Source organism: Salarias fasciatus, chromosome 10, assembly GCF_902148845.1.
Source record: "Salarias fasciatus chromosome 10, fSalaFa1.1, whole genome shotgun sequence".
Taxonomy (NCBI): Eukaryota; Metazoa; Chordata; class Actinopteri; order Blenniiformes; family Blenniidae; genus Salarias; species Salarias fasciatus.
The window spans coordinates 11116779-11177726 of NC_043754.1; the positions used below are offsets into that span (position 1 = coordinate 11116779).

General features: G+C 42.8%; 3 protein-coding genes across 7 annotated transcripts in view; 2 read left to right on the forward strand and 1 right to left on the reverse strand.

Moving 5' to 3' along the window:
* Nucleotides 1-11901, forward strand: part of LOC115396075 (neuronal migration protein doublecortin) — a 20188-nt gene extending 8287 nt beyond the window's left edge. Inside the window, exons 4-7 of the mRNA XM_030101839.1 lie at nt 6976-7078; nt 8824-8907; nt 10617-10714; nt 10808-11901. Of these exons, the coding sequence (XP_029957699.1) occupies nt 6976-7078; nt 8824-8907; nt 10617-10714; nt 10808-10864 (342 nt within the window). The 3' untranslated portion in view covers nt 10865-11901. The remainder of the gene's footprint in view (nt 1-6975; nt 7079-8823; nt 8908-10616; nt 10715-10807) is intronic.
* Nucleotides 11902-15667: 3766 nt separating this feature from the next.
* Nucleotides 15668-28373, forward strand: LOC115396072 (calpain-5-like). Of its 3 annotated transcripts, none has more exons than XM_030101834.1 (12): nt 15668-15708; nt 17323-17425; nt 19569-19757; nt 19958-20089; nt 21276-21484; nt 22131-22323; nt 22409-22599; nt 23072-23345; nt 23429-23551; nt 26075-26277; nt 26938-27280; nt 27810-28373. In XM_030101834.1, the coding sequence occupies exons 3-12, from the start codon at nt 19593-19595 to the stop codon at nt 27990-27992; spliced, it is 2016 nt and encodes a 671-aa protein (XP_029957694.1). In that variant the 5' UTR covers nt 15668-15708; nt 17323-17425; nt 19569-19592; the 3' UTR covers nt 27993-28373. The 3 variants fall into 3 exon arrangements, with proteins under 3 accessions (XP_029957694.1, XP_029957695.1, XP_029957693.1); XM_030101835.1 differs by lacking the exon at nt 15668-15708 and having other exon boundaries at nt 17208-17425; nt 26938-27059; nt 27144-27280; XM_030101833.1 differs by lacking the exon at nt 15668-15708 and having other exon boundaries at nt 17208-17425.
* A 1690-nt stretch (nt 28374-30063) lies between these two features.
* LOC115396073 (serine/threonine-protein kinase PAK 3) lies at nt 30064-56970 on the reverse strand. Of its 3 annotated transcripts, none has more exons than XM_030101837.1 (16): nt 56772-56970; nt 42704-42897; nt 42468-42568; nt 40109-40262; nt 39961-39998; nt 36977-37039; nt 35422-35577; nt 35159-35333; nt 34435-34498; nt 33337-33385; nt 33076-33188; nt 32552-32669; nt 32277-32376; nt 31967-32163; nt 31730-31867; nt 30064-31572 (listed from the first exon to the last, which is right to left on the reverse strand). In XM_030101837.1, the coding sequence occupies exons 2-16, from the start codon at nt 42873-42875 to the stop codon at nt 31483-31485; spliced, it is 1728 nt and encodes a 575-aa protein (XP_029957697.1). In that variant the 5' UTR covers nt 42876-42897; nt 56772-56970; the 3' UTR covers nt 30064-31482. The 3 variants fall into 3 exon arrangements, with proteins under 3 accessions (XP_029957697.1, XP_029957696.1, XP_029957698.1); XM_030101836.1 differs by having other exon boundaries at nt 35422-35580; XM_030101838.1 differs by lacking the exon at nt 36977-37039.
* Nucleotides 56971-60948: the final 3978 nt, after the last annotated feature.

Below are 60948 nucleotides of genomic sequence, written 5' to 3' on the forward strand. Positions count from 1 at the left end.
TCCTTTCATTAACAGGAACAGAATCACACGTGTCTTGGAGGAGGGGGAGGCACTGGGAAATGATAGATAGGGGAATTTGATTTTAATGCTCTCTCCCAGGGGTGCGGCGCGGCTGCCCCGGGACTCAGACCGGCTTTCTGCAGAAAGCCATGCTTGAACATCGAAATCATATTCCATCATGGAGCGCAAAGACGATTTACATTTTTTCCATTTTGTATGTCCTCACTACATATGTTTGCACAGGATTATAACAATAGCCATCCTATGTTGAACATGCCAGTCACAGTGTATTGATTCTGCTGTCATCATTGATATGGATTCTCTTTAAATTGGAGTCTATTGATCTCTGACTCATGCTGGAGACGGGACTCCCGCTTCTCCCTGCAATGCACAGACATGTGAGCAGCGCCGTGCACATAATTGTGGTGTCTTTGTGTGCAGAGGCACACTGCAGCTACTTGGTGGTGGAGGTGATATGGTGGAGAGCAATATTGATGCAGTGCCCGCCCCTCCCTGACTCTGCGCCGATCCTCCGCTTCCTATTCTGCTGCGAGAGCTGCTGGGACTGGTTGCTAGGAGACCACATCCCAGGCACAAAGAGAGCCCAGCTGGTGTGGACCGGTCTGTCAGATACCACATCCTGTAGTGGGTGTGAGAGTTTGCCATCAATGCGAGGCTTTGGTGTTAAAAAAGATCACATGTCATGGCTTTTACCTGGATGCATGCGCTGGGCAGGGATGGGATTGCTATTCTTCCCATTCCGGTCAAAGTCTCACCTCTCTGCTGCTGAATTATCTCGGGGAGGGATGAAATTCAGTTACCTCTCACACGAATGAAGGTGATCAGCAGCAGATCAGGCAAAAAATGAAGAAAACATCACATTTATAGATTTTAAAATCTGAGTGAAGCAGTCAACTCTGGTAATTCATAACGTCACTCTTTCACATGTTGAGTTCTTTGTCTGATTCCACGTAGTCATTTTTTTATTGATTCTGAGTTTCACATTTAAGACAAATTGCTAACAGAATTTGGGATCCATTGATCAAAAGCGTTACTAAAGGTGTGCTTATTGGAGGTTATTAAAATGTGATCACTCTTTATATTTTTGAGTCAACCTTCACATGTTACAGCTTTGCACCAGAGTTTATTTCATAACTTAATTTTGATTTCCTCAATCTTACATTAATTTTTTTTTTTGTGTTTTGAAAAATAGTGGAAATCAGTAGGTTACAATTGGCTATAAGGATTTCTTTTCTCCTCAAAATGCACATGAAAGAAGTCTTGCAATTATCATTTCCTTATTTTGTATGAATCCGATACATTCAAGCTTTGTGTAACTGTGTCTGCGAAGTATTTTAAACGACCCATTTGCAATGAAACGGTGCTTCTACTTGTGCTTTCTAGCATTTTTTAAAATGGCCACTTTCCATGCTTGACACTCCTCTTTTCTTTTAGTGCTGTGTAGGCTCTAAAGACAGCCTGCCCTCCTCTCTTTGCCAGTGTTGTGAACAAAATCACTGCCATTTTCCCCTTCAGATGCTTTTCACTTCAGTCAGGAAGGGTGGGGCCAGTGGATTCAGCATTTCCATTCTTACAGCAAATTAGTATCATTTTATCACCAATGATGGTGAGTAATTATTCAGAGCCCCCCCCCCTAAAAAGCATGCATTACTTGATTTCCCCTGTTTCTAAAGCCTACATTAAATGGGGGAGTCTAATTGCTGGCAGCCATTTTAAATTCTTTCCTTTTTTTTTTTTTTTTTTGATAGTGTCTGCAGCGAATAGTCCTGATTTCCATTTAACATCAGAATTGCTGGTGAAGAAGAGAAGCCGTGTGTGAGTTGTTGAAGGTCCATGTGTTGCGGGATGATTTTTTTTTTTTTTCCTGATGAATTACGGTGACGAGTCCGCAGCATTGCAGTGGTTTGATCCGAGTGCCCATTTATTCTGACCTGAGCTGAGAATTTTACTCATGGCTGCTGCTTCTTCTTCTTCTTTTTTTTTTTTTTTTTTTTGCTGTTCTCTCTCCACATTGATTTGTCAAAAAGAGCCACAGAGCAAAAGAAACTGATGCTTCAGGCACAAGGTCACACTGTTATTGTCAGAGAACAAAAGATTTCGTCTGCTTTTTAGGAGTTGAGGGATACGGCGGAAAAGAAATCTTCGCCGAATAAATGATGCGTGCATGCATGGGTTCAGGGCTTCTTAACGATTAAAATACAGCCAGTAATGGGAAAGAAAAGCCTGCTTTTCTGTGGTTATCAGGGCTCTCGCAGTCTGCCCGCTCCTTGCCACGCTGCAGAAGCAGTTGTCATGGCAATAAGCTTCGCCGTGATGGATTCGGTTTGTGACAATGGCGGTAATGCGCTGAGTGTGCTCTTTACATCGGGTCTTACCTGCCTGCCCCGCTCTCCCTCATCCGTCAAGAGCTCGCTGCGCCCACGTTTGACTGGCGGAGGTGGTGAAGCGGAGGCAAGACGACGAGGCTGACAGAGGGGCGTGGCCCCCCTCTTCCCCGCTGTCTCCAAGGCACGGGAGGCTGTGTGCATCCCTGCTGCATGAATCTCCCAGCAGCCCCGCTTCGCTCCCCCCACATACATACACCACATCAACAAGTGAACACGACCTCAGGGGCAGAAAAAGAAGGAAGCGCAATTTAATAACGCGGCGGCCACATCAGTCAGCCAAATGGAAAGCCTGCTTCCTCGCCGTCGGGGAGGGGTGAGGTTAAAACAACATCAGGCACCAGCTGGTCCCCATGACGGTGCAGATATTGCTGCCTAACTCGCTCATCTGCGATCCAAATGCATCCGGAGCACCGACAGTAACACACAGACATGATGCTGCAACACAAAGGTCACGGAGAGGTCAGGAAGGCAAACAGTCTTTGATATTTTCATTCACTAGATTGGATTATCAGATTTCAAATTCCAGACAAGCATGCATGTTTTTCATGCTCTGTCTCCATTTTGTGTGTTTTAACAAAGCTTTTCTCAGACATGCAGTGTGTGTGTTCTGGAGGAGTATTCCTCTCTGTGCAGAGGCGCCTGTATTGATCGGGTCTGTGTGCCTACAGTGAGAGGAACGGTGTGGGTGTTTCCCCTTGGGTAGCAAAGCAACTCTGGTGAGCTCTTTTTTTTCACCGTTGGCCTTTTTTTTTTTTTTGCTTCAGTTTCGTCTCGCATGTTTCAGTGTTGCAGAGACTCGACGACGTAACGGCTCTGACCTTCCTCTGCACCTCAGGTTGCATTTCTGTGCCCGGATTTCTGTGCATGCCCAAGAAAAGCACAGTCAAAGATAAACGTCTGCAGTGTGAATCGTTTTTATTTCAGGACTCATTTGTTATTTCAGATGTTTAATTTCCAGATAATTTGCATGGGTGGAAGAGAAAATACTCATCCAGATTCTGGATTTTATGGCTCAACACATAATAAAAAGAATAAAATGCAGGATTAACAGTTTCCCGTCTCGTGGTTTGTCAGGTAAATGCTGGGAAGTCAATACATTTTCATGCTCAGCTGGGTAGCTGCTCTCCTGCCCTGGATCCATCAGTGTGGCTTTGCCAGCTTGCATAGTAGACAGATGCTGGAACCGTCAGTCAGTCATTCATTTCAACACCAACTGTGCCTCTGAAAGGAAGCGCTGCGGTCGACACAAGCGCAGCAGTGAATTAACAAATTCAGCAGTGTTTTCCTCGCAGCTCAAATCACCACACGTATCAAACCATATATGCCTAAATAACTTCTTTTAAAAACTTGTTGAGGGTTTGAGTGTGTGTTTGTTCACCCTGCCCTCCACTTCAGCTACCTGTTAGCTACACAGTTACTGTGACCATCACCATGTGGACAATTGGCCCGAGTCGGACTGAAGGACCTCTAAATAATTTAGCTGGCGGGTCCCTGCATAGCTGCTGGTGGTGTTGCTGGGTTTTTTAGGGGTCATGTGGTCCCGACAGCTGGTGAGGCAGAGATTAGGGATGGGCTTTGTGGGACAGAGGGTGGAGGGCACCTGGAGTCTGAAAAGAGCCAGTTTCATGGAAAAACCCCAACAGATACACTGAGCTGAATTATATATGTTCAGTTTGTATGAAATGTGACTGAGCTTTTCCTAACTTTGAGCTTACTGTATCAGGTGGTCTCGGATTTTATTATGGCCACATGAGAGAGGCTGACCTTTCGAGGATGCTTCTTAACCCACATCTGAATATTCGCATGCCGTTTTCTCACTCCTGCTGTGTTTCAAAGGGCCGGTGGCATTTCATATGGGAGCCAATCATATGCAAAGCAGAGCAGGTTTTAGAGCCAAGTCCAGAAAGATGTCTGCCTGGACGTTACTGAGGGCTAGAGTCACATTAACCCATCAGTCTTGTTTCCTATATGGAAGAAAAAAGGCTCATGGTTGGAAAAAAAAAAGGTGGCTAATCATTGAATGTGCACATTAAAGCTGTGTGTGTGTCTTGATTCGTGTGGTTGCTTTTCTAGGAGAGGTGGTCAGAGATCAGCTCTGTGATGGTCCAGTTAATGTGGATCTTAAGTGATCCCTGGTGGGAAATAGGATTAGCAGGATTGCTTAAAGGGATTCATTGTTTTTGTGAAGGACTCTTAAGGAGGATGGGGGCTTTATGAATCATGGAGTTGAACATGGTTCATCTCATAACAGGCTTGTTTTTTTAAAAAAAGGGTGTTGGACCAGATGAGAGATTGTGTTTTGAAGCTCGACAGCCAGAGAAAACACTAATACACAGACTTCTGTCTCAGATTTGAAGGAGTTTGCAGGTTTGGATTTGAAAGCTAACGGCTAACAGAACATGGGCAACAATCTAAGTTTATACTTTCAAGCTTGTCCAACATCTTTGATTTTAATATTTTCTGTCACACTTTGTTTTTTTTGTTTGTCCAACAGGTTGTTTAAATATTAGGAAATTTGCTCGACTTGGCTGCATGACTTTTTTTTTTTTTGAAAAGGCGATTCAGTTAAGAAAGATTAAGGTGGCGGTCTGCTGGATAAATACTTTATCCTTTTAATCAACTCTGTTCTTAAAGCTATTAAAACATGGAGCGGCTTCCAGCCTCCTGCCACATCGCAGCCCTCTTTCATCCCGTCTCCCTCCCTCCCTCCCTCCTGCCGCCCGCCGGCCTTGGGGGAGAAACGGCGCTCCGTAATGTTTCCATCTTATGATTAACTGTCAGGTGCCCTTGCTGCTGCGATGCAGTTTAACCTAATGAAAGTAACATTTATCTGATCTCTCGATAATGAATGCTGAGGAAAACCTAAACGTGTAGCCTGTAAATTAGCCCGGGCTGAAAGCTCAATTAGATCTTGCTCCCCGGAGTCAAAACACCGTCTGTGGGCCTCGGCGGAGATCGGCCAGGCCTGTATCCGGGGAATCTTGTGGGACGCAGAGAGGCTACAGCTGTTGAATGCCACGCCAGAGAGTCACCACCACACACTTTTAGCTTGTCTAGCAGGATAGAGAACCAACATGGCAGCTGCTGGGGTGGGGAGGTCCCAAATTATCTGCAGCTCATAGTTTAGATGTGTATCACAAAAGGAACCCATGATGCATCTTAACTATCCTGGCATACGTCCCGGCACAGGGTTGTCTTAATAACTGCCGAGAGACACCAGGAGAGAGGCGTGATTTAGTGAAATAATCATGTTTTTGGTCTGAGTCGTGTGCAGCTCAGTGACTGCAGCACCTCTCGATACGGCTTGATCTCATAATTCTTATAAGTGAGGATGGAAAATCTCAACAGGTGTCGAAAGGCAAACTGTAAAGTTCAGCTTTGGAGGCTTTGTAACAAATCTCATCAGCACAAGAAAGAATAAAGGCAGCTATTTCCCCGAGTGGGTTTAATAGGCGTGTCCGAGCTGGTAACAGGGCTTTTAAAATGGAAAACGGCAGAGAAGGTGTGGCCTTCAGACATCTGTCCACTAACTAGGACATATTGTGTCAACAGCTGCTGCAGACTGAAAAGGCCCCGAGGAAGGAAGTTGGATCTGTGAAGGTGTAACAATATCATCACAGTGTGGGCTTTTGTCTGCCCATTGTGTGTGCGTTTCGTTACATGAGCTTAATGCGGCTAAAGGTATGTTAGCATGGCAACTCATAAAGGCTTCCTGCAGCACCCTGGAGCTTTTCGTGGCACATTTTCCATCTAAAAATCCGTCCACGCAGTGCCAAATGTTCAAGTAAATCTGACTAGCTTTTGGTACCACAGTGAATATATGTACAGTATGTTGCTATAACCGACCAGGAAGTTGGAGTCCCGTTGACAAAAACATGTCGTATTGATGCTGTAGTACACACACCGTTTGTCTTGAATCTGCGTCTCTGATGCTCTTCAGTAAATTTCAAGAAACGGCAACATGAGGTTGTGGGCTTTCTCCAGATACTTTGGGTTTTTCCCCGACAATCCTAAAACATGCTGGTGAGGTTACTGTGATTGTGTCCCTGTGATGAAAACACAATGCCCTCACTGGCTGCATTTCACCCTCATTAACTTTTTACAGGTAATTGGAACCATCGCAGGAACAATAGTCGATTCAACCGCTAAATTCAGTTCTGGAATTTTCTTTAACCACCAATAAAGTCCCTGGTCGAGGGGTAGTACTTTTGGAAAAATTCTGAAAGTCAGCAATGTTGAATAGCTGAGATTAAATGAATACTCACTGTATTGTTTTTTTTTTTAATGACCAGTGTTGTAATTTCCCACTATTGTATTTGTTCAAATGGACTCTTTTTTAAGAGAAGTTCCTGGAATTAAAGGTGTGTATATACATATATATATATATATATATATATATATGTGTATTTTATTTTCTGTAAATGTTGGTAATATCCTCTACAATGGCATCAAGCTCCCTGCAGCCAGAGTCGGTCTGCAGCAGCAGTGAATGACGGTCGATGAATGAAAATAAGTGTGGTTATGGTACCGAAAGCATTCTGACGTTTTCTGGACTCTCTCTTCACAGGTTACTTGCCTCCAAGATTTCTTCGGTGATGATGACGTCTTCATCGCATGTGGCCCAGAGAAATTCCGCTACGCACAGGACGACTTCTCTCTCGATGAGAATGGTGAGCGCGACCACATTTTTCTCTAAATTAAATTGATATTCAGAACGTTCAGGCTGCAAATCAGCTTTATGCAACATTATCATTGTTAATGAATAAACATGTGCTTTACAATTAATCATTTTTTTTGAGCCGAATGCAGGAAAACAGAGCAGCATTAAGAGGGTAATGCCGATAACCGGCAGTGACACCTACAGATGTCTCCATATGTGACAATTTCCTTGAACTAATCCTAATGCATCAAGGGAGACCCACACAAACACTGAGAGGGATTCCTGTTATCTGCAGCCAGCAGCAGGGTGTAGAAAAAGCAGAAGAAGAGGAAGCATTAATCTGTCCGGTGACAGGTTTAGGCCATCTGATCTGCTGGTGCTGATACTGCTGAGGCGTCGAGGAGAGAAAATGTAAAAGCAGTCATCCCACTGAGTGTGTCTTGCTCCCTGCAGAGCCTATTTTAAGAACCTCTTTCAACCTGAACTCCTCAATATGTTTTCATGTCTTTTAATCTAAACGCAGCACTGATGCGGGCTTTATATGTCATTACCATTCCTTCTTTTGGCCTGATTCCCTGTTCGGATAGAGGTTCCAGATCATTTTTAATGATGTTGGTCAGTTGCTCCTCATATGCTCCCCGCTGGAGCCAAAGCCAGATTGTTTCTCTGAGGTTGTAATAACCTCGGGGGCCAAGGCTGAATGAAATGGCAGACAGTCTCAAGCATGCAGACATCTGTGAGTCGGACCGGGTAGGCTGGAGGGGGAGAAGCTCCTCTGTGATAAATCACATCGATATTACCTTACAATAAGTGTGCTTACAAAGAGCTCCATCAATCTGAAAGATTTATGACGAAGAGCTGATGATTTGAAGCATGTTTCTTCACTGAGGTGAAGGACCATTGTTACATTTGTAGTGATTTGAGGAAGAAGATACTCTGTACTTGAAGGATAAATGTTGAATATGCTTATTCTATCGAATGCTTTCTGCTTTTTATCTTTGGCACAATTTCAAAAATAGCCTTAAATCCCCTGTGGTTACTTCTCACACTCCTTATGTTGACGCCAACATGCAGACGTGCTGGCGAGAGACGCGCACGTTTACCTGCGTCTCTCTTCACGCAGCCGCAGCGTCTATTGAAGCCAGCCAGGAATCGGAGAGAGTCGGAGGTCTATTTTGAGACCGCCGAGCAAACCAGACAAGCTGCCAGTCTGTAGCACCGTCAAAGGCGTGGTGCGGCAGCACACCTTGCAAACAAGAGCACGCGCCCGCACGCCGGCGTTTAGTCGTGTGTGAAGGTTAAGAGAGGAAGAAGAGAGACATGGTGCGATCCCAGGAGATGGAGGGAGGACAGAGAGTATAATTAGCATCAAAAGTGGAAGAGGGGGGAAGGAGGGGGGGGGGGGGGGGGGGGGGGGAGAGAGAGAGCCTGACGGTACAAACAGAGGGAGGAATGGAGAGGGAGGAGATGCATTGTCTGGAGTCTGTCTATCCTGATTAATACAGTGACCCAGAATACAATGCATACTCCTTTATGGGGTTCTTTTTCCTAAATTAATATATTTTTTTAATGATTTCTGTGGGCCACACACACACTGCCATTGTATGTATTGCATTAGGTTTATAGTTTTAAAGATAAGTAAAATTGACTGTATGTAAAACAGCTTTCTTGTTTTTCTTGAAATGATTTTTATCCCAGTAATTCTGCAATCAGAAAGACATGTAAAGAGTTTCCAACATCCTCTTCTTTCCACAGAGTGCAGAGTGATGAAGGCCAAAGCTCAGCGTGGCTCCAAGAGTCCCGCTCAGATCATCCGCAGCAAGTCTCCTGCCGAATCAAGTGAGCCTGTTTGTCATCTCACACACTGTTCTCCCTGCCAGACACTGACCACACCTAGAAATCACAGCACCAGTAATGGCTGATAGAAGATGGCTGGCGGATTCTTCCAATGAGATATATCTCATTGAAAAATATGTTTGATCACGTCTGTGGCTCGTCTTTAGCAGGTTGCGTCCAGAGGTGAAGTTTCTGTCTGCGTCTGACAGCTGGAGACAGACGGCTTTTACTGGACAGTCCGAATGACACAAGACTCGTTAATATTACGACAGCACCTCGTGAAAACCCTGTTATCCTCCAGAATAGGGGCAGTAAAAACCCAGCCTTTGTTAATCTAATGCACTGGTGCTGATGAAGTTTCTTTCTCGACAAGACCATGAATAAAACATCAAAAGTAAACAAAGACAAGATGAGCAGCTTTCAGCTATTTGCTAGACAGTCGAGCGTTTTAACGATTATCCAGGAGGCAGTAAAGCGCAGGGACTCAGCTGTTGGTTGATGTTTGAATGTTTCATGTCGACTCTTCCCACTGAGAAACAGAGTCGTGCTGTAGTTAGTTTAATGAACTACTTGATTTGCTTAAATGAAGCTAGAATAAATTAAAATATCAGGAATATCGCTGATTCACCGTAGTCTCTTTGCAGGAGTTCAGTTTGAGGTTAATTGTGTTTCTCTCCCCACCGATCCAAGAAACATTCATAATCTAAAATCTGTCACCTCTAGTGGGTGAAGTGTTTTAATCGCTTTGAAGGGCGTCTTACTATTTGTCAGTTTTCTGACATTAAGATGGCAGATGGTTGGTCTGAGTGACAGAGAGGCAGCAAATTGAATACCAACCACCTCTGTGTGGAAATAATGGGGCCGAAATGGGGAGAAATATTTATGACCTGACTATATAAACTCAATTCTATGTAGATATCTTGTGCACATTTCATTTAACATGTTTATTTCTAATATCACCAACAGCAGGAAAAAACCTTCCTCACTGATTTCCTGTCATTAAAACACTCAAATATTACGACGTATTAAACATAATTGCAACATAAAAATATGTTGTATTCGCCATTTGCCTTCCTGATATACAGACTAAGGTCAGTCTGTCCTGCTTGCAGCCGAGCGTTTGGCCTCTCTGAATAAATCTGTTGAGTTGTTGATCTCTCTGTGCGGCCTGTGTGTGAGAGCTAAACATGAACAGGCATTCTGATTTCGGCTTGCAAAAAGATTCGGCGTTTATCTCTGTCTCTGTTTCATCCTGGCTGCTAAAAATTCTTGTTTTTCTGCATCTTTTGGTGTAACGAAGCCAGTAAATTAACAATTGCACTCTGCCCACCCTTTTATTTTCAGTGCTTGTTGGCTTAAAGTTAACACGGGCCATCTGGCTCGCAGTGCTCAGCAGTCTAGACAAAAAAAACTGAACACACTCAGTTACATTGGTGCACACTGCTCTTAGGTATAGGCACAATGGTGATCACAGAAGATCCTAGCAACGTGGCAGGACGCAGAGCGAGTGAATAAAATGCCGTTAAACAAACGGAGAGCTCGTCCAACCTGGACTTGAAAAAAAAAAAATAGACGAGTCTTTGTGTCGTAGCCAAGTGAGGCCGCAGTGCCGGGCTGACATTTTTCTACACTTTCTAATTCACTCTACTGTTTACCTTATTCTCCCCTCCCTCTCCCCTTCTCTCCTTTTTTTACTCCATGGTCACTCTCAGCCAACGGGACCGGCTCCAGCAGCCAGCTCTCCACCCCGATCTCCAAGCATTCCCCCACCTCCACCCCCAACAGCCCCGGCCTCAACAACAAGCAGAAGGTACCCGCTCCTCTCTCCCTCGCCTCGCTTTTTCCCTTTTCCGGTTGCTTTTCTCTAAAGGCGACTCAGTAACACGCTCCTCTGCATTCGCAGGATCTCTACCTGCCCTTATCCCTGGACGACGACGATTCCCTGGGCGAATCCATGTAGACTCTCCTCCCTCGCTGCAGCCAAGCCTCCCTTTGGGCCCGAAACACAGAAGTTTGATACCTCTGCTGCTTTCCACCTTCACTCACAGTGCCACATGCTTTTTGAGAAACCGCTCTTTCGTCTCTTTTTTAAGGCCTTTAGCCGCCAGGGCTCGATGACACCATTTGCTGCCTGAGAATAACACATTTTTTTAATCCGTCTCTCTCTCACTTTGTAACACTCCTCAAACATGGAAGAAAGCCACAAATCTTCAAGAGGGCACACGGCTCACCAACTCCGAGTTTCCACCGTTTCAAAAACAATAACTCCACTTTGGTCCCAGACCTTTAAATACCGGATGCACTCAGACTCTTGGTATTTCAGCGACTCAATTCCAAGCAGCAAATGTGTGTTTTTTTAGGGGTGTTAGTCAGAACTGACTCAACTTTTGTATCACTTATCGTACTTTTGGTGTTCCTCATGTTCCTGCCGTCCTGCTGCCTGATCCGATGGCCAAAGGTGTGAAAGGTAATTGTTTCCTGTCGGAAGGAAGTCTGTTCTAACCTGCTGTAAATACTGTGTATACCCGCCATAACATCTCTGCCCCGATGTCCATTGCCGTGCTTCCATAATATCACAGCCACGTTAACGTCCCGTCATTCGCTCGATTTCAGGGTATGGTCAAAGTAGAAGAAGCCAAAATAAACGCGGGGATGTGTGGGATGCTGCTCCTGACTGGTGATTATGGATCGCAGGCAAAACGCCTCCTCAATGAGAATCCATGCTCACACGCTATTATATATTAATGAGATTATAAAAACACCGTCCTTTCAGAACCGGCACGTCCGAGGCGTCTTAAGTTGTAAATAATTGGGAGTTCCTCTTGTCCAGTCAGAGATGAGGCATAAAGGGAAAAAAAGCATCCCACTGCTCTTTATGTTGGCGTTTCCTCTAATTTGACCCTCTGCGTAAGACAGTAGGCAATACATGGTATCCTGAATACCCTCTGTGTAGTAGTGTCACAAACTGCAGTGCATGATGTTGATAAAACTTTGACCGTGTAAAAAAGAAAAAGAACAAAAAAAACAAGCTGACCTGAAGGACCTAATGGTGAAAATAACCAAAGGTAAAACACGAAGAGTAGGCCCTTTACGTTTATGAAAATGTCAACTCAAATTCAAACCATTTGTCTTCTTTTTTTTTTTGTATTGACGCAGTCTAAATAATTCCCTTTTTGACTATTTTATGAGACTGCCTGTTGGGAGAGGGGAGTTCACAGCTAGTGATGAATTTTTATAAGTAAAATAGAGAATAATTAAAGTATTAAAGCCGGTGTTTTTTTGTTTGTTTTTTTGACCAAGAATTATAAATATGGGGGGAAATGTAATTTTTAATAGCTATAAAATATTGTGGAGGAAGCACTCCTGGAGTTTAATGCATGTCACATGAAAAGCATCAGATTAGTGTCAGGACTGAATCATGCTCGTGTCAGGCAGTCGGTTATATCAGGGAAACGACCAGCGGTGGGATTTCTCCTGGTTTGCATGGATCAGCATCGCTCTCTGATCAGGGGGGGGTGATCCAAACATAACCATTGTCTAAATCTGTGTGTGGGTTCAAAATTTTATAAAGTTTATTATTTATATCAAGGGTACTTTGTAGGATTTTTTTGTTGTTTTTCTTGCTCATATGAGCTCTAAACACTTCGTTTCCTCACTGAACTTGTGTGCAGCTCTCTAACGCCATGACGCTTTTTTCCTACCGTCACGACTCGCATCTCGTGTCTCTAAAATCTACTGAAAACAAGAGTTTTTCTCAGAATTTTTTTTTTTGCAGGGAATTGAGCCTGAGAGATCTCTAAACTGGACAGACAACACTGAAGCACAAAGCAGGGAGTAAATCATCAGACGCTTTACTGTCGGTTTTCCAGCGTTAAAATGCGCGACCGCAATTGATCCCTGAACCCACCGAACTGCTGCACGAGTAGCAACTTTTAAATTAATATCTATGCATTTGGAATCAAAAAAAGGAAAAGTCTGCTTTAAGAATGGCCTTTTTTTTTTGTACGCCCAGTAGAGTATTACAATATGAACTGAAGCCTAAATTGTTCCATGCAGTTATTTCATCGTGATGATGTGATGGTCTGAAAGTTGTGTGTCTTGTGAGTGACCTCTGACCTGCTCTGGACGAGCGCTCGAACCATCACTCTGGTGCTGTGAATCCATCTTTCTCCTGCAGGGAGCACTGTGACACCAGCTGCCAATCTCGGCTCAGTCCAACAGCAGGGACGCCGCACTGTACCCACCCCCCCTTTGTACAAAGAAAAAGCAAAAAAATAAAAACAAAAAAAAAGTTGTTTTTTTTTCTCATGGTCATTTCTGGAAAAATGTAAATCTTGATTTCAGCATTCAAAGCATTAGCAGGAATTGTCTTTGTGTGAACCAGCTGTTTCAGATGGATGGCTCACTTCATCACCTTCAGTGGTGCCTTTTTTTTTTTTTTTTTTTTTTAAAGATCCAGTGTTTTGATAAATTGAAAATAAAAGAAACAGGACATCCACAACTTGTTTGTTAACAACTCTTTGTAAAACATTTTTCAGCGTCTTGAATGAGGAAACCCCCCCGCCCCCCCAAGACACACTTTGTTTTGTAGAGATACGGGACACTTTATCACAGTGTAAATATGCTCCCTCCCTCTTCTCTTTCATATGTAAGCCTTTCCGATCGAATGATGAATGACTTTTTGTTTCCTCTCTGAAACTTACAATGTCCTTTTTAGTGGTATTTTGCAACGTCACAGTGGCTTGTTTCAGTGCTTCATTCATTGTATTAACCGGTATCCTTTTTTGCAATTAAAACGACTGTATTTCACCTCTCTGGGCTCCAGTTTGTCATTTCAGTCAACTTTCATTGCTTGATGTTTATATTGAACCTGGAAATTAAAAAAAGCAATTTTTTTTTGCTATTTTCCTAGATATGTATGTGTCTATGCATGTGAACACATGAACCTGATAAGTGGTTTCATTACTTCAGTTTGATGCTTAGCTCATGGTTTATTTTTGCCTCCTCATATTGCACTGTACATGTGAACATACAGTTTTAGTCATCAATGCTCTATTTGTAGCTGCATAGCTGGATTTTCAAGTTAAAAATAGTATTTGTACTCCTGCTGGAGGTTTCTGCATAACCGTTTTCCATCGCTATGGAAACAGGAAGTGTCTCTCACATATTCCGTTGTGGCCCAACATGTGAAATTACAGCTGATAAATTAACACTGACTACATTTAAATACTTGAGCGATGATTTTGAATTTGATTAGTGGGTGATCGCAGTGCTGCAGTGGTTGGCACTTCCACCTCACCCCTGGTTCGAACCCAAGCTTTAGAGCCTTTCTCTATGAAGTTTGCATGTTCTCCTTGTGTGTGTGTGTGTGTGTGTGTGTGTGAGAGAGACAGACTGAGGGTGTGGGGGATGTGGCCTTTCAATAATTGATTAGATTCTGAGCATGCTTCATGCACCTGTATGTTTCCTCCACAAACACCTCATGCAAACATTATTCTCCAGTGATCCTGTAATTATTGTTCAGGACACTGACATCGATCGATCCTCAACATCTATTTCATATGTGTGTTATAATAAAGAGTAAACCTCACCTGCCATTTATTCAATATTCAACACATTTAAAGTGCAACAGTCAACTGTGAATTCTATAGCAGTTCCATTCCTTGAAGAACAAAGACCACCTCTTCACATTCACCCAGCTCTTCTATAATTCTATATTATCAAACTCTGGAACCTTTTCTTGCTCATCCTGGACTGACCACCCGTCTATACAGTCATCCTTAACCATTTAAAGTCTGGACTTATTCCAACACACGTTTCTGGATTATGGTAGAATGTTGGGAACAAATACTGCCACAGGGAGAATGTTCAAATTCCACATAAAGTTCCCAGAATGCAATCAAAGTTAGAGACAACACAGCAAACCACAGGCAGTGTCAAATGTGCTGAACATCATCTGTGGGGCAGGATTTTCAGCAGTTCAAGCCTCCCTTCACTGCAGCTGTGCTGCTCTCTGCTGGAGGACTCAGGGAAGGACAGCACTGACAAGCCTCAGCTGCTGTGTGTGTCTGTGAGAGTGTGCTGCCCCCTGCTGGCCGTAAGCTGCTATAATCACATTTACTCTACTGTTATGAATCTCTGAAGGTTTTCTGGTGGAACAAAAATCTGCTTTTATATACCACTGAAATGGATCAGCATCTGGAACAAGATCTCTGTCTCTGACAAACACACACACCCTCATACACTCACACACACACACACACACACACACACACACACACACACTCAAACAAAAGCTAATTTTGTTGTCCCCGTTTCCACTGACTGTATTTTCCATGCAGGGTCTAAAGAGCTCTATGTTAAAAACAAAAACTCTTTTCAAAGCAACATTTGAGGTATTTCTATTCTAAGAACTTCCCCAAAGAAGGAAACAATTGTCTCATTCATGTGTACTAAACTTAAAACCACTTGATGACCATCATCTCCTGATCACACCAAAAAACAGTGAGCGCAAGAGGAGTGCGCCAAAAAATTAGAAATAAAAAAATCTGTGTGTGTATGAAGAAAATGTTTTGTATGTAACATGAGTTGTTGCGTTAGTAACAGTAAAATAAAAGGTGTTTGTGGTTTACTGCTGAGGGTGTCAGTGCAGACTTTCTCCTCTGAGAGGCGCTGAAGACTTGAAGTTGTGGAAAATCTTGGTGGAATCTGTTCAATCCTGTCGGTTCACAATCCTGCAGGTCAAAAAGTGTCACATCTAACCCTGAGCTCCACTGATTCCCCGGAAAACTTCCGTCTCAAGAGGTAAAATATAAGTAAGGATGATTAACGTTGATCGGTTTTTCTGAGTTTTTTTTTTTTTTTTTTGTAATTTCGTAGCAGTTTCAGTTCATGTCACTGTAAGAGGCAGAAAAAAACATTTCAACCATGCCTTGTGATGCCTTTAATTATTACTTTTTATTGTGCTTTTTCTTGGTTTTGCTGATTCCCGAACGGAGTTGGTGATATATCTTAATGACAAGCACTTTGTCATATTTGACTTTCTGTATGATATAGGGTTGAGTTTTATTTTTACTATTCATACTTCACTATCCTACTTTTGAAATCATAGGTTCACTTCGAACAGATGAAAATCCTGCTTTATAACTTCATTTGTTGACAAACTGCCATCATTACAGCGTCTGTACTGTTTCTCTGAATGATGTACTGCGCTCATGTTGTTTCCAGGTGAATTCATTTGAGTGTTTTTGAGGTTAAGAAGTAACTTACTTAGGAGTTTGTGAGGACTGCTTTATAATTTGCAAAGATGTCTTGATAAAGTAGTTTTCAGTCTTTTTGGATCTAATCAGAACATCATTGTACCTTCAAAGTGCTGAATACAAACTAGAAAATGATATTGTCTTAATAATGTGGATGATAACTCCTTTTACTAAGTGGAAACATGGAGGAATATCTAAGGATATGCGTGTTCCTCCCCTCCCCTGAAAGGACCATCAGGCCTCGCTTTGCTTCTTCTCCCCTCTGATGTTTCCTCTCACAGTGACAGCAGTCAGCAGCTCACAGCACCAAGCCTTCCTACAACAGGAAATGCTTCTCTCCATCTTTATTAATGGGTCAAACACAGTGTGAGGAGATACTTACCATCTCAGCTCCTCATGGACATGAAAAGTCTGCATTGGCTTTATTTATTTAATTCATTTTTCTCACATCACATCTAATCCGAGTGATTTACTGTTATTTTCAAATTTCCTTCAGTTCCTTTCTGGTCTGTCTACTTAACTTCTGCTTGGATTTACTTTTTTTTTTTTTTTTTTCAAGTTGGCTCGCAAAAGCCATTCTTCCTCAGCCCCCTCGTTTGCCCTCATATTAAAAAAAATGGGATTAACCAGACGAGATTTTTGTGTGTTTGACGGGGTCAGAGTGTTCCCTGAAAAGTTAAGCCCAAGCGGCTGTGTGTCAGCCAGTTTGTCTTATTACCACAGTTCACTGAGAGTGTGTGTGAGGATGGCATGTGCCTCATTAGTGGTGTTTGTGCACTTTGACAGAACTGTGACTGTCTGCTGGGAATGCTATAAATAATACAACAAAGACGGATGAGACTTGAGAAAAAGACTGGAATAAATAGTTAAAATGTTATTCTTAAGAAAAGAAAAAGAAAAACAAGGGCAGGTTTTTACACGTCTCACCTGAGGGCGAGTGTTCGGCGGGACCGAAGGTGTTTGGTTTCAGTCTCCGCTTCCCTCCCCTCCTTCTCCTGATCACCGTATCAGCCCGTGGATACACCTCCTACTGCAGAGAGGTGCCTGTCAGACCAGTTTCCAGGTCGTGTTTGTGTGTTGATCTCCGGGAAAGCCCTCGCAGCCACACGCTAAGACTCAGCTGGTGACATTTGGTGCTGTTGTGTGTGCTGCATTTCAGATCTGAAGCCCGGGACTGGATTTGACTGACTGCTCAGGGGGGGGTTTTAAAGGACTGTGAAGGTGTTCGAGTTCATCAATGCAAGAATAGGACGTCACACCTGGTGAGTGCTGCTTAACTTGCTTTTGGGTTTCATTTATTTGAAAATTTATCTTAAATTTAGTTTGCAACTTGAATGTGTCTTCATGGGACTTTACTTTGTCTTCTTATTCACTGTTTCATGTGGCTGGCTTCTTTCTGTGCTCTGCTTCCATCCTTATCTCACCGCATTGCTGCCTCATAAATCCTTCCTCATGTCCGGTCTCTGCTCACTCCTGTTAATGTTTCACACTTTTCAGAGGCCATTCTTGATCTTACAGATAGAAACTCACAAGCACAAATCGGATCGATACCTGTTGGAAGATTATGTAGCATGGAAAGACTTAAAGAATTCAGTGTTTGTAACTTCACCGCCTGTGTCGACATGTATGCCGGAAATGTGGCAACGTTACCTGGTTTCACCTTTACACACTTTTAACAAGCGAAACAAATCAAATAAACCAAATACTGCAGAAAGATCTGCTCCTGGCACCTGATCTTAACTAAACTTGATGTTTTCCAAACACAGTAAATGAAGTAACTCACCAAAAATAACCTGCTTGGGGCACATAAGCCAGGAACTTGTCTAAAAGATAACACTCGCATGATCACAAAGAGGATAATCCCCCTGTTCACGTCCCCACTCAGTGCGTTACAGTCGTTTATTGTCTGCTGTGAATAATCCAGTCGCTGCAGGTATTCAGGTGAAGCAGTAGTCCTGTTTGTGAAACCAAACACAGCCAGGGTGTGGTTCCAAACACAGCACATGCAGAAAAGGTGTGTGGAATATCGAGACGGGCAGGTACGTGACCCGGGAACTTCCTCATTGTGGAGTTTACAGGACTGAGGGTCTTCCTGTATGAGCCGGAGCGGTATGGTGGGCATCTGTGTTTTCTTTTTACCCCTTCGCACCGTGCCAAGTTTTCAAGTGAGAGCTATTTCCAGATGTTTAAAATCTCTTGGCTGGTGAGACCTTTCTGCACAACAAAGTGCAAACTCCTGTCCATCCTCCACTGACTCTTCACCCGACTTCCACAGAAATGCTTAGAACGAGCCTGAACTTTAAATTAAGAGCGTGTAACTTCCACTGAATGTTGCTCTTGGCAGGAATATAACAATAATGTGTTTCCGAAATGAGTATGTTGTTTCATGTTGTCCTCGTGCGACTCGTGGAGTCAGCAGGAAGAGACAAACAGAGTCGTCCTCGGAGAATACAGCTGTGTTCTTCATCACTGCTTCTCGTTTGAATCAGATGTGGAGGAATTATTCATATCTTGAAGTCTATATAAATATAAGTAATAGGTTCATAAAAGGCAGAAAAATGAAGTAGAATTTAAAAGATTTAAAAACAACAAGAGGAAGTTATAACATTTGGCTTCATAATGTAAGAACAACATATTTGTTAGCTCAAGGTTTAGTGTTTAAGTGTGGATGTGAGGAGAATAAAGGGAGAGCGAAGAACAGAAAGCAACATTTACTATTCAGAAAAGCATATCTGCTTTTCAGGTTTTTATTTAGAGACAAAATCTCTCTTACAACTCACAGCGCTCATTACTTTTCTTAAGACATTAGAAGCCGCTAAGGTTGAAACTTGTTCAGTGAGATTCACTTTAAAGGTTTATAATCGCTGAGATTATTTCATGTGTTTGATATGGAGAGCCAAATAATCCAAATGTTAACTTCTGCGGAGAAAGTGAAAACATAAGGAAGCACACAATACAGAATTCAGTGATACACACTTCATATTTTGTTTTGTTTGTTTTTTTGCATTATAATTAAGGAGCAACATAGATGTGGTGGGATTCTTTAGACATGAAATACATTCAGAAAAGGCCCGTTGTTTATTCCCATGTGACAGAATCATATATCATGTCTTTATGTAGATAAAATAAACAGTAAACAGCTTTCTCATCCTAATTAATATGAACATTTCATATTCGTGGAATGCCTCAGATTGTATCTTTACACTGCACACACATCCGTAAGCAGAGTGTGGAGGAACTTCAGGTCAAAGCACGATCTGCTCTGGAAGTGAAGTAATGATGAGATTTACAGGACCTGCTTCATCAGACGTTTTCCCCAGAAACGCCAGCGTCGGAGAAATGGGAGCGATATCCTGCCCAAATATATAAAATCTGAAAGTTCTGCCGTCTGCCTTCAATCCGCAGCTGTGAGGCTTCGTCGTCCGGACCATGTTCTCCTCCGCCGAGCCGTACAAGAACCAGCACTACGCCGAGCTGAAGAGGGACTGCATCAACAACAAGACCCTGTTTGAGGATGCGGAGTTCCCTGCCGTCAGCACATCGCTGTACTTCAGAAAACCGCCGCCTGGTTATGTGGAGTGGAAACGTCCCGGGGTGAGGAGCAGTTGGTGGTCGGAGCCGTGTTTCCATTACCTCACTCTGAAATTACAGCTGCAAACGAACATGATCTTATAAAGTTTAACGTAGATGTGATTGTTTTGATTCTGACGTTTTTCTGCTGCAGAAGCTAAGAACCCTTTTCTGTTGCGTCTTTGGTATTTTTCTGATTTCTCATGGTAATTATCCTCTTGCAGGAAATAAGTAAATCACCCCAGCTGTTTGTGGAGGGCATCAGCGCTCATGACTTGAACCAAGGAGTTGTGGGAAACTGCTGGTTTGTGGCGGCGTGCTCCTGTCTGGCTTTGAAGCCCAATCTGTGGAAGAGAGTGAGTGAAAATCTCCTCTAATCTCAACGTGGGAAATGAGGGGCTGATTAGTAACGCAGTCACAATCTCTGAAGTCTGAGTGGAAACAGCTGTGAAGCTGCTGTCTCTCTCCTTCAGCCTTCAGTCGGTCGGCTGCTTTAACATTGCTACTATTGCACTAAGGTCCTGTTTACAGACAAAATGCCTGGTTAGTTCTGGTCTAACCTGAGCATCAGTTAGTATCCACAGCAGTAGTGATGTGTTCACTGCCCTGAAGAAATGTCAGGTGACTTTTGTGACGCGGAGGATGTTTCACTTTACTGACAAGCAGCTGACGTAGCTCGACCTAAAGTCATTAATTCAGGTGACTCACGGTGCAGGCAGCTCAGGATGTGTCACAGGAGCATTACAGTAACGCAGCAGGTCATCAGGAAGAGGCATTGTTAAATTAGTGATTACACAATAACAGTATAATGACACGCACGTTTCTTTTTCCGGTTAAAGTTTTATTGCTGTTTTTGAGAAGTATCTGTTGTAAATATGTTGATTTTTCCATTGTTAATATTTCACTATACTTTCATATTATAATATTTATTACTTGTAACATTAAAACTATGAAATATGTTAGTATGTTATTACTTATTATGCTTCAGTGCTCTTTTTTCATATCTTTACGTAATCTGGAGCGGCTGACTGAATTTATTAATTTAGGATAAATAAAGTGTTATCTTATTTGATCTGATCTTATCTTCAACTTATGAAACAGGAAACAAAGAATCCATTCTGAACTTTACATGCACTCCATAAAAAGTAACTTGTTTGTAAAAACTCTGTGTTTTTTTCCCCCCTCTTCTGAGAACTGACCGTGCAAAATTGAACTGCTACACACAAAGTAAAACCTTGGAAAGTATCCACTTTCAACTAATAAGCTCTCCTTCATTCTGCCTTATTAAAAGTTCCCACAGAGCAGAATCTATGGTGTCGATTCAGTTCCAGACGTGATGACAGCAGCGCGTGAACCTGAAAGGAGAAGATAATCTTCAGATTAAACTATAATATGTTTCATAATTTGCAGAAATCAAAATACATTACCTACAGTTTTGTATCTGTTTGTCTTATGTGAAAGATTTGGTATGAATACTGTGACTAACTTCACTTTTTTTAAGCACATTTCATATCAACGTTTGCTCCTGCGTCGACTCTGCAGGTCATTCCTGACTGGAAGGAGCAGGAGTGGGATCCCAAACACCCGGAAAATTACGCCGGGATCTTCCACTTCCAGTTCTGGATCTTCGGGAAGTGGGTGGACGTGGTGGTGGACGACCGGCTGCCTACGATCGGCGGAGAGCTCATCTACTGCCACTCAAAGGACAACAACGAGTTCTGGAGCGCGCTGCTGGAGAAGGCCTACGCCAAGTCAGTAAACCGCCTCCAAACCGGCAGAGAATAACATCAGATCTTATTTTTAAGTTAAAACATTGTAAATTATGACAACTGAATAGTATTACTGGAAGAAATTTACATTTTTTTCCTACTTTCATAATCATTATTCTTACATTTGCCACAAAAAGTGTTTAAAAAGTTGCTACTTCTTTACAAAAATTGTCAGCTCTAACTGTGACTTAAAGTCACAACAACATAACAAAGAATGAATATATTATTTTCTTCTTCTTTGTTTATTATTTATAGCCAGAAGTGATTCACAGCCTTCCTACCCAGAAACCCCTTCTCCCGCTGTTCCCCTAATTTGCCACATTACAGTGAGGTCAAACGGTTGGAAACAAGCATTCTAGAGAGGGAAAGGAATCAGAGTAAAGATACCTTATATTTTGTTGTAACCATTGTAATAAATATAATCATTTAATGGAGATAAACTAAAACTTAACAGAATGATGAGTGTTATTGGTGTGTCAGTTATAAGACTTACTACAGAGTTCACAAAGCGAGTGCCTCTACACTAAAGAAATGTCTGTTATTCCCCCTTGAACAGTAAGATATGCAAGTATTTATACTCTACTATTAGTCCAGGATTTCCAGCCTGTCCCTGTCCCTCTGTGCCCAGACTGTCAGGCTGCTATGAGTCCTTGGAGGGAGGAAATACCGGAGACGCCGTGGTGGATTTCAGCGGCGCTGTGACTGAAGCCATCAAGCTGGAGGAGGAAGAGTACCATCGGGACCAAAAGAAGCAAGAGCAGCTGTTCGAGGACCTCCTGAAGGTGTACGACCGCGGAGGAATCATAAGCTGCTCCATACGGGTCGGTGCTCCGCCTCGCTGATCCCTCGAGTCTCCGTCCTCCGGGGACGCCGGCGATCGTGACGAGATCTCGACTTTTTCTGCAGGCGCTGCCTCATGAGCTGGAGAGCCAGATGGCGAACGGGCTGGTGAAGGGCCACGCATACTCAATAACCGCGGTGAAGAAAGTGCGTCTGGGTCACGGGCTGCTGGCCTACTTCAAAAACGAGACCATCCCTCTGATCCGCATGAGGAACCCCTGGGGCAAGACGGAGTGGAAAGGAGCCTGGAGCGACAGGTGAGGAGGAGACCCTGACTGTTTCCCATTAAAGATATCCACGCACTTTTTTTCATTTCTTTGATAAGCTGATGAACTTCGTGAACAGCTGGGGACAGTTACTACTGTGTGTTTGGCGTTCGGTGGAAAGTTGTGATTGAGGCAGTGATTACTGTGGTTGAGTCGCTGGAGCAGAGCCAGCAGGATTACTCACCTCAGCCTGCTGTGTGGAAGCCAGGAAAACTCAGAAAGTCTGGTTCTGGGTAAAGAACAGGAAAAAGTTCTTACTCCAAGGCTCACCCCGGACCTCGCACGATAGCTTGAATGAAATAATTGACCATTTTTGGTGAAAACGAGAACACCGGGGGACAAACTGAGCAAACAAAGAAAGTGTTTCAGGAGTTTTTATTATATAGAAGTGTGCAAAACCCTGCTGTGTAATCTCACAGCAGAGCATAGTCGTGACGGTTCTTCTGTTTTGCGTAACGTTCAGCTCTGAGGAATGGGAGAAGATTGGCGACATGGAGCGGGGGAACCTCGGCATCACGGTGGAGGACGACGGAGAGTTCTGGATGTCTTTCGCCGACTGGTGCAAGTACTTCACAGACGCCGACGTCTGCCGCGTCATCAACACCTCGGTGATGAGCGTCCACAAGACGTGGCACGAAGTGATGCACTTTGGGAGCTGGACCAAGAACGCCGAGCCGCTGCTGAACCGCTGCGGCGGCTGCGCCAACCACAAGGCCACGTTCCTGCAGAACCCACAGGTACCGCCGCCCGCTGCCGCCACCATCAGCTCGCGGCCAGGCGGGCGCACAAGACGCTGACTCCCTCCCAATGTGCCTTTCAGTACCTCTTCGACGTGACGAAGGACGTGGATCAGGTCCTGATCTCCCTGCAGCAGAAAGACATGAAGATACACAGGAAGTTCGGTCAGGGAGAAAATCTGTCCATCGGCTTCAGCGTCTTCCAGGTAAAGTGTGGATGGATGTAAACGGACTAATTTTCCTTACTGAACTCATTCTTTGGTTTATCAGCAGAAAGCTGTCTGATGTATAACAGTAAATTAAGAGTTTGCTCAGTTCTTCTGAAACTTTGTACAAACATTACACTGGAGCTCATTACAGAGGGAATTATGTTTTTTCTGGAGCGAAGTCATGTGAATGGCCACACCACTTCTGTTTATTTTGGGTGAAAACGAGGATTTGCCACGTCTTGACTGTGTAATTCTATTGACCAGCAGACATGATTAGACTTGTTTTATCAGAACTAAAGCAACACATTTCAACAAGATCCTAAATTCCAAATTATTAAACACACAAAATATGCATTAATTTATTGATTGTTTCAGTGGGAAAAATGCAGTCGAGCAAACTAAATACAGTGATAATTTCCTCAAACCCTCCCAGGGGTGCAGCCAGGTCCCGGCCTCTGTGCTCAGTTGTGTAGTTATTAATCATAACTCTTGTGTTGTGAGGTGATTTAATAGAAGCACAATGTTCAGTGAAAATATGAAATTCAATCTCCATGAGAAGCTGAGGAGTTCAGTACGTTTTCTTTTTCTAAAGATCAAAGTCAAGTTAAAATAATTATTTCTATTAAGTTTTCAAAATGATGCATCAGTCCGTACAAAAAACAAACCAAAAAAAACATTGGTCTGATTCGCTGCACGGCATAAAGACTTATTCACACAACCTGCAGAGCTGACCTCACTTTTCCTGCAGTGAGATTTCGTGGTCAGAGATCTGGCTAAGTTCAAACACACACACACGGGCACATACACACACTTATCATGCCGACAGAAGTGGTGCCAGAGGGAGGGGTGGGCTCTGAATGACAGCAGTAAACGCTGAGCCAGAAGGAGCTGCTGCTTTAAAAAAAAAAACTGCAGCTGGGTGCTGTAGATGCATGAAATCCAACCACATTGCTGTAATTTTAAAAGTAGCATCCTTATTTTTTATTGTTCATGGAGTTCATGTTTAGAAATGCAACTTTATCCTGTGTGGAAAGATTTGATGAATCTAAGGAAACAAACATTGAGTAAAAGTTGAAGTTGGACACTCAGTGGTCCAAGCTTTTCAAAACTTAAAAAAAAATTGATGAAACATATAATGTTATGAAGAAAATAATTCATTTTCAATACTATGATATTTTTCTTTGATACTTTCTACCTTAGAGTTCATGTATCTAAATGAGCAGCAAATAACTCAACTTTGTTATTTAGGAGGAAAGTCTGCTGACAAAAACTAATCGGTGTTTGTCTGCAGGATGATGGCGGCAAAAGCCAGTCACTTCACAATACGTGCATTAAAAAAAACCTCAGTCCACACACTGTGGCTTTGATGGCAGAAGTTCACAGTGTTGTTTTGCCCATTACTCTTCACAATGTAGCGCAAAGCCCTGTGAATAAATGAGAAACAGTCTTTAATTTCATTGAAAAATCAAGGTTTAGCTTTTGTATCTGCAAACTCTTCCTGTATGAGCTGAACGGATCCTCTGGACAACCAGCTGTTGCTCCAGCTCTTATGTTTGATACTCCTGCTCTAAACAATGTTCATACACACGGTTTTATTGTTGATGTTGTCATTGTTATTACTTTGTCATGGAATGTTGTCTTCTCTGCTGTTAGTTTTAAAACTACAAAACACAATGTTTACCCTGGTTGTAAATGCGGATAATCAAATCATGAGTTATGATCCGTCTATTGAAGTTAAGACACAGTATTTGTCCAGCTACTCTGTTCAAACGTAGACTTAAAATTATGAAAATTGATGGTTAATATATCCATGTCCATAAGGGGTTTTCTATTTGTTTTACACATGTTGGATTTCACCAGGCCAACGTGATTCTCTTATTCCCTTGTCTGCCACCAGGAGGCACAATATTCTGAGTGAAGCAGAAAGTGATTTACTTTTCCTCCTAATTGTAATTTTGTTATGTGTTGAATATGTGTTGAAGTTGGCATTGAATCTTGAGCGTACGTTTATGGATGCTTGCATTAAAATGCCATCCAATTACAAAGTGTGATCAGTCTGATGTAGTTGAAAAGCTAAAGTGTTTGTTCTGCCAATAAAGTCTGGCAGCTGTGAATGATGGATTGTGGTTATTACAATGGGAAGAAGAGCCTGCTGTTGAACTGGAGCTGCCGTTACTGTTCTACACAGAGAGAGAGAGACTGAACAGATTTATAAACTAGAAATTGTGGGAAAATGCTGGTTTGCCCATACGCATTCACATGTAAGGACACTAATTAACCTCAAATACATGTTTTTATTCTGTTGGATGAAACCAGAGTGCTCAAAGAAAAACCCTCGTGTGCTCAGAGAGAACATGCAAACCAAGGAACTTCTCACCGTGGAGTTTGTGCTAACCTTTAAGATAAAATACGTCACATTTTCTGCAAGATTTGCCTCAAATAGTACAGAGAGGAAGAGGGGCATCATTAGAAGGAGTGTATCTTAAGCTTTTGATGTTCACCACTTCCCATTGTCTGCAGGTGGAAAGGAACAGGAAGTATCGTCTGCACGACATCCTGACGCAGAAGGCCACGGACACCTCCACCTACATCAACGCCCGCACAGTGTTCCTGAGGACCGACCTGCCTCAGGGCCGATACGTCATCATCCCCACCACCTTCAAGCCGTACACGCTGGGCGAATACATGCTCCGGATTTTCACCGACGTGGAATCAGGCTGCCGGTAAGATGGTGAAGCCGTGAAGCCCCTGACTCCCACTTTTCTCTTATTTCAAGGTGTTGCTTGCAGGAGCATCTGGTTTTCTAAGGCACTTAAACTGCACAAAGGAGCACAAAGAGAAGCTGCACAGGCTTTCAGAAGGATAAAGACTGACCTCAATTTGTGTGTTCATAGATTCACCTTCTTTTAAAAACTGAGTGTAACAAACCACAGCGCAGCTCACGACTTCCCCGTTTGCTTTGTTTTGGCCAGACTTACAGGCCCCTGGTTATAGCTCCTGTTAAATCTCTGTAGCAGCTTTAAAATATGCTCTAATGGGAGAAACTCAGTTTCAAACAGAGGACTGAGCATATGTTCTTTATTTATTTATTTATTTTTTTTAGATGCAGATGCTGTAAAAATCTTGAAAATATGCAACTAAATCTGTTTAGACTAACAAAATGTTTCAGTGTAATGCAATCATGACAGGTTTTATAAATCATGTCTAAGTAAAAGAAAGAAGATTTTCAGCTCTGATTGATCAGGGGTTAGAGAGGAGGATCAGTAAAGGGATCAATAAAGTAGACAAAATCCAAACACTCCCATCAAAATCTTTGAAGTCAGCAGTTCCCATCATAGAGACACACCCTAGAGTGATGTCCTCCGTCCTCTGTCCTCTCACAGGGAGCTGACGGCGGACAAGCCCAGGATACGATGCTGGAGTTCGTTCCTGGGGTACCCTCAGGTTGTGACTCACGTCTACGTCCACGGAGCCGAGGGGCTGCAGAACCAGGACCGCTCCGGAGGTTGGAGGACTCACGCACAACGCCCTGAAATATATTTTCACTCATCCGGCTCGCCAACACACACCTGTCTTTGTTTTCATCCAGGCGCAGACCCCTACGTGATTATATACTGCGAGGGCAAGTCGGTGAAGTCCTCCATCCAAAAGGACACTTTGAATCCAGAGTTTACTACGAGTGGCGTTTTCTACAGGAAGAAGCCCAGAAAGCCGTTAACAGTGGAGGTAAGAGCGACTCATCCCTCCTGTCAATAATCCCCATGACCGACAATGTAAAAGCTGAGAATCATCTTTGTATTCAGATTAAAAACACTGCAGCATGTCTATGGTGAATATTTCTGTTTAAATATTTCCATGGTTTAATCGAAAAGATCTTCTTTTTTTTTTTTTTAATAGCTGAATCAAGTCAAATGAAATCTTCAATCATTAAATTAAATATTGAATAATGCTGATTATTTCACCTCTGCAATAAAGGAACAGGCTGCCTCCATGTACTGAACAGGCTGGCCTGTAATCAAATAAAAGGCATCAGGTTAATTGGCTGTAATTGAGGGCATGGCACATCATTTGCCCCGTTATTACTCAGCATAATTAAATCAGAGTTTCTAACTCTGTCAGAGTGTTCTTCAATCACTTTACCAAGCGTTTACCCAGCCTCTTCACCCACTTTATGCACGTCGGGGTTGCAGGAACTGAAGCAGCTCCAGCTCAAGACTGACGGCGAATCACAATAAACTGCACTGTTCTTCCTCAGGTGTGGAACAGCAATGCGGTGAAGGACGAGTTCATGGGCCAGGTGGTGCTGTCTGGGGCGGTGAACGACCCCAACGCCCCCCAGAGGCTCCAGCTGAGGAAGCGAGGGTCGCAGATGGCCGACGAGATGCCCGGCTCCATCACCCTGAGGATCGTCTCCTCCACTCAGCTGACCGCCATCTGACCTCCGCTGTGACCTGAGAAGATCGTTTTCATGTGCCATCAAGGAAGCAGCTGCAGCGGCTGCAGTACGACGTGTTTTTTTTTTTTTTTTTACATGAGTGAATGCTGTTATTTGCACGTTGGAGAATCATGTGAACTTTGCGAAGTGAGCAGACAGACTGAACGTCTCCTTTGGCTGGTTTCCTTTTTATGTCATTTCTTTTTTTATCTTTAAATTGTTTTAATTAACTGTTTTATTGTATTACATGAGTGAGAGATGCGATGGGCATTAATCAAGTACAGTTAACATTACATGTGTCGTCCCATTAATGGCTTCACTCAGTTTACTTTACAAAATGAATATTCATGAACAGAAAGGAAAAAAAAATCTCAAGTGACACGACTGTGGTTTTCCTCCTCTTTTTATTTCAGTCCAGTTCCCAAACTGCAATATTTTTTTTTTTTTTACACTCAAGACACAGCCATGCACAATTCAAAGTTCAAAAAGTCTATTGCTTCAACCACAATTAAAAATAGTTTATCCAAAACCTCATTTCCCCGTCGCTTATTTGTCCTTTTCAAAGATGGGGAAGGGCCTGCTGAGGTATGCCAGATGGATCAGCAGTTTTTACAAAGCTAGACAATAATAAGAGTAATAATAATCATAATAATAATAAAGATAATAATAATTTAAAAAGTAACATTTTTTGTCTTTGTTCCATTCTCTTGATACACATTAATAGAGGAATTTTCACACCACGTGTACAGGTTTACACATTCAGAAGATAGGAATGTACAGGAGCAACCACAGAAAAGGGGCACGTCGGCGGCGTTTCTCGTCACGAAAATTCACCTTTGTGCTCATAGTTCAGACCTGTACATGGGGCAAGAAGAGGCCGAATGTCCCAGGGCACGGCAGAGCTTCCCGACTGGCCACCCACACCTACCGCACGCACACAAACTAACACTCAGCAGTGGTACTGGGGGGCAGGCTGTGTGGGCCGGCACACAGAGCGCTGCGTTTCAGGGGGCCGAATGTCCGGATGAGGGAGCGTCCGATAAAGAGGCGGATCCAGGAGTGCAGCGACAGCGTGTAACTTGCTTTTTCTCTCTTTCTCTCTCTCTCTCTCTTTTTTTTTTTTTTGATTTTCCAGGGTGCAAAACATTTATTGATACATACCATAGAGCAACCTGAATATTGTCATTTGAAGTTACATAGTTCTGAAAAAAAAAAGGATTTTTTTCTCCCCCCCCCCCCTGTCATATTTACATACGTACATACATTTTCTAACAATCTTAACCTATTTGAAGATGAGATACAGTGTATAGTCTGTTTTACATGCATGGTTTCTGTTGCATCCTTCTGTCTAACATCACTCCTTCATCTCCTGTACGTTTGCTGTACAAACGGAGGTACAATGTGACTGAAGCAGCTACCCTGCACCCCAAACGTCAAGGTGGACAACATGAGTGAGGCATCTTGTAGTGCAGATTGAGGTAGCCCCCTAACACACAAACGCACTCAATCACGCACTCACTCACACACACACACACACACACACACACACACACACACACACACACACACAGGGATGCTACATGGGAAAAGTGTCTGATGAAGCTAACAAATACGGATGGAAAACAGAGCTAACTGCACAGGAAAAAAGATGAAACTGGAACCCGATGAGGAGGGAATGTTCACTATCGCTGCCTACTACGACTACGACTACCGCAGCTTGATTCAGTGCTCACTCAGAGAAAGGTACAATCAGAAAAAAAAATGGCACTCACTCACTCACTCATTCCTCAGATCTGTGGATTGCATCCCCCTCCTCTGGAACCTGTCACACATCTACAATTCACAACAACGTGTTTTATATGGGAAAGTCATATAAGACACAGAAACACTAGAACCGAACGATGACCGAGCAGCATCTTAAATACAGAAGGAGAGGCGGGGGATGAGGCAGGTGGGTGAGGAGCACAGTTGGTGGTCAGAGCCTCGTTGGACATCAGCACAGTTGTTGGAAACTCAGTGTGTTGTATATTCCTGGAAGCCAAAAACTTCTGTTGGCTTTTAATGCAAACACGTGTTTTTGAAGGCAAATAATGAGGGCAAGTTTTTTTTTTTTTTGTTTTTTGTTTTTTAATTTCTAGCTTGTAAATTTTACTCATCATCAGTGATTTTTCCATTTCCACTGTTTGGCTATCAGAGAGTGGATCCTAATTTACCAGGTTTAGGGACGTGGATGCTCGGAGCACTGTGGAACCGGACCTCTGCGGTAATGCAGGGGAACGACGATCACGATCTATTTTTTTTCTTGAAGCTGTGTCTTAGAAAGTTCATAACTCTTTGATTGTATATGCAGGGATGCAGGGTTGTAAATGCTGATTTGAATTACACAACCATGTGTCCCAAACACAGCTGAACAGGAAACGCGTTCCTCCTGAATCCGATAAGACAGACGCATCACCGACTGACGATGCAGAACAGTTTTGGCTGGTTAAATATTGTAGATAAAGTTGAATACTCTGTTATTTTAAGCAGAAATAAGTAAACAACCGAAAGAAAACAGTCTTCAGTGATTACTGCCTGAAAAAAAAAAGAATTTTCCTGCTAATAAATTCAAAGAGATCACTGAAGGGTATTTAAAGCTGGCGTTAAGTTATGAGAAATTATTCCTGACTTTGTTCCCCCTGTAGCTGCACCCCGACACACGTTCACACACAAGCACACACACACACACACACACACACACACACACACGCTCACACAGCCTAAATGGCCTCGTGATGTGACGCTCTGCAGAGGAGCAGCGGAGCCGGAGTCATGCAGGTGAAGGATGGGTCCAGAGTCACTCTCTCGCGTCGGCTGGTCTCTGCAGGTTGCAGGTGTGGCCTGTTCGCGCTCGGCGAAAGGGCGAGAAGAAAGCAAGCCGAGCCTGAAGCGGAGCGTCGGAGGAGTCACAGTTTTGAGTTTTGCTCTTCTTCTTCTTCTTTGATCCAGCAGGTTATTCCAGAAAGAGCGCACACCGTCTTTTCAATTTATTCACCCTTTTTTTTTTCTCTCTCTCTCTTTTAGTTTTGGTAACGACTGCCCCCGAACCGAGACGTATGACACAAAGAGAAGTGCACAGTTTGAAGACGCACGCGCACGCTCTCTCTCGCTCTTTCTCACACACACACACACACACACGCACACACCCGCCCACACACTCAAGCATACTTGTGATAGACTGCTCTACATGTACAGAGTGCTGGAGAAGTAAACGAGGAGACAAGGTCTTTTTTCAGCAGCGCGGGCTGATAGGCTGCGAGGCCAGATGTCCCTCCTCCTACATATGAGGCCGGGGGGTCGTTAGTCTTTGTGCTGTCGCCGTAAGTCACACACAAGCCCCTCCTGTGCTGTCACTGTCACATCACCCACCGTCAACTCATCCAAGCCCCTGCTGCCACGAGCGCACATTTTCACAGGCAGGGCTTCATCCACGGGTGCGGACAGCCGGCACACCCTAGCGACTGCTGTTCTTTATGGCTTCCTTCGCAGCTACAATCAGAGGCGTCAGGCTGGATAGAGGCTTTGCCAGCTTGAGGAAGGAGTGCTGCAGAGGAAAACGAAATAAAAAAAAAAGTCCATCAGGAGCTGACAGGTGTGTCAGATATATGGATATAAAAAAAATAAATGTATAAATAAGCATAACGTGACGAGTGGCAATTTGTTTCCTGTTGAAATAAACGTGTGTTTGGCGTCTGTTTTACCTGAAGCAGCTCCTTGGCGGAGCCTCTGCGGTCCACATCCATCTCCAGACAGCGGTTGAGGAAGTCTCTGAACACTGATGACAGTCTCTCCGGGTTTTGTAGTTCTGGAGTCCCATTGGTTGCTATCAGGTAAAGCGCCTAGAAAGAAGAGCCGGCTTTCTGAATATTTGCGTCTGAATGCGTGATTCCCTCAGTGACTCACACCCCTCCGTACCCGGGCTGCATTCTGAGTCTTACCCTGAGCGGATTCTCATTCAGGTAAGGCGGTTCTCCCTCCACCATCTCTATCGCCATTATTCCCAGAGACCAGATGTCCACTTTCGGCCCATAAGCCTTCCGAGTGACCACCTCCGGCGCCATCCAGTAAGGCGTTCCCACCATCGTGCTGCGCTTGTTCTGCTCGGGAGTGATCTGGGCGCAGAAGCCGAAGTCGGCTGCAGAGAGAAGTGGAGACGTTTCAACAATAATTCGCCAATATAACCTTATCATTAACAAAGCTCCTGTTCAGTTTTTCTGAAATGTAACGACCAAAAACATGAAGTCTTACTGAGCTTGACGGATCCGTCCATACCCAGGAGGATGTTGTCACTTTTTATATCTCTGTGGATCACCTGGTTGGAGTGTAGGAAGTCCAAAGCTTGAAGACACTACAAAAAAGAACAATTGCTTAAAACACGGTTGATTTTATGCTGAGTTCACATGAACTATAAGCAGTATTACTTCTTGACTGCAGGAGAAATTCCCACCTGAATGTGAGGGTCACCCCATCACAGCCACCTGTGAGGAGGGCGGCACTGCTGATGTCTGAACTTGGCTCCTTACCTCTCTGCAGACCGCAGCGATCTGGCCCTCGTCCATGCAGGTCTCAGTCACTACATCTGTCAACGAGCCTCCGGCCAAATACTCCATCACCACCCACAGCTCATCTCCGACCAAATAACTAGTCAACGTGAGGGAGACGGGAAAAGCAAAGACATGAAAACGGGAGTTCTATTATTCACAGAGTTGAAAGAAACAACTGCACCCACCTAAACTGAATGTCATAATCTACTGTGTGTTTTACAACAGTAGGGGGCAGTAATGGGCTTTAAGATCAAAGCAGACACCAACGTGAGAGGAAAAAGAAGAAGATGGAGCAGTGGAGCTGAGAAGGAGGCTGAGCCGATCCCTCAATGTCATCCCCGCGGTGTCATCTTAAACTACTATTTTACTATTTTAATCTGTTATAACCCACAAAAATACTTGGATTGTATGGTTTTGGACAGAAAGAAGTGAGAATCTAAAGTGATTGTGTTGCATCAGGTTGACGCTTTGTGCAAAATGTGACTCCACTTTTAAAAACTGACCTGTCCAGGTAGTTGACTATGTTGGAGTTTTTGTTTTCCCTCATCACCAGGATCTCATTGATGATCAGCTCTTTCTTGGGCTGCTGCTGCAGGTTCATCTGTTTAATGGCCACCTGAGGAACGTAGAGGAAATAACTGTGCTTTAGAGTGGATGTACCATCATGGCCATACTGGGAAATAAACTCATGTGGACAAAACAAAAAAAAAACAAAAAAACAAAAAGAGAGAAGAAGAAGGAGCATAAAATCTAATGTGGATTACCTCTTGACCAGTCGCGATGTCGATGGCAGTGTACACAGTGCCGGACGCTCTGATGGAACATAAGAGGAGAATTACATCAATAATGCAACATTTAATAGTTTTTAAATTACCCATAAGCACTGAAATCATTAAGGAAAAAGCTCTAAAACTTAAAACTGGGCACGTAAAGTAGTTGCAGTTTAATTTTAAACTTGCTTTAATGACATTTACTGTACACTCATGTCTAAAAAATATCTCTTTTAATAAACTGTAGCCTAAAATTTTCCTACAATATTTTTATTCTTGAAATTACTCATCAAAAATTATAACAAGATAAAGACAAGCTGTGAAAAGTCAACAATAGATCAGCCTGAGTTTATTGATTATCAATCAGACAGCAGAAACAAGGCCTGTTGAAGCAGAATAGAAACAATCTGGCAGATTTAAAGGAGACTGTGTGACGGGATCACATGCAGGTTTGAAGATAATCTTAAGCTAAACTTAACTCTCTATGTTACGGGATTTTAAATCACAGTGACAGAGTTCAAGACTTTCAGATACTCTCATTTATATTTATCTGCGATGAACACAAACTGTCCGGTTTAAAGGAGCTGGTCTCGGGAATGCTGTGCTGCCGATCTGTCCTTATTTGGAATTGTAAGTCATGATGCTGAAACTTCATCTTCGGTGAATTTAGGTCTTGTTTTCCCTCTCGTCCTTGCTCCTGCTGTCAGCTACACCTGTGCACTGTCTGAGGTGATGAATAATGAAGCAGTTAAGAGGACAATAGTGAGAGCAAACAAAGACCGTCGAGTCTTTTTTTGGTTCGTGAGGATTGTGGATGAGTAGAGCTGAAGGAAAAGAAATGTCCTTAAATCCAGAAAGAGGAGCGGAGAAGGAGAGAGAGAGAGAGAGAATTGGCTGGGATAATCTTTTCAGGATACACATCTCATTTCCTCTTATTTTTCTCCGAGTCATTCAGGCTAACCCTCCCTCCGCCCGTGTCTTCCTAAAGTGGTCACTCCAGCTCCACGTCTCCTGCAGAGACGGGCTCGGCCTCCTCAAATTGCTCTATTTCAATAACCGCGCGAGCCGGTCGATGATCGCAGAAAAACTTACCCCTGTCCTATTTTCTCGAAGCGTGTGTACTTCTTCTTGGGATCCCCCACACTCACGATACTCCCTGAGTCAGAGAGGGAAACAGATAAATAATGACCGTCCTTTACAGTATGTGGGCGCACCGTGTCGGGGCGGCCGTCACACATGCACAAAAACACACAGAAAGCCTTTCTGCAGAGCCTTTTCTGCCTTTGTTCTCCAGATATGCCGTGGTTTGTTTGTAGTGCAGCCACTCTGAGAACACGCTTCTCTACTCTGCGGCTCGCTCTGGTATTTCAAGCTGGAGTCATCCTGCAGAGACAGAGGCCTCTAGAAAACCATTTCATCTTCGTCTTTTCTTTTCTTTTTTTTTTTTTTTCCACATTAGAGCTCCCTGATCTTTTGTTTTCTTCTGAATTCAGGGAACTGGTGCACTCGATGTGAAATGTGGAAAGCAGCCACTGGAAACCAAACACCCAGCCTGTCTTTTGAATTAGCGCAGAGTGAGTGAGTGACTCGGCCCACATACACACAGACCGACACGGACACGAATCAAGAATCGAGTTCAGAACACAGAGGCCACAACCTCAGCTAATCACTTAGAATTCAGTGTTTTACTCTAAAGAATAATAATGATAAAAAGTGTTGCTGTTCTGCACCAAATTCACTGAAAGCAGAGTGGAGATATATTTGGAGACATGGAAAAATACAATAAGAGAAAGTATGCAGCCCTGAAGACACGTACTGAGTCTTTCCAGAATCTCTTCATCTGTCATTTTGGATTTCTTCCTCTGCCGGTCAGTGTGGCGGTACATTGTGTTGGACGTGTTCTCCGGTTGGACCTGAGACTCTGGGGGAGTTAGAACCTCTTTCACGGGGGTCGGAGGCTTTGGTGGGTCCATGACGGAGCGTGTGTAGATCTGCAAACGGGAAAAAACAGAAAATAGAAATCGAGGATATGTGGAAGCGGAGGTCTGACAGCAGCTGGAGAATGATGTTTCTACTCACAGACTTAGTGTGTTCGGGCCGAGGCGCGATGACCGGGGGCAGCTCGTCATCGTCATCCTCATCTTCTTCCTCCTCCTCCTCTTCCTCCTCCTCCTCATCCTCCTCCTCGGACACGGGCGGGGCAATAGGGGGTTCTGTCGACGACGTTTTGGCACCCTGCTGGGAGGACACGTCAGTGAGTTTGGATGCATGTGGAACGTGAAGTGAGGTGATGTGCACATCCGCAAACTTTTCCACAAATTCAACACACACAAAAAAACATTATTTTCTCTCTTTTGATGTGCTGTCACCTGCTGAAAATGATCTGTAAACCCCAACCCAGCCATGAGCAGTCTGATCAGTTGAGGTTGTGAAACATGCACAAACTGGTGAATTAGTTAGTAATCACAACATATTAATCTTCCACATTCTCATCGGAGTCATCTTGTGATAGGTATTAAAATAAAAAGCATTAGCTGCAATGATATTCTAAAAAAAGAAAATACCTGCAAAATGGGTTTATTGTCAGGAAAAACTGTTAGGAGCAAAGGAAAGCGTTATGAGCTGCGTGAAGAGAGAAGGGTGGGGGGGTGGAGGGGGGGTTCAGTGCAGCTTATCTGGAGGCTCTGAAGCTGTGGGGTCTGGTAAGGTGTGTCAGACTGAAAGTTTAAGCGACTGTTATCTTTAACTGCGCTATCAGATCCAACGTACTGCAATGCCGCAGCGCGCAATATGACACCGAAGTGCAGAAATCCTGTTGATATGGACGATACCTCGTCCGTCAGTCATATTTATTATGGCTTAAAGCTCGGCCTTTTCCCCTCAGACGTCCAAAACTCTGCTTGCCTTGGATCGTCTTCCTCTTATGGAATGGAAACACTTCATCTATTTCCAGTCTCGTCATGCATAAATGAAGCGGTGCAGCTTAGTTCTAGTGATTAAAGGGAGAAGGGTCTGGCTGGAGAACTGTCCCAGTCCTTCATTTAGAAACACTGGGCCTCTGACCCGCTCCAAAGGAGGGCTGGGCCAAGACTGCAGTGCAGAAAGGAGTGTCTGGCGAACTGGAAGCAGTGAGCTGTTAGCGAGTTAGGGTGTGTGTGTGTGTGTGTGTGTGTGTGTGTGTGTGTGTGTGTGTGTGTGTGTGTGTGTGTGTTTTTATTTGAAAGAGCCATGCGGTAATGTCTACAATGGTGATGGAGCTCCAGGCACATCATTGGCAACGTGAATCAGATTGTTAGGAATATGAACTCATACATGCAGTTTTGACAGTCATCACAAGCCTCTGTGGCGCGCGCCACCACCCTGCGATCGCAGACACGGTCCATTCAAAAAGAAAGATCAGGAGGTGCTCTTGCTGTTTATCACAAAACACATCTGTAACATCAACAAATAGATCCAAACATGCCCCCCATGAAATTTCAGTACAGAGAGTGATGATGCCTCTAAAAATGAATATATTTGTAGGCATTTTGCATCAGTCAGATAGTATAATCAATATTAGGAGGTCAAATAGCTGAATTTAGCTTCAAGGCCAATGCAGAGATACATTATGTGGAAAGTAATATGGAGGAGTTACCTTGTCAAATAATGCGCTGCAGGTTCTAAGGCTGACAGGAGGCCCAGATGACAGCAGTCGGTTCTGAATGTGAAGGTTGAAAATGGGAGGATTTACTCAAAACAAACCCACACAGAGTGTCAGACTACGTGAACTACGGGGGGAGGGTGGGGTGGGGGCAGAGGGACGCTGCTGAGGGCTGGACAAGGAGTCCAGAAACCATCCCCTAACACAAAACAGAAGACTGGCTCCAGCTGCTCCAGATGTTATCCAGAAGCTTCAGCAGCTCTTAACATCTTTCTTGAGTAAATTCATTCAGTCTATCATTTTTCATATTAAAAAGTAGAGTCTGGTTAATCTCACGAATCTGACAGCACTCTAAACTTTGTATCCGCGGCCTGTTTCCATTGAATAGTTAACTAATTATTAAACTAGAAACTACCAACACTCCCTCTGTTCAAAACATGTCAGGCTTATCGACCTGATCTGAGGCACGGATCTCACTGGGCTGCAACACCAGACTGCAGGGAAATATGCAAACTAGCAACCATTTTAACTCAGAATCTCACTGGATCGGTATATTCCATTGTTGCACAAATGCAGCAACGACGTGGCACTAACTGAACGACATTTTTAAAATTTGGAAAAAAAATTAATTTTCGGTGCTCTTGGATGTCATTTCAAAAATCCAGATTTTTTTTTCAGCAGACATCAAACAGCTGGATCTCATCAATTTCAGGTGATATATTGAAAGATCCTGCAACTCAGGGAAGGGAATTGGAAAAATAACCAGATGTTTTGATACATTTTAGGAACATTTTTGCAGATTCTCAATCCTCAGTTTGTTTCAGCTCGGTGAGGTTGAAGCATTGTGGCGACCCGCAGGTGTAAAAGGAACAAGCTTGTTTTCACTGGTTCAAACAACCACTGTAGGTGCAGCAGGGGTTAAAATTGTGCCAAATAAAATGTGAACCAAATGATGAGCTGGAAGGGAAAAACCAGACATCCACTGAGACAGAAGCTTAAAGAAACTTCTACTCCACTTCGAAATCAACACTCGCTTCTTGTTTCAAACAAGTTAACTATTATTCAACTGCTTTTATTAGAACAAAGTAATAAACATCATGTTGTGGATTGTGTGAGCACACCTAAACTTAGCAAAGAAAATAGAAAATGTCTCCCTTAAAATCACTCACAGAAAAATATAAATATTGAAACCTGTCACAGCCATGCTGGATTCTGCTAGATCTGCACTGTCAAACCATCGTGTGTTGAAAGGTGAGCAGTCTGACACTCAGGCAGTACAGTTAAACACTGAGCCGCCTGACAAGTGAAAACTAGTGTGAAATGACGATACAGTGACTGAACTGGTTGTTAAACAGGACAAACCTCCTGATGTGTTACAAGATGACGGAAAAGACCGAGTCCCTGTTCATTTCCAGAAGCACTGAATGAGCATCAGAATCAACTGCATGTGCTGTCGCTCTAAATTACTTTTATCACCCTCATTTATGTTTATAACGTAAGAATGATTGGTGGCATTTATTTATTTTATTACAGAGACTCCTAACATATTAAAGCAAACTGCAATCTGCAAAAACTCCCATTAAAGAGTGACTTTCTGGTGACTTATATCAGGATGTAAGTGATTGTCTCTACTGCCAACGTCTGCAAGTCTGAATAAATGCAGAGCTGATGCCGTGGTGAGGAACAACTGTGACGCACTGCCTCAATGGAAACTCAAAGAGATCAGAAATGGATCTGAATGGTTCACTATAATTGCTCATTTTTTGAACATCTAACTAAAACGTCTATGGAAACTGTTGCAACAGTGACAACAGGACACGCTGAGAAATTCCACCGAGTGATGCATGTTGAGGTGGAAGTCAGTTCCTGATAGTAAACAGTCGACAAGATCAAAAATATTTACCTGAACTACACGTTAGCTCTAAAAAAAAACAAGATAGCTCATGAACGGTCGCGTTCCTCTCAGAACTGCGGCTGTTTTTTTTGCGTTGGATCCGTTGTTGGCATCCTTCCTGTACTTCTGTCTGATTAAGACAGTGCGGCGCAATCTTAGGGTAAAATCTGCTGCAGCGCTGCCAATAGCTGAGTCACCTCTGCATGCTGTGGACCGCTGTGACAGTCCATCACCGCCATGCTCTCGGATGCCCTCGCTGGACCCACGCAACCTTTCACGGTGACTGCCCCACCCGTTCGCCCTTCACTGGCATCTCGCACTCTCTCAAGCAAAAAAAAAAAAAAAAAGCCCGCCGCACGGAGCCGTCCCGCTGCAGTTTGCCCCGGGGCGGCGAATCCCACTGAACGGACTTAGATTCCACTTCTTCACCCAGTGAGCGCGGGCCAAGGCATTCAAAGCATAGATTACTCTGGTCAAAGCCAGGAATGAGGTCAACTCAGCAGGAGTCCTCCGACATGCAGCCCAGCCTCGAGTGAAGCCCGTCTTTGGGTATTTCAAAATCTGGTTAAGTAGATTGGAAAAATAAACAATGAGCCGCAGTCGCCGTTAACTGTGCAGGCGCCGCAAAACTCCTTGGCATGTATGGAAAATTGGGGGAGTTATGTTACATAGAGTGAGGCTGGAGAGGGGGACGTATAGTTCAGCCATTAGGCTGCTTAAAAAGTGCCTGAAAGTAATGCAGTCTACTCCAGAAACTCCTTGAAAGTCTCGGCGAGAGCAAATTGAGAGAGATTCACTGTGATGTAGACGACCACGTAGTGCATAACTTACCTGTGAAATATTCACATCCCTTTATAAATCATGAGGAAATGCATTCATCCCCATACATTACTAGTTTCTAATGCAACAAAATATTGCAAAGAAAGTCTCACTGGCTGAAGACCAGACTTGTGTTTGAAACTGAACCATAACAAACAGACAAGAGAGGGACAATAAACAGTAAATGAATAATAGAAAATAACAATAATGATATTTTAAAGAGACCAACACTAATGAAAGAACGTTAAGACATAGATGGACTTACCAGAGTGTTTGCTGCTATGTACCCATGTGCTGACTTATCTGAAATAGAGGGAAATCATTCTTATTGACTCAGAACACTGAAAATCTCTCTTGTTTATTTCATTTTGAGGACGGATGCTTTATTTCATCGTCGGCTTTCGCAGCCGTACCTCCCGAGGTGAAGCTCATGTATTTCTGGTTGTTTACGGTTTCTTTGGAGTCGTAGAACTTTAGGACATCCAACACTGCCTGTGGGTTTTTCTTCTGCTCCAGCTTTGTGATGTTGGATGTCTGTAGGAGCCGCGCCCACTGCTCCGGTATACCCTGCACAGACACACAGAAGGAACACGCTGAACGCCATCCAACCAAACTTCATCTGAGGAAAGTGCTTCGTCACCAATAAATGGATATGTTCAGTCTCAAAATGCTTTACATTGTTCATCATGTTTGCATTTGAGCAGTTCACTGTCTTGCTCAAGGACACTTTGGCACATGAGCCAGGGATCGAAACGGTCAACAGCCTGATCCGAACCCTCCACAAATAAATCTTTAACCGCTTCACAATCTGCGGTTGGCGATCTGATGCAGTCATGAACTCAGCCTTCGCCAATGTAATGACGTCAAGTTTCATTCACTAAAACCAGAAAGACTTTAATTTCATAATCTGTGTGTGTTTTGGAGATGTAATTCGCAGAGATGATCTCAGAGTTTTTATGTAATGATCCACATTGCTCATGTATTTCAATGGGGTGGCCAAAATACACAACTTCCATGGAGAGAAAAATGTTTTGTTGATAAGAGAAAAAACTATTATTGTCTGATTTTTGTTTTATTTTTTCTGAATTGGATGTCTGAATTTTTCAAGCTAGAAAAGCTACATTCTAAAGGAAAACTGCACACCGTCACATGTGTGCACACCGTCACATGTCAATCTGTATGAGCCAATTACTCCAAATTACTTGCTGACTGACCTGAAGGCCTCGTCCTCCACAAACAGTGCACTGTGCTGGTTCTAAATCGAGACCATTCTAATTTTCTTTCTGATGGACACGTTATAAAATTTTGCAAATGTCCATAAGGAGCACATATTTAAATCTATATTTCAGACACAGTAAGGATGTGACACATGATTTTAGGCCAAGTGAGTCAGAGCAGTTGCACTCAGCTCCAGCTGTCACTTTCACTATTGCTTGATAAATCTATCTTTAATTGGATCAATACAAAGCATTAAAGCAAGATGTAAGCATGCCTGGACCACCTTAAGTGGTTAAAACATAAAATATACCAATTAATAATTAAAAGAGGAAGCGCTGATTGAGCCACGCGTTAGACCACCTGCCACTATAACAGCAAAGGTTTCTGAATGCAGCAGTGCTCTGGACTTCAGTGACCTTCACTTGAAATCTTTAAAATAGAGCCAAAAGTTGTTGTTGTTTTTGTTTGTTCTTTTTATGGAGGTATATGCTAATCATCAAGGTTCTTCCAGGTCATCCTCGTGAACTGGCAAACATTTCTGAACTTACATCATCAGAATGCAGCCGCAGAGCCTGCTGAGCAGAACTGGTGACATTAGGTGGTTAAAAATATACTTGGAGGGAGATAAAGTGGTAAGTCAACAGTAGTCTATTCTTCGAGAGAACCAGACACACAAGCGAAAGTCTCTTTTTTTTTTTTTTTTTTTGATGCTTTTTTAATAGGGGTTCTGTGTTTCACACAGCTTATCAAATGAGCGAGCCTCCACTGTCGCTGAGATCATGGTTTCTGTGCATTTGGGAGTCGATGAAACCAGGAAATACTTCTGTTAAATCATTAGTGCTACTATTGGTGTGTGTGTGTTTTTTTCCACTGCTGTGTGCATCCTGATGATAACTGAAGAAGATCTCACTGAGGATAATTCACATACAGTGTGTGTGAAATAATATTCTGCACTCTAAATGCAATGAAGCTATGAAGTGTTTACAGAAAGAATAACATCCAGATAACTCACGACATTGATTCATGACAATTAAAAAGGGCCTCTGATTCATTATAGAGCTGAAAAATTGTTTAAATATGAAATACTTTTAAAGATTTGTTGAGGTATAAGTGTTGTGCAAGTGTATAAACAAGACCACTGCTGTGTGAATCAGTCAAAAAAAAAACTAAAATTTAGCTTACAAACTGTTAATAAGGGAATGAAATGAAAGTCTAAACCTTGTTTCATGGTTTTGTGCTCTGTCTGTGAGCTCGAGTGAGAACATCCAGAGCAAAGTGAAAGTGCAGCTGAAATGTAATTTCTGGAGAAACACTAAAGGAATCCGCTGCCGGTTTCATCTGACAGGGAAGATAGGCCGATTGTCATTCAAAGCACTTGTATTACCAACTTCGTGCGCAGGAAAATAAGGTATTATTTGACTGTGACACCTCAGGGAATTGTGATTTCAGAAATACGTGCCTGGGAGTTTTTTCTCCTCTCAGCTGGGAGGTGGATTTTAGAAGCACGCCCGTCCTGATTTATATTCCTTACTGTCGAGTGAAAGGGATACTCACTGTGAATTCTCCTGTTACAGCATCAAAGCCAACATGAATGGTGTGTTCAAAGTCAGAGGGTAGGGATATCTCAGGACGCTCCTTCTCCTTCTTCTTGTTTGCTGCAGGAGATTAAAAGAAAAAAAAAAAAAATCAAAGTCATTCCAGACTGATTTGTCATGTTTTCATACACTGGGAAGTGATGAACCGATGGATCGATATGGCGCAGAGTATGAGGGCGACATGTGGATACTCACTCTTGTCTCCCCCGGGGAAGATGGAGCGCAGGCGGACCTTCTTGTTTTTCTCTTCTGGAGCCATTGGAAGCGGTTTGGATGCGTGATTCACTGATGAAGAGTCTCGGGAACTACTGTTCATTCTCAAGGGGGGGGCTGGTGGTTTCTCTTCAATATCGACACTATCAGACATCTTTAGTAGCACTCACAATGTCCTAAAAAAGGCAGAACGAGAGAAAGAAATGGTTCTGTCAATACGGAGGTCAACTTCGAGCAGCAGAGGTCTCGGTCTTGCTCAGATTGCTTTTTAGATGCAGTATGAAAGAAAACATATATATACTTTTCTATGGTGCTCGCCGTAACTATAAAATAATCTATAAAACGTCAAGAAAAGTGGACCATAATACTTTCCAACAGCTGAAGGTATTCTCATTTCAATAATTTAAGCCCAAAAGGGAGAAGATTTACAGTGAGACAAGCAGCAAACCATTTTCTGTAGTGCATTAGCCAACTGATGGGGGGCAGGGGCCGATCTGAGCTGAGTATGGGGAAAGGAAAACACCGGCGGAAGATTTAGAGCGAACACTTCACCCAATGCACATGCTCCAAGCGAGTCGAGTTAAACAGCTGTATGTCTGTCCTACTTTTATGATGTCGTGTATGATTTTTCTCCAGCAGATAAATAAGTATTTAGATTTGAAAGAAACACAAAAAAGATCAATATAGAAGCTGCAAATCTCTCTGAAATCTAAATGCAGGGCACTCCGAACCAAGTCGGATGTCTGCTGGATCTGTTCAGCTGTGAAACCGTAACCAGGAATTGATTCAGAGAGAATCTGGCAACCCTAAACGTTTCCATCACTCATCCTTTTCCTCTTCCATCTATCCATCTCACTACCATGTTAGACTCCTCCACTGCCTCACCCTGAGGCCAAGCCCATCATGTGATGTGCGGTACAGCCATCCCAGAAAAGCGGGCCATCCAGGCCGACCCCTCAGCAGCGGAGACCTACATTAGCAAACAAAGACGCTCTCCTCGACCGACGCGCAGCGCACGCCGCCTCGGACGATCTACACATTTACACGTCCTCGCAGTGACTCACTCTGTGCAAGCCTTTCCTTTACGGGATAAAATGTGATAGGTTACAGCATATTGTTTGTTAACGTTCCAAAAGAATAAATGAATCACATTAGCAGAAAAATGTAACCTGATAAGAAGCCACGACTTAATCGGATGAGGCTCCAGTAACAGAATTATTACACGAGGTCTCCGTGCATTCCCTTCTGCCGCACCGCATTTGGCAGTCAAACTTGTCTCCTTGTGAGACAGATTTGTCCGTAATGCGTCCTTTTCCTCAAAAACTTCAGTGTGCAGGACTAAAGAGCCCAAACCAAAAATTGATCTTTTGGCACGATAGTACATTTGAGTAAAAGTGCAACGACTGTAACTTTATAGCATGTGAGTAAAAGAAAAAATTAAAGCAATAAAATAATAAGCAATTTAGCATCCAAACTCACTGCTACACTTGATATTACTACACTGTTTATGTATTTAATTCATTGCTCTCAAAGATGTTGGCAGCTGTGGGTTTAATATATCACACCTAATTAGATAAGTGAAATCTGATTTCCAAAGTAAAGGAGCAGATGTTCCTGCAATGCGACAGGTTTCTTTCTTTATTGTGTGACTGAGTGGGGCTGCACAGTGGCGTCTGCGTTCGCACTCCGGCCTCACCTCCACAAGAGAAGAGTTTTCCTGCTCTCCCACAAATGTGTTTTTCATTTCCTGGGTATTCCGGTCTCCGATCCCTGCTTGTGAGTGTGAGTGTGTGTGATTTCTTTTACACTGTCTTCCCCCCATAATCAGCTGGACTCGGCTCTCAGTAACACGGTGTAGACGGTGGACGGTGTAATTGGATCTCTTTAGAGTTTCAATCTGCTTTTGATGCAGGGAAATATCTCTCAGATCAAGCATAGGGAAAGAAAACATCTTCAACATGATCCAGATGAATTAGACAGCGTTGTCCATACACAAAGAATTGCACTGTGAGTCATTCAATTAAATAAATGCTTCAGCAGTGACTGCTGGGAATGATTTCTATCAGACACAAACACCAAACCCAGTGCAAACAGCTCACTGTAGATGGAATGCATACATTTACCAGAGATGTAGCGCAATAAATGGTTAATAAAGTTGTAATCTAAAAGGAAAACGGTCAAAACTGTTCGTTGTGACACATGGATGTTAAAAAAAAAAACATGCAAAAGTACTGGTTATATTATTTTAATCTGAAGATAGAGTCATCATTTCTGACCGTTAGGTTCAATAAGTTTAGGTTTGATTCCAGTATATTCCATTTAATATTTATTCCATACATAACTCTTTTTTCCTGAGGTGTTTCCTGGAGTTTCTAAAACGCAACGGTGCAGAGGGTTCGCTGTGCCGGCATTCAATCTTTACTGAATGAGATCCACGTGAGGCGAGCCTCCGAGTGACAGCAGAAAACAGGTTTGCTCGGGTTGGAGTTTAGGTGTGTCACCGAAAACAAAACCTGGCAAAACTGCTGTTTACAAAGTAAATTCATGATGTTGACATAGAGAAAAACAGATGGGAGCAGCAGACAAGGAGCCAAGAGGTCGATGGATATCATGAAAGTCACCTGACACAACGAGTCTGCTCTCAGCGGAAGGATCGCAGATTTTATGCACCAAGATAACTTGAAACTGTATCAGCAGGCCTCAGTGTGTGTTAAACTGAGCTTTTAGGACAAGGGTGTCAAACATAAGGCCTGCAGGCCACTAAACGTTCCATTGCAATCTACTGGACAGCCTCACTGAGTGTAAAAATTACACAAAAAATAACTAAATTGTGGTTAAATGTTTTGATCAATGTTCATTAATTTGTAAGTTGTGTTGTTTCAGTAAGTGTAGAGAAGAAAACACAACACTGAGAACCAGCTAGGGTTATCTAGCATTAGCGCTGAAGGCATAATGTGAAGGTTATCTGTAGAAAAGTGATGGGCTTTCCCTAAAATTCATCTGAAGAGAAACACTGCGGCAGACAAGACTGAAGACATTTCAGTGGATTGAACCAGTGCAGCACGGTCATTTCGAATGCGCCACAATTCAAAGAAAGACACAAGCAGTAAATCAGAATTTAAAAAAAGAAAATAAGAAAAAAGTGGTATTGTGAAACAAAATGGTATAATATTAATATTTGAGTTGTTTTTGTTTGTTTGTGCACAGTGTGATTTCATTCATTTACTGTTCCAGCTCTCTCTGCTTCAAATGGGGTGATTTGTCCTCAAACGAAACGACTTTGAAACCTCTGATTTAACACATAAAGACCTGGAAGATCATGTATACAAATCTCCACAGAGAATCGGATGTAATACACGCACAGTAGAAATGTTGATCCTGTTTTGAAAAGAGGATTTAAAACATTGTGACTGAAAAGGTGAGGAAAAGATGAATCTTTAGCAGGTTCAGGAAAGCAAACGAAGAGCTCCGGCAGAAAAAGATGCATGCAAGGTTTCAAAGTGTTCAGCAGTTATTGAGTTTCAGTTTCCATCATGCTGTAAATGACTTCAAATGCTTTTCAAAGTTTCATCACCCTGTCAGTTATGGATCACTGCTGAATGTCTCTTTATTAGTTTCACTGTGAAGACAACTCGCGCCATCAGCTCGAATAACTTCTCAACAAATCATAATAAATGTTGCAGTTATTTAGCCTGTCAAAAAAAAAAAAAAGACAATCAGTGTAATAGCTTCAGTGATTCAACTTCACACAGGGACATTCTGCTCTTACACACTGGGCTGCATAATCCCTCACATGCACGTCCAACTTCTCTGGCATTCATTACAAAGACACACACAAATGCTTCTGTCCTGTTGAGGCTAATGCAGCTGAGACCGATGCCTCCGTTAATCCATTAACATAATCTTATGAACAGCGTTACTTAACACGCGATGTAATATTGCTTTTACACTCACGGCGGCGGTGGATTCAGAACATGAGCACCTGGGACTAAAGGTGGATTTTTAAGAAGAAAGACGAGGAAATAAATTAGAAGACTAAAACATCAAAGTGACAGAATCCTTTAAGCCTGATATTAACTTTTTCTGGTACTTTCTGGACTTTGGCGTAGAGTGTGTGTTTGCTACACCAAAGCAGATTCAGACATAAATGTTAAATATGTTAAAATTAAAGTGAAGCAAGGCTGCAAACTTCAGCTGAAAGTAAAACTCACCTGATTAGCTCACAAGTAGCACTTTACATTGTTCCAATTTGTCTTCAAAACATTTATTTTCAATTCAGTGCTCATATTCCCTTTTTACTGTTCTTTCCTCTCAAAAATGACAGAATGGCATGCTGGGAAAACATTCTGCAGCTCTGGTTTCATCACAAATCATATCCTGGAAGCTGCAAAAGCAAGAAATGACCTCATGCTCATTACTATGAAGACTGGAGTGAACCTTTGTTTTTGGAGACGAGTGTTTATGAATAAGTGATGGAAAACTTCTCACAGGTCTACGTGTCTGCGTCGGGAAGCCGCAGCAGCGAAGAGGGAAACAGAGAAAACGGAATGATTTTGACATGATGGATATCAAACCGTGGTCAAGCGTGACTCGGTGACTGAGGCTTGGCTAATCGCCGTCCTGCTGGGCGGTCCGATAGCGGAGGATGGCAGATTCATGAAGGCCCAGACATCACCGACTCCTCACTCACATAAAACACTGACCTATTTACTGTGCAGACTGAAAGCCAGTCACTGAGCGCACTGTCCCTGGAAAAAAAAAAAAAAAAAAAAAAGGCAGCTCCTATTTCTAAAACACACACAGGCTACTCTCTAAAACGTTATAAATCAAGTGCAGGTCTGTCTTTGCCTGACACCAGAGTTCCTCGTCTCAGGCAGAACTTCCAGCAGCGGACGAGTAAAGACGGACTCCTCCGAGGCTCCTGTCGTCTCACTTTATGACGGCGAAGACTGCGGCGGTAAATATTGATCTCCAAAATGCAAAGTTATCTTAAATCAAACCTCAGATTCCTTCAGTTTCACTTGTTTTGATTTTTCGGGAGTAAAACAGAAAGGTACAAGTGTCTATAAAAAAAACACACACACACACGCAGACAAAACCAGACACGCCAGCTCTTCTGAGATTTTACTGGAGATGTTTTCACATTTTCTCTTCCATAAAATATTAATCTATCCATGAAGAGCAGGCATTTTCTCTGCTCTTTCAAACATTAATGCTGAATTTGAATGGCTAACACAGGAAGAGGCTCTAATCTTGAGCCCATGGCAGCCCAGTAATGGCCCCGCAGTGGGGGGAGGGCTCCATAAGCTTGGCTCTCCATGCCCCTGATTAGGACACGGTCTCTGTTTGACTTGGCTTTAGCTTTGGCTGTGCTTCTTTGAAGGATGCTGATTACTTGGATGGGACAGACAGCTAGAGGACATTCAAAGGATGAGGGGGAAGGAGGAGGGATACTCCAAAGCTGCAGTTCTCCATTGTTATCTTCTCCATCTCACTGATGTCTGTACAGGATTTCGACTCGGCGCAGCTGAGTGTTTTGCTCGCACACAGATTCAAAAAGAGGAGTCCACTTTATTTGGCCAAGCTTTACACAACAGACACAGACGTCAACACAAGGAAACCCAGAAACACACAACACAATGGAGACACTTCAGTCAGACACCAAAACAGTGCAAGACGATAACATACAGAAGTGAACATTTCACAAAGTTGTCACAACAACGGCACTACCGCCACGCAGCATCTACCTCAAACTACAATTAGAGGCCGTTTTCTTTTTTTTTTTCCCAAAAAATTAGAGTGATTTATGGACACAGCAGAGAAACCACGTGATCAAATATGCATCAATCCTCCAGGGAAGAAATGATCGAGAGGAGACGCAACACATCAGACGCTACAACAGCCTGGAAAACACACTTTGACTTACTTGTTGCAGGAAGACAAAATCCACTCTTGATACTGGTCTTAAATTTAAATGGGAAAGATGAATCCAAACTAACATTTTACTGATAAGATCTTATAACTACATTTATGTATCTTTTGCACCGACAAAGCCAATGCTAAGAGAAAAAAACAGTACAAAATACTACAAATATCCAGCCCCCAAAACAGCACAAGGGGTGCATATAATAATAAAGACTCCTGTTTTATCAGCTTTTATCACGGGTGGAGTTTTATGGCCTCGGGTTGCTGGGGGCTCTCATTTTATATTAACCTGAATATTTTATACAAAGCATGTATAAGATTGCAAAAGTTTGAGTCACTGATCCCAGAAAAAGCAAAAGTAAAGTGCCATCTTGTACAAGAAGTTTGCTGAAGTTCATGTTCACAGTTAACTTTCAGCTTTCAAATAAGCAAATAAAAGCCTCCTACTGGGTGAGTGGGGGTTGTAGGGTGTGGTTATATGCCCCAGCCCACCTTGATTTGTATCAATAGAGGCTCCACCTCTTTGGTTGGCCTCCTGCCACACTCGCTTGCTCTGCTGTGTATACAGGCTGTAAACGTTTTGTTCCTGAAAGGTAAAGTTGCAGATTCCTCCTTCGTTGGATCGTAGCAGGTGTTAGGTGAGGAGGCGGTGTACCGGTTCATTCAGCTCAAGCATAAACTTGGTGGAAATCCCTCCAAGTGCAAGAGTTCCTGCTTAAGTGTGATTATCAACACAAATCTATGTTCAGCGAAAGATTAATGATGCTTTGAGATGAGCGTTGTTATTTATTCTGACATACTGACTCCACTGTCCCTCGATGAAGCAGAGCGATCACATGTTTCATTGCAAGAAACAAAAAAAAACCCTAATTTTAAAAGTCGAGCTTTTATTTCCTGCTCCTATTTTTAGGGGATCCGCACGCCTTGAGGGAAAAGCCATGCACATCTTTTAATCGTGTTACTATAAAAGGCTTGTATCCGTTCATAATATGCCAACTAGAGCATGCTTGCACAGTATCAAAGGCAAACCTAAATGAATGCAATGGCTGCTCTCCCACTTCTAAAGTCCATTCACACTGACCCATTAGGTCCACCGGTGAAAGAAAAACTGCTGATTCACATAGAAAACCTAAGAGAATCGAAAGAGGTGCAAAACAAGTCTGATGAATTCTAATTAAAAAAAAAAGATAAAAAGAGAAGAAGAAACAAATCTACATTCTTTAATGTTGCACCTACACTATCACAATCCCCCTGAACAGCATCACATAACAAAACTTCAACATCCCCGATCGCTAACTTGTGATCATTAACCACAGGTCTGTATCTGTCTGCACTTAAAATGGAAAAAAAAATTGCTCAAGGAAAAGAAACCAGATTTTTAACGCTGCTTCTCAGTCTGTAACACATTTAAAAAACCACCGAGGAAGGTACTTCCAGAGCGTAGGGTTAAAACATTCTTTTTTACAACACAGACACACTTTTCATAAAGGCTGATCTTTCATCTTTCAAAGTAATAACAGACAAATATAACAACAAAATGATTGGATCCATGAGTGACAACATTAATGGTTCATTGTAGATCCTAAAGTCAGAGAATGAAAGTTGTGATGTTGCCATCATACTCATCCTCATTCATCTAGAATTTAATTAGGCGCCTGCAATGCACCTTTTGTCCAACATTGATCTTGTCTTCTGTTAATTAACACAACCCGTGTGAAGTGTGATGGTAAATACCTGCCTTATTTTCTTTTCAATAGCTAATTACCCTTTTACCTAAAGAGGATTCAGTGGTCTTACCACACAATGTACCCCAGGTTGCCTGAGTTTCTATTCAATATCCTTCTGTTCACAGGCAGCAGTATAAAGTTCCTCATATTCAAAACAAAGCAGGGAAAAAAAAAAAAAAAACAGGTTAGTCCACACTCAGGACTCGTTTAATCCCTACAGCCTACACTCTCATTTTACCAGGAATCATCCTTTCTCAAACGCCCCTGCTGGGGAGGTTTGTGTGCTTGCTCTGTCATTTAATATTTAGTTACAGTGAACCTGCCCCACTGCTGCTCCCTCATGCGGGTGGAGAGACAGACATATAGAAGTGTACGCCTTTCTCATCTGTTTGGACGTTTAAAGACATTTGTTTGCGTCTATGATTTCTTCAGTCATTTAATGAGCTGTTTTTTGTTTTTTTTTTTCATAATGACATGCCGGCAGCAGAAGTAAACAGCATTAAATGAAAGACACGAGGTAGAAACTACTATAAAAAAGTCAGAGCTGAGAAAGCTGCTGTTCAGCACGTCCTGACAGTTTGAGCTGCTCCGCATGGATGAGCGGCCAGGTGAATAAAAAAAAACGCCCTTTAATTGAAGCAGTTTACTCTGTCAGGTGGTAAATTTCCATCAGTGTAGACGACCAGCAGCATCAGTGTGATTAAAAAAAAAAACCAACAACACAGCAGCTCTGTCTGTCAAGATAACAAAAACCTTTCAAGCACATGTAGAAATTAGCCACTTCAATCTCGAGCTTTTACTCATGACTGTCTGTTTGTTTCTAACAAAAAAAAAAACAGATTTCATTCAAAGCAAATTTTTGATAGTGTTGTTTTATTTTTTTTTTTTTTGACAAAGCTCAATTACTACAGTGATCTGTTCTCCCTGACAGAGCAGGTTTACTGAAATATTAAAAGTCCTGCTTCAATCACAAATGTGCTTTGATCTCAGTTACTTCCCTTTGAGGTTTGAGCTGCATTGTACTATGCATGTTCAGAGTTTGAAGCTTGGGGGGAGGATGGGGTGGGGGATATAACCCCTCTCTAACTACGCATTCCCACGTCTGTTCAGTTATTACTACTGTACAGGGGTTTTCGATGTATTCCGGCTTCGTTGTGATTTTAACTACTACGCCATCGAGGAACTCAACGAATTAACTCTGAACTCAGAGAGCTGGCTGAATGCTGGACTTCCCGCCTTATCAAAATAGAGGGCAGGGCTTACTGTTACTCAAGGAATGAAGAGGACCGTGGGAAGCAACTTTTGACACTTCTTGATACTGTCTAAATCAACTGGGGCGCTGTGGATTGGCTGGTAGAAAGGGGTTGTCTCTCAATAAGAAGGTTGCAAGTTCCATCTCCCAATTCCAAGGATCCACATCTGTAGAACTGTCCAAGAGCAAGACGTCGAAACCCAACTTGCTCCCAATGACTGGACAGAGAGCTGCATGGCACCTAGCGCCATGGCTGAACACAGCTAATACTGCAAAGAGCTGTCAACGTCAGCTGAAAAATGCTTAACCCTCCAACTGTAGTTCATCTCCATTGCATTCATTCGTTTTAATAGTTGCTGTATTAATAACAATCAGTTAAATTTATACTAATCTTAGTTATTTCGCAATATGGCAGGAAATGACTGCTGTTAGCACCTCTGAACTAAAAAGAACGACACTGAAGTTCTTCTCTTCACCTGAGGAGAATCTTGAATTCAGTTTATTAGACACACAGAAGCAGTTTGGGGGGCAATAAATTGAATTTCATAATATCAAAAGGTGATCAAAAATCTCACTCTTTGATCAAACACTGAATTATAGTCTTTCTCTGAACGCTATGCCTTTGCTTTTTGTGCACCTTCTGCGTGCTCAGGTGAGTGCCTCTCTTACCTATAGTAAGGCTGTAGTGGTGTTTTTTTCTTTTTTTTCCTTGGTTGCTGCGTTAGTGTGGCATGGGTGGGCACGTCTGAGTGCCAGCTGGAGGCAGAGAGGGGAGTGGATTCCCTCCTGCCATGCCAGCTGGTGCACCTGCCCTAGTTCAAGTTGTAAGAGTTAAAATCCACCATTGTAATAAAAATAACAGCTTGTAGACAGCGCACGCTTTTTACTATTTGCAGTAGTGTTACTAGCAAAGTATGCTGATTTACTCAGTCCTCTGTTTTTGGATCAGGTGATGAGTAGGATCCATTATTTTTCTTGAAATCAAGAGAGTGGGTGTCCACAGTGTATTTATATATTTGTCGTACCTGCTGTATGCAGCTGTCTGTTATGGCAATAGAGGGAAATTGGAATTAAAACTAAAATAAAATAATCAAAAGGTGTGCCTCTGCTCCACTTCTTTGCACAGAAAAACAACCTTTCGAGGAATATTTGTTTCAACAAGTGAACTACTGAGAGGCAGCATGTTGTCACACACAGTAGTTGCACCTCCACACAGCTGAGAAAACACACCGATAGTTTGTAGTTTCTTTGGAGGCAAAGAAACACGACATCAACTCTGCTCTTGAGGATCGGCTCTTCAGTTCGAAGGTGTTATTTACTGGTATGTGTAATTCCTTTATAACTGCAGCCACAATCCGGATTCTTTGAATGATTATTAACTTTTCTTTTTTATATTGCATGAACGATTGCCAGGATTTTTCTGTAACAATTCAGTTTTTGTCACTTTGTTTAAGTATAATCCAATTATGTTATTGACAAATCTTAATCAAGCACCAGGCATGCTGCCATTGAAGCGGAGGCCTCACAATTGCAGTTGATATGGATAGAGCAGATGTGAAGGCTAAGCCCTGCACACCCAGCGCATACAAAACAGAACAGAAAATTGGGTAATGTATAACCGAATGATTTCGCTATTACGGGAGAAACAGACACTGATAACATCTGCAATGCATCTGCAGCATCTCCGTTCCCTAAAACTCTTCCCACTTTATAGCTGTCAACATGTCACATTCCTCGGCCTGCTCATCCTCAAATATATTCCAGTTCATGTACCTTCTACGACGCTCTGCAAACTCTTGACCCAGTGAAACTGCTTAATCTCTAAACCCTCCTGCTCCTCGGCTACATTTCATCCTTTTATTCACCGCGGCCTCCTTCCATCTGGAATCATCATCTTACTGTAAAGATTTAACACCTCCTACTTTCTGGCGTCTTAAATCTCCCTCAAATATTTTCTCTCGACTGTCTCGAAGCCACGTTTGCAATTTGCGTTTGATGCATGAGCGAGAGAGAGTTTAAATAATCAGCACCGTCTATATTTATAGCGTTCACAGACAGACAACAGTTAAACACCAGACACACATACAAGTGAACCTCAGTCTAAGTAGCAACAGACATCAAGTAGGGAGATTACCGAGGGAGCTGTGTCAATGTGTCAGTGTGTGAGTGTTTCCTCTGTCTCTCTCCATCCATCTCTCTCGCTTACTCGCCCCCCCCCTCCTCCCCTTTCTGAGACAAAATGGCCAGATGGCTTCCAATCCTACATGTTAATCCACAACGCACAGACTGTAGCTGTGACACACCTACCGCCCGACTGCCTCCCCGCCTCAGAAGCCGGTGCCCTTAAACACACATATGCACACGAGGCCACGGCAGACGAGGTGTCAACACGCGTCCCAAACGATAACTCCACACAACAATGGCACCATAACTCACCCGGGCCCATTCGTCAACAGATGGAGGCCTAGTTGTATGACTTGCGAGTGTGTGTGTGTGTGTGTGGTACTATCATGTTTCAGGCAGCCCGGTTAGCAGGCTACAGGCCAAGACGAGGTTCTGTGTCCACTGCTTTTGTTAGCCGAGGTGAGGTAAGGGAAGCTGTGTGTGTTGGGTTACAGCGTCCAGTGGAAAACATGGGGAAGCCCAGAACAGCCCGCTAATACACACGGAGACAAACAGGCGGGTCCGGGGACAAAAAGCAATGTTTCGAATTGTTCGAGTGCACAAACGAAGCGCAGCCCGTATCTGCAGTTGCCGATGACCCTAAAAGATAAAAATGGAGAATGATTTATGTCAGAGAGCGGCGACATGTTGGAAACTGTTGGCTTTAATTTGGCCACAGGTTTTTTAAAGATGTTTCTGTTTGTTTTTGAAAAATTATCCAACCTTTCACAGGAATGGAGCAGACTTAGGAATAACTTTGGTCGTATTTTGTAAAATACCTGTTTATCAAATCCAGCAACAATAAAATCATGTATTGTTAAAATGTGAAATTACTTTGTGAAGCATGAAAACCATCGTCTAGTACACAGCAACCAAGCACGGGAGCAGACAGGGATTGTAGGGATTTTGTGAAGTCGTTTTAAATTCACCACAAATAAACGAGAGAGGGAAAATAGCATTAATGGCAGTTTTGGGTGTGCTGGTCCCTGACAAGTTGTGAAAACATTTACCTTCAAAGACTGGCTACTACACGTGCAAATTTTGCCTGCAGAATCTATGTTTACGCCAACAACGTACGCTGAAGGGCGCAAATCTTTACCTTTACCTTCAGTAACAAAGAACGTGGAGTGTGCATCTCAGCTCTGACTTGAGACGTTAACGGGCAACACCCTCTGCTCAGGTGTGCATGTAAGTCACACAAATAAAACAGATATGGATCTGTTGATGGTAAGACTGAGCCCACACAAAATGCAGAACTAAATCTTATAAATTTGCCTGCCGGATCTGTATCACGAAAAGTGAGATGAATATATGATGAACTTGGCACGTGGAGAGTCTAAAACTAGGAATATAAGCAATGGAGGCCGATTATCCTGATGATGGTTATGTGGATGAGTGGAACAGCAGGGTGCATTAATACCAGACACTATCACAGCATCGCAGTCTTACTGTTTCTGAGCTTTCAGCCTGTGACACTGCATTTGGATTATTGTGATTCCTTTTGTATCACTGCCGCTCGCTGTGCTGAAATGAAACAAACTATTTCCCATTATCATATCATATCGATTAACTGAATCAGACAAAGATCTTGTTTCAGGGCGCAGGTCGTGGGTATGATATTGGTCTGTTTATGTTTAGAGATGTGAGATTTTCATGGATAAAAAGTAGCAGAAACACTAAATGTTGGACGGGCCCAGTAAAAATGGATGGCAGCCATGGTGTTGGTGGTCTGAGCTGAAAGATGTGTGTTGAGGAGAAAGGGATGCATCACATCTCCGAATAACCGGCCGAGGCTCAGAGGGAGTAGCACCTTCGCTAACCCATCCCCCAATTCACCTCTACAATCATCTCGCCCTCCCTCAATCACTGACATGACTCCCGAACATCCCTCGTTCATACAGCAGCCAGACAACAGGTCTCCCATCAGGCTCTGCTGCTCTGAGGAAGACTGTGGCCGGCCGCCTCGGACAGGGACCTCTCGCTCCCTCTGCATTGGCTCGGACGCCGCAGCTGAAATGAGCAGAGGTGCAGCACACATCCAGCCGGTACCGGAGCCAACTCCACCATCCTCCTTCGCCGCTGAAGGCCGCTGAAGAAGACGAGATGGAGTAGCTCAGCTTTCAGAGGACCGGCCCCCACCCCCACTCCGATCCCCAATGAAGTCAGGTGACCAGATGTTGTATATCTCTCTGTCACTTCAGCCGCCATGAAGCCGCTACACACGTCCATGTTAACGCCGGGGCACGGCGGCACGTCTCAGCTGATCGCGTGCGTGTGGATGCGATCAGTGGAAAAAAAAAAAAAAAAAGAATGGGCAAAAAATGGAAATGAAGCCCACTTCTAACACCGAGCCCGGTCTGCCAAGGCCGTACGTGAGGCGGTGCAGAGATAACAAAAGAGCATCCATCAGCACATTAAGCATCCATCTCCTCACCATCCACTGCATACGCGGCTCAGATCCATCCCTCAGCCTCAGGTCTACAGACCCAAAATAGCATTGCTTGTTTTTTGTTCTGGTGTTGCCACTGCAGCTGCTGCATTTCTCCAGGACTGAGACACACACACACACACACACACACACATACATACACACACATGCACACACACACACTAGGCCCATACAAATGCCACCATTGATTCTAACACCTCCCCATCAATAAAGATGCTATTTGTGAGGCGCAAGGGAGTGCACAGAGAGACGATGTGATGCAGGGGATGGCATAAGATGATATTTAACATGTCCAGCCCATCTGATGCGGGCATCCATTTGCATCTTGCCTTCCCGGAGAGACTGCTGATGAAACAGCTGCCTCCTTAGCAGAACAGAATGCAGAGTGGAGCAAGGGAGAAAAAAAAAAAAAAAAAAGGCTACAAAGCACCCCTACATACACAGCTTCCCCCTCCTCCTCCTCCTCCTCTCTTCTCCTCCCTCCTCTGCCTCCCCCTTTCGCATCCCTTATTGCATACACAGAGAGGGAATTACCTGAAATATGTCTTCACATTCTCTTCCTCAGCGTTTCGCCTTTGGGCCTCCAGTTGTGGTGGATTCATCGTCGGCCGTACAGTCCTAGTGACAGTTTAAAGGCAGGATTGCCATTCTCTTGTCAGACCAGTTCCTGACCCTAAAAGCAAGCTTGTTCGGCTGGCTGGATGCTTCACTGGCTGCTCACTGTTCCCTAGCCCCTGATGTCATCCGCCCTGCTCTGCCGATTGGTGGAGAGGCTGAATATTAATGCAGGCAGCAGGTCTAGGGGCGGAGGCAGCCGACGGGCAGACGCGGTTGGTTTTCTGTTTAACGGACAAAACCTGCAGAGTCAGGAAGCAGGGAGGACGTCGCTCACGTCACCGCCTCGGGAGCTTTTCTTTGCACATTTGAGAGTAGACAACATCTTGATCACATATGGTAAAAGTACCATAGTGTGCATGTAATACAGTGCAATTTATTATTATATTATAGGCCATCACAAAAAAAAAATGGCTTTGACAGTAAGGCCTAACTTTAAATGTGTGGAAGAGCATTACAATGAGTAAATATAAAAGTGTATGCTAACTTCAAGAAAGAGAAAAAAAATATTAACTATGTAATAACAAACAGGCTGGACTAATGTTTTACAAACCTGGAATATCACAGTCTATGTGGATGATGATAAAGTCTGTGTGTATAAAAATGAATAAATATTCAAAGACCACACCCTATAGCTCACGTCATATGAGGCAGTTTTCATCTGTATTTATTTTTTACTTTATTCCCTTTCTGATTATTCAGGAAAGGGGAAAAACAGTCAGGTGAACACATTTTAAACAGTAAGATTAATTAATTGTTAAATACATCTGAATGTTAATGAAAAGTAAAAAACAAACAAAACAAAACACTAACACATAATATGTCTGCACCATTTTTTATTTGCAGTTCTGTTTTTAACTTACTTTCCTTAAGATTTATTCTGGTCTGGTTCATTGCTGTTATATTATTACTTCATCTTACTATTACATGTTGCTTGTCTACTTCGTTGTTGTTACTTTTCTACTTTGCGCATTTTTCACAAAAAACAAACTTTCTAAAATGGCTTTTTATTTAAAAAAAACAATTGATAAAATTCTGAAAAGGTTTCTTTCAAGACATGCATTTCAGTGAACTAATACAGGCTAAGTAAGTTTCCTATGTAAGTCTACTGTAAATATGAGAGCATTCTTTCTCTGTTAAATAGATCATTACACCTATTTCTGTACTGCCATGGTTTATTTGAAAATAATTTGTTATTTGTGTTAAAGCTAAACTAAATGGTGACTTATATCTTAAAATGAGCACATCACCGAATTACTGGATCAAAGTAGGAGACACTATAGGAGACACAGTGATCAATGAGTATTTTGTGTCTGTTGCTCAGGTATTGCTTTGTGCCCTCTTGGCCAGTGTCTGCGCTTGTTCATTTCAATTTTCCAAAGTATTTTTTTAATGTCTCATTAAAAATTAAACAACAGTTGTTTCTTATTCAGACTTGCACAAACAAACCTTCTTTAACAGCTTTAACTTTGCTAGAGTTGCTTTATACATGGAATTGTGTTATTTCAATAAAAGAAAGAAGAAAAAAGACTCTCCAGATTTAAACCTGTGGGTTTCTTCTTCTTTTTTTTTGTTCAAGTGTGGAAGCGACTCTGTTCACATAAGCGGGCGGAGACGACAACCGAAAAACTCAGTGCGTTTGCCCTAATTTGCCTATGATGTCATCTTTTTCCTCTATCTCACCTGTGATTGGCTGAATGGCACAGCATCTGCTCAGTCTCATGGCTAGTGCTTCTTGCCCAAGGTGGAGGCCCATCCGAGGCTCTGTGAATCATGGCTGGTTGTCCTGACAACCCCTGTAATGTCGATTCCTCACTGGAGAGTAATATGGCTGTTGTGTGACACCGCTCCCTCCGACGGAGGACCTGATGATCAGAGGAGGACAACATCAGTCTTCAGTCTTTGATTCACACCAGACAGCGGCTCTTGAGATATCGGAAATAGATTGCATATTATTATATATTAAATTATACTTAATTAGAAGCTGGAGGAATATGAGCCAGTATGTGTATAATTTAGATAATGCCAAATAGAAAATGTTCTATATATGTATTTTTACATATATTTTGAACTGAGTGATCATCAAATGCATATACATTTTTTCAGCCTTTCGTGCATAAGTATTTTGAAAAAGTGACACCCGATCAAGCACTGCCAGCATTCACAAAAAAAAAAAGAAAGGCTGTTGTGAGTATTTTTCAGTAGTAGCACACTGTAAAAGAGCAGAAAGGCTGAGAGGCAAAGACTTAAAAACACTCTTTGACCTGAGGCAACCAGCTCAACAGAGTTTTGAAAAAAGCAGAGTTAAAATGTTTGGCTCGTACGGACAGGATCGGATATTTTAACAATATTACAACACAGCTGCCTAAAGGCGTTTTACATTATAATGAAAACAGAAGAACATATGGGCCAAGAACTACAAATTACAAACTTTCAGTTTTTTTTTTTTATATATACCTGCAGAAAGACACACAGACAGAGGCGCTCAAATCTTTTCAACTCAATCACATTACAAGTTTCAGACTACACCATCGTCGTCCTGGACCAGGCAGAGGTCCATTATGTCTCACATACCCTCAAACATTTACACATTTCAATAAGTTGCCGTGAACTCTCTCACCTGACTTAACCACTCACACAAAAAGGAATGCAAACTATGGGAAGACTCAGTCAGCGTGAGATATCAGTGCTAAACACTGCAGCACCACGACACCACCCGACTGATGGCTTGGCTAAATAAGTTGGACAAAGAGCTAAAGAACGAGAATGGACAGATTAAGTTTCTATCCACAACAAAATACGCCTGTTTATGTGAACAACACTTCGTAAATGTCTCTTTTTTTCTTTCACCTTCACTTTATCCATTGGGGTAAAATGGACAGAGGATTAGACGTCTCACCTGAGCCGATGCTCAGGGAGTGGACCTTTTCTCCTCTGAATGAAGCAAACTGTGATGGCAACAATGATTAGAAAGGGCACAGGCTCTCCACTAAAACCTGTGTGTTCAGTTCGCAGCCGTGTGTGTTGCTGGTTTGCCCTTTATAGAGTTCAGAACGCAGACCTGCTGCCTCATTCCAAGTCACAATAGATGAGAATGTAGGAACCGTTTTAATTAGGACTCGCACACCAGACAGCAATGTGGGGGGGGGAGAAAATCTCATTTACATTCATAATGGCCCGCCATCTACATCTCTTCTTGTATATCGGGCTTGCTGATGCAACATCCCCTACAGTCCGAACTGTTGCACTCAATCATGCAAGATTCTGTTAAAATTCTGAAAATGCTAAAAATCAAGAGTAATACACACTGCCGATGGTGTTATGATGCTTGGGCCGACAAGACATTCTGCAGCTGCATCTTGGAGGAGGATGATTTACTAGTATCCATAGGGTTGCTGTCAGTGATCAGGTTTGTATAATGAATCCTATAAATATCCTGGGAGGCGCAGCACATTTCTCTGGTGACATTTTGCAATAATCCCTGTCTGGAATATATGTGCCAGTGTCATGGGGGGAGTCAGGCAAAGGGCTTTCATCAAAGTTTAACCAAGATAAATAAAGTAAATTCGGACTAATGCCTCACTCAGATTCGGCATCAAACTGCTTCCTAAAAATACACACTATTTAAAATCTGCAACTTTGTTTCTTCTAAACTGAAATTCAAAGCTTCTCCGGTTTTTGTTTGGTTGTAATGATATGAAGCGGCTCGGTTTGCGTTTACTGAATCTACATGCACAAATGACACCCCGTGAATACAAAGAAGCATTTTTGGCCTTCATTTGGATTTGAAAACATCGGCTGAACGTGTTTGTAGGTGCACTCTGTCAAAGCTGCGTGCTGTATCCACGCTCCAGCATCAGGCCATTCCACTGATTTGTGATCACATTCCTTGAACTAATGATGTTCTCAGAAGCATCAGAAGCTATTAAATGCGATTTAAATGCTGTGCATGTGAAGCCCAGCACAGCTGCTGCCATTCACTTGGCCTCCTATTCTTTATATATATAAATGGAATCAAAGAGCGATGCACCTGGTATTGGCTTTTTTGAGCTTTGAAGGTTTTTGCCTTCAGGGTAAAAGGAACTGTCGCGCTCTG

What these genes read in the sequence shown, in the direction of transcription:
- LOC115396072 (XM_030101834.1), top strand. Translation starts at nt 19,593, where the DNA reads ATGTTCTCCTCCGCCGAGCCGTACAAGAACCAGCACTACGCCGAGCTG. An exon ending in CTGGAGAAGGCCTACGCCAA is followed by an intron (nt 21,485 to 22,130) that starts GTCAGTAAACCG and finishes CTCTGTGCCCAG; the next exon opens with ACTGTCAGGCTGCTATGAGT. An exon ending in AAAGGAGCCTGGAGCGACAG is followed by an intron (nt 22,600 to 23,071) that starts GTGAGGAGGAGA and finishes CGTAACGTTCAG; the next exon opens with CTCTGAGGAATGGGAGAAGA.
- LOC115396073 (XM_030101836.1), bottom strand. Translation starts at nt 42,875, where the DNA reads ATGTCTGATAGTGTCGATATTGAAGAGAAACCACCAGCCCCCCCCTTG. An exon ending in TCGCTGCGGTCTGCAGAGAG is followed by an intron (nt 32,377 to 32,551) that starts GTAAGGAGCCAA and finishes TCTTTTTTGTAG; the next exon opens with TGTCTTCAAGCTTTGGACTT. An exon ending in CCGCCAAGGAGCTGCTTCAG is followed by an intron (nt 31,573 to 31,729) that starts GTAAAACAGACG and finishes TTTCCTCTGCAG; the next exon opens with CACTCCTTCCTCAAGCTGGC.